Source organism: Sorex araneus, chromosome 1, assembly GCF_027595985.1.
Source record: "Sorex araneus isolate mSorAra2 chromosome 1, mSorAra2.pri, whole genome shotgun sequence".
Lineage (NCBI taxonomy): Eukaryota > Metazoa > Chordata > Mammalia > Eulipotyphla > Soricidae > Sorex > Sorex araneus.
In genome coordinates this window covers 432,736,448-432,808,536 of record NC_073302.1, presented here as the reverse complement: position 1 = coordinate 432,808,536, position 72,089 = coordinate 432,736,448, and the positions used below count along the sequence as shown (strand labels likewise).

General features: G+C 46.0%; 1 protein-coding gene across 1 annotated transcript; it reads right to left on the bottom strand.

The window, feature by feature from the left end:
* Window positions 1–17,603: 17,603 nt before the first annotated feature.
* Window positions 17,604–43,386, bottom strand: LOC101557794 (aldo-keto reductase family 1 member B10). The gene is made up of 10 exons (XM_004608249.2): window positions 43,232–43,386; window positions 38,812–38,979; window positions 37,297–37,413; window positions 36,304–36,381; window positions 31,957–32,079; window positions 30,254–30,360; window positions 29,764–29,845; window positions 28,550–28,633; window positions 27,839–27,921; window positions 17,604–17,946 (listed from the first exon to the last, which is right to left on the bottom strand). Exons 1-10 carry the CDS (start codon window positions 43,295–43,297, stop codon window positions 17,904–17,906), a joined length of 951 nt encoding a protein of 316 aa, XP_004608306.2. The 5' UTR covers window positions 43,298–43,386; the 3' UTR covers window positions 17,604–17,903.
* Window positions 43,387–72,089: the final 28,703 nt, after the last annotated feature.

The window sequence follows — 72,089 nt, the reverse complement described above, 5'->3', positions numbered from 1 at the left end:
AGCGGGTAGGGTGTTTGCCGTGCACGTGGCTGACCCGGGTTCGATTCCAGTATCCCATATGGTCCCCTGAGCACCGCCAGGAGTGATTCCTGAGTGCAGAGCCAGGAGTAACCCCTGTGCATCGCCGGGTGTGACCCAAAAAGCAAAAAAAAAAAGAGAGAGAGAGAGAGAGAGAAACTATGGTACATATACACAATGGAAAACTGTTTGGCTTTAAGGAAAAAAATGGAATAATGCAATTTGCCTTAACCTGGATGGATCAGGAGAGTGACATTAGTCAGAAGGCAGCGGGCAGATACAGAATTGTCACCATCCTGTGGTGACAGGGTATACCTGGGAGCAACCAGTGATACGAACCTAGTCTAAGACTGTTAGTTCATAGATACAAATGTGAGCCACTAACTGGGAACGATAGACACGGGTCATTGACTGGTGGCCAACTGACAACTTTATTCAGGGCAAGCAGTGATTATACAAAGGCAAAAGCAGGCGTGGCGGTAAGGGGGGGGAGGGAAGATCAGAGGCTGCATGGCAACAGACAGTTTCAGGAGACACAAATTCAGCATCTCTCAGGTCTCGAGGCGGAAACAAAGCTTCCTCTCCTTAAAGGTTTCAAGGCAGCCATGAAGGTTTCAAGGCAGCCAGCCCTCCCCCCCCCCCGCCCCCGCCTCCCCAAGCCCGGTCAAAGGTGAATTATGAATCAATACTATTCTCTGGGGAGTCCGTTGCCATTGCCTGGACTTAGTACCTTAAGCCATTGCCTCTCGGAACCCTGGAGGGACCCCACGTGTGACTCAGCCCAGGTGGCTGGGGGGGGGGGGGGGGGGCTGCGCCAGCAGGGACTCCAGCACAGAATGATCTCTCTCACATTCGGTGTATAAAGAATCGTTTGTTAGGAAATTACCAATGCCCCAAGGCAGCAGAAGCTAAAACTGGCCTTTAGTGGGGAGTTTTCCACAGGGAGGGCACAGAGTGAGGGACGCTGAGGCACGAGGACAATGATGGAGGGAAGCAAACACTCTGGTGGGTATTGTAGTGCCGGAATTTTTCATGTACGAAACCCTACTGATAACAGTTTAGCAAACTATGGTGTCTGGATTAAAAGTAGAAGGCAAGCACAAGGGGGAGGGCAGCGGGGGGCGGCGGGGGGAGGGCAGTTAGGATAGAGGAGCGACCCCTGTGACAGTGATGGCTGGAAATGATCACTCTGGACAAGCACTGAGTCCTGAAAGTAGGTAAAGGGCTAAACATGATAACTGCGCAGTATCTACATTTGGAAAATAATGACCAGAGGAGAGAGACAGAGACAGAGACAGAGACAGAGACAGAGAGACAGAGAGAGAGGGGGACAGAGAGAAGAAAAGTGCTTGTCATAGAGGCAGGCGGGGGATGGCCGTTGGGGAGTGTTGCAAGAGGGAAACTGGAGACACTGGTGGTGGGAAATGTCCACTGGTGAAGGGGCTGCAGTTGGCACGTGAACAACCTTGTACCTGTGTATCTCGTGGTGATTCAATAAAAAACAGAAGGCATACAGATGGCTGACAGGTATATGGAAACCTGCTCCTCGTCACTTAATTAGGAAACGTAAATCAAAGCAACAATGAAATCACCTCAAACCAGTGAGACTCACACACATTAAAATAATAATAATAATAATCACTGTATCACTGTCATCCCGTTGCTCATCGATTTGTTCAAGCGGGCACAGTAACATCTCTCATTGAGAGACTTATTGTTACTGTTTTTGGCATATCCAATACGCACGGGTAGCTTGCCAGGCTCTGCTGCGCAGGCTCGATACTCTCGGTAGCTTGCCGGGCTTTCCGAGAGGGGTGGAGGAATTGAACTCGGGTCGGCCACGTGAAAGGCGAACGCCCAACAGCTGTGCTATCGCCCCAGCCCATTAATAATAATAATAATAACAACAACAACAACAAAATCCAGTCAGTGCTGGTGTGAGTGTGTGGGGAAGGGAACCTTCATTCATTGTTGGGAATGTTGACTGGTTCAACCTTTGTGGAAAACAATATGGACACTTATTAAAAAAACTAAGATTGAATTTCCAAGGACACCAGCAATTCCACTTCTTGAAATCTGCCCCTTGGGACTCAAAACATTATTTCAAAAAGACAATGGTGACCCTGTGTTCATTGCAACATTATTCACAATAGCCAAGATCTGGAACCAAACCATGTGTTCAAGAACAGATAACTGAAAAAAGAACTAGTTAATATATATACACAATGAAATACTTCTAAGTTATAAGAAAAAGTGAAATCAAAAAGAAAAATCATGCAATTGTCACTATGTGGATTTTTATTTTTTCAAACACTACCACACTGAGAGAAGTCAGAGGGAGAGGGACAGAGATAGAGTGATCTCTGTCGTATATGGAATATAAAGAAACATGGTAAGGTAACAATAAATGGCCAAAGATAACAGAACTGGAGAATTGTTGTTCTCCCGAACTAAGCTTATCTAGGGAATGTCTTGGAAAAGATCCTTGGGACATTGGTGGAGGGAGGTTGACATTTTGGTGTTGGGTGTGGTGTTGGATCCAGATATGCTTGAAACCATTGTTAACAGCATTGTGGGGCCAGAGAGATAGTACAGTAAGTAAAGTGCTCGTCCTGAGTATGGCTGCCCCTGGGCTGAATTCCGAGCATGGCATGTGCCCCCTCCCAAGCACCAACAGCAGTGACCCTGTAGCATATAGAGCCAGCTGTAAGCCCCCAACACCATTGAGTATGGCCCCCAACTAAAAGCAAACAAAAAAAATTTCTTTAAATAGCAGCATTTAAATAATAGTGGTGGGAAATAAAGTAACAATAAAATAGCACACCCTGGGGTGGATTATTTATCTCTCATAATCCTGAAGGCTGGGGAGTTCAAGATAAAGACGCTCGCCAATGAGGTTCTTGATGAGAGGCTTTTCCTGGCTCACAGCCAGCAGCCTTCCCGCAGTAAGTATCCTAATATGACCTTGGCTGAGGTGGGGGTGCATGTGAAGAGATAGAGCTCCCACTTCTTCTCTCTTTCATTCCTCCTTATTTCTCTGCCTTCTTCTCTCTCTTCTTCCTCGCCCCTCCTCCTCCTCCTCCTCCTCCCCCTCCTCCTCCTCCTCCTCCTCCCCCTCCTCCTCCCCCTCCTCCTCCCCCTCCTCCTCCTCCTCCTCCTCCTCCTCCTCCTCCTCCTCCTCTCTTGAGGGACTCACCCTCATAATCTAATCTAACCCTAACTTCCTTCCTCCCAATTGCATGGAAGGTCAGGGTCTCTGTAGATTAAGTTGAGAGGAAGGGGACATAAACATTTGTCTGGAAAATATACCATTGGCACAAGAGTGTTTTTGAACTCACAGGAAGCAGTCTGGGTGGCATCTTTTACAACCCTCGCTTCATCTCAATGTTTTCCAATCATCAAAAAAGAACATTAACCAATAAACAGTAAATATATTCAGTTCTGTCCAACTTCAGCTGACCCTGCCCTAGTCAATGATTGCTGATTCATTGATCCAGGCAGCATATAAATAATGGCTTGAGTTCATACTCTTTTTTTTTTTATATTTGCTTTTTGGGTCACACCCAGCAATGCTCAGGGGTTACTCCTGGCTCTGCACTCAGGAATTACTCCTGGCGGTACTCAGGGGACTATATGGAATGCTGGGAGTTGAACCCTGGTCGACCACAGGCAAGGCAAACACCCTACCCGCTGTGCTATCACTCCAGCCCCAAGTCCATACTCTTAACCACTTTGTCCAGTTATGTCCATAACTGTGATGGTGGAGGACCCTCGTAGCAGATAAAGAACACGAATAAAGCAGCAGTGTTCTTCCTGAACTTATCGGAATCTCCCTCCAGCACTACAGAAAGAGAAGCCACTCGCTAGTCAGCAAGCATATGCCCTCAGCTCAGATATGGGTTCAGGTGAACCCGGAAGTGCCCTGGGCTAAGCATTTATATTATAATCACTCCTGAGAGTCACAGAGTTTCCTCAGGCTCTCCAGCTCATGAAAGGGAAATGTGTGTCCAGCAAATAAACCTGTGTTCTGGTCCATTTGGTCGGCATAGCTCTCAGAATCATCATGGAAATTTTATTCACTGAATCTTTCAGTTGGTCGTGAACTGGATTATTCTGGACCACAGTACCCCAACTCCCCCCATCACCACCACCAGAGTGAGCTGACAGGAAAGGAAGTTTTGAAATTTGCAACACTATAGATGAACCTTGGCCTCAGTTTTACCAGTATTCTTGGCTGGCTTTCTCTAAATTTCTGTCTTGACTCTAAAAGCCTCCAGTACTAATTCAAAGATGCATCCATGTAAAGCCAATCAAAAGACAGAATTCACAAAGATAAAGATCTAATGGGGGCCGGAGTGACAGCACAGTGGATAGGGCATTTGCCTTGCCAACCTGGGCTCAATCCCCGGCATCCCATATGGTCCCCCCAAGCACCACCAGGAGTAATTCCTGAGTGCAGAGCCAGGAGTAACCGCTGAGCAACGCTGGGTGTGACCCAAAAAGCAAAAGAAGAAAAAGAACAAGATCTAATGGATTATTAAACACCTGCAAGGAAGACTACAAAATGAAAAGTTTACATAGACAGAAAGAGGGAGGAAAAAGGTTAATGGCAAAAGAAAAGATTGTTTCCCATCTCCCTACAGAAAAAGACAAGGTTCTTACCTAGTAAATGAACATACAATGTCTCATCTGAGAAATGCCAGATCATTTGGTTTAAGGTTGCACCCCTGGAAAGCTGAGGTTACTTTTAGATAAAACACTGGAACTGAGTGCAGCTGTGGGCCTGCAAGACTTCATCTGGACCAGATTGTTTTCTATACTTACGCTTGGAATTCATGACATTCTATCAACTAATTGATGTATAGATTCAATACGAAGAATATATGGAATAAACCATCTGTCACTGTCACTGTCATCCCGTTGCTTATCGATTTGCTCAAGTGGGCACCAGTAACCTCTCCACTGTGTGACTTGTTTGTTACTGTTTTTGGCATGTTGAATACGTCATGGGTAGTTTGCCAGGCTCTGCCATGCGGGTGAGATACTCTTGGTAGCTTGCCGGCCTCTCCCAGAGGGCAGAGGAATCGAACCTGGGTCAGCCGTGTGCAAGGCAAATGCCCTATCCGCTGTGCTATAAATAATTTAAATTATTAGAATAAATTTGTAACAATTGACAGACATGTTTCCAGTAATAAGTCCCTAATTATTGGGCATACGATGTAGGCTTACACATAATCTAGCTTCAGGACAGAGAGACAGGTTCTATGAAAGAAATAAGCACTCAACTTCAGAGCTATGGGATTTCTGCAGAGTTTCCAAAGACAGAATGGGAGGGGAACAACATCAGGCCCCTCAAAATAATGATTGGCGAAAGGCTTATTTCATAGGAAGGCTTTGCTTGGAAGTCAGGGTTGAAGGGTGCCTTTTTAAAGAGACACATCTGAAATGACTCAGAATGAGAGGAATAGATAGAGAATGAATGTACTCATTCGTGGTATATGAAAAAACATATTATGAGACTAATACCCAAGGACAGTAGAAACGGGCCAGGAAAATTGGTCCATGATTGGAAGTCTGCCTCAAGTGCTGGAGTAGAAGGCATTTGGGCTAGAGAGGACCACTATGACAATGAAAGTTGGGAATGATGACTCTGGTTGAAAACTCTTGTGAGGCCCCAAAGCAGGTTCCTCAGAAGCCATGACCAACTGCAGCTGAAATCGCAACTAGGCCTCAGTTTCTGTTTCCCCAAAAACAAGACTTGCAGTTTCTGGTAAACTCCCACTTGAGTAACTTCCAGAGATAAAGAATTGGGCAGTTGGGTCAGGCCGGTCATGAAGGGTCACTGTACCCTCCTTAGAAACTGTTGCTAACCATTGCCTAATCGCTGACCACTTTGTAGTAGGCCAGTGCTAAAAACAGACCAGTATACAAATTGCTTCTTATCTCTGAACCCTCTATAAACTGCTTGTGATTGGAGTCAGGGTCCTTGTCAAGACTCCACCATGCTGGATGAGACTTGAACCCTAGCTCGAGCTAGCGCCGGCTCGGGCTAGTAATAAAGTTCCTTGGCTTTTGCATTATCATGTGTGGAACTGGGTCTCTCCGAAATTGGGGATCTGGAACTTGGGCACAACACTCAGTATCTGTATTGCAAACCATAATGCAGAGAGAGAGAGAGAGAGAGAGAGAGAGAGAGAGAGAGAGAGAGAGAGAGAGAGAGAGAGAGAGAGAAGGAAAGTGGTGCTTGCCATAGGGACAGGGAGTGTGTGTCGGTGTGTGTCTGTGAGTGTGAGTCTGTGTCTGTGTGTGTCTGTGGTGGGGGGGAGGGAAACTGGGGCCATTGGTGGTGGGAAATGTACACTGGTGGAGAGGCGAGTATTGGAACACTGTGTGACTGAAACCCGACCATGAAGAGCTTTGTAACTGTATATCTCACAGTGATTCAATAAAAATAAAGTTCAGAAGACATATCTGTGTACAATGGAGCCTCCCTAAGAGGGTTCCCACTATCCCAGAGAAACTTAAATTCTTTAATCCTTCCATAGAGAAGGCAGAATTTAGAGCTGCAAGAGAGTCACACCTGCTTGGGGTTTTTTGTCGTGGTTTGTTTTTCATTTTATTTTATTTTATTTTATTCTATTTTATTGCTTTTTGGGTCACAACCCAGCGATGCTCAGGGGTTACTCCTGGCTTTGCACTCAGGAATTACTCCTGGCGGTGCTTGGGGGACCATATGGGATGCCGGGGATCAAACCCGGGTCGGCCGTGTGCAAGACAAACGCCCTACCCGCTGTGCTATCGCTCCGGCCCCTTGTTTTTCATTTTAAATACAATGACTTTATTCCTACCTGCTCGCTAGTCACACCTGTTTGCTGTTCTTTCCAGGTAACTCCCACACTGATTTCCCTGCGTCAAACCCGCCTACGGCCCTCTCATCTTAGCTGAGCAATTGAAGGTGTCCGAAGCCACCTCAGTGAGTTACTCGGGCTCACTGTTTCTTTCCCCGGTATCCAGTTATTGTCACATTATTCTCGAGCTTCCTTTTGGCATCATCTACAACAAACCACTGAGAACATATTTGCCTCCATTTAGATGGTATCAGTCAACTGAAGATATTTACCAAAATCAATTGGCTACAAACTAGGACTATAAACACCTGAGAAATGTGGGGGTGTGGGGCAGGGGTGGGGATTTCACAGGGTCTGTGAAATTAGGTGAGCCCTAATGGGTTTGGTCACAGCAAATGGAATTGGGACCAACTGGTGGGAAGACAGAGAAAGATGCGTTTTACTGAAGCTGAGGAAGCATTCTCTAGGCCAAAGATTTTATTAGATAATAGTTGGGAGACAGCAACAGCACAGTGGGTTGGGTGTTTGCCTTGCACGCGGATGACCCGGCTTCGATTCTTCCGTCCATCTCGGAGAGCCTGGCAAGCTACCGAGAGTATCCCGCCCGCACGGCAGAGCCTGGCAAGCTCCCCGTAGCGTATTTGATATGCCAAAAGCAGTAACAACAAGTCTCACAATGGAGAGGTTATTGGTGCCCGCTCGAGCAAATTGATGAGCAACGGGATGACAGTGCTACAGTGATACAGTGAATAGTTGGGAGAAGTGAATTCCTGCTCACTACGGTTATCTGGGCGTGGGTGAGGTTGGGATGTAGAAGACTGCGAAGCACTTTAATGCTTCAATTACCCCGAGACTAACCTTGGATAGTCAGTGATTCTAGACTGTTAGGCGCAGGTAAAACTTCTATTCATACTTACCACGTGTGGAAGGTTGAAAAGTCCTCAAATGTCTTCTTCAATTCGTCCAAGACCAACCGTCATAGTCTGTGATTCTAAACCAGCTGGTATGGACGGAATGTCCTCATCAACCTTATTATTTCTGCCACAATTCAAAGTTCTCATGTGGAGAACTTTGGGCTTGAGGCTCTGAGGGCTGCAGGCCCAGGCCCCAGGTCACGACTCCAGGGAGATGCATTTATTAGTTTATCAGAACTTGAGTGCCTTGCTTTAATCTGGCACGCTGATAATGATGATTCAAAGCTGATAATTACATCATCAATCCCTTGGCAGGTGTTTGACTTCCAGCTCTAAAAATGACACATTTAAATGATACATTTAAATTAAATTTAAATTGAAAACATTCAAGTGCAAAAAAAAAATAAAATTTCAAATAAAGGGCTGGAGCGATAGCACAATGGGTAGGGCGTTTGCCTTGCACGCGGCTGACCCGGGTTTGATTCCCAGCATCCCATATGGTCCCCCAAGCTGACCAGAGTTTGATCCTGGCATCCCATATGGTTCCCCGAGCTTACTAGGAGTGATCCCTGAGCACAATGGGGTGTGGCCCAAACCACCCTGCCCCGCCCCACCCCCAAAAACATCAAGCAAGCAAAACTCAAAGAAGCAACCCATAGAGTGTACCACCCAGTGAGAAAGATGCTTTAGACCTGCAGAGTGTACCACCCACTGAGAAGGTTGCTTAGGGAGATTTCTTTTCCTGAGACCACTGCTTCCCTTTGAAATCGCAAGCTGAAATGATGGAAATGTGTACAGGAGTTCTAGGCCCTTTGGTACCCTGTTCCAGTTAAGGACTTGAGGCCAGGAAGGGGACACTGGGGAAGACCTCTTCTGAGCTGCAGAATCTGAGAGGCAGATAGACGAGAGGGAGCTCTATTTCTGTGGAGACAGAAATATGGATCCTTTAGGAAGACTTGCTGTTTCTAACTTTACCAATTTGCCAACTTTTGTCTCAGAACTGGGGTGAGGGGTGCTTCTAAGCAGTTTCAGGGGTTCCTGCATGTTGGATATGAACCCTAAGTGTTTTAGGCTTCATCAGTGAATTGCACCTTCTCCTCCCTTCAGAAAAACTTACAGTGCTCTCAGGAGCCTCCCTAACTCCTGGAGTTTATCTTTAACCTTTCCTTTGTGCTTTACCTCTCATTGTTGCAATTCTCCAGGTCAGGTTTGGTTACCTATAAGCTAAACCTGTGGCTCTGTACTTCATGCTTGCACTGAATTACTTGCTTTCCTATTTACCATTTCATATTTTACTATAGTACAATGTTCTTTGCTTAAAGAAAGACTTAATGCTATGCTCCTAATATTTCAGAGTTGATTGACTCTGAAAGTTATCTACTCTTGGGCATCCATCATAATTACTTAACTCAAGCTTCGGTTGCCGAAGTTCCTAACACCCCACAAAAAGGGGGCCCCACTGTGGGACCTAGATGGACCCAAGCTGAGTGACAATGCTACCCTGGCTTCGAAATGGGACAGTCTAAAAAGCATAAAAGCACGGTCTTGGGGCAAGCCATTATGACATAAGAGAGAGAACCCCCATGGGGAAGGACAAGCTGGACCAGGCTGAGGACTTAGTCTGGGATTTATGGTAAAAACCTTGCTTGTCCTTGGGGCCCAGAGAACAAAGTTTTAGAATCTAAATCTCTGACTGTGCTTACCCAAATAACTGCAAGTATTAATAAGAAGTAAACTTGGGGCTGGAGTGATGGCACAGCAGGTAGGGCATTTGCCTTGCACATGACCGACCCGGGTTCGATTCCCAGCATCCCATATGGTTCCTGAACACCGCCAGGAGTGGTTCCTGAGTGCAGAGTCAGGAGCAACCCCTGTGCATCGCCGGGTATGACCCAAAAAGCAGAAAAAAAAAAAAAGAAAAGAAGTAAACTTAATTGTTTCATGTGTACAATTAAAGGGAAAGAGAAAAGCAATGTAGATGTCTAGATATCTCTGGGAGACAGTGTCTCCTTGAGTCAGTTCCCCCGAGAGAATGGCCTCTGTTGAAATGCTTTACCTCTATAAATGATTGATCACACCTATGTGCAGTCCTATGCCTCAACCTCCCTCAGATGTCCTATAAGTATGCTAACAGCTCTGCATTAAATAGACCATTTTTTACCATCACCTGTGAGTTTCCCGTCTCTTGGTTCCCCTGCTGGGAAGGTCTGGGGAGGCGGTTCTTGGCCACCCCCTTGAACTCACACGTGCAGCCATTCCAGACAATGTTGAGTGGTAGAGTGGCGCTTGCAGGGGTGGGGGTATGTGGCACTAGGGATAGAACTCGGGGCCTCGTGCCTGCCAGCTGTAGGCTACAGGCCTATGAAGGGTCCACGTGCACTCCATTTTTGAACTTTTGTTACTTGGTACTTCATTTCCTCAGAAGACCATGAGGGGTGAGATCTGTGTTGCTTTACTACAAAACCAACACAAGGAAAAGAAGAAAAGAAGTTAAGGAAAAGAAAGAACCGGGTCAGGGCGGGAAGGGAGGGGGCATTAGGATTTTCAGGAGCGTACTTCTCTCTACGATACTTCTCTCTAAGATTCAAAGCCCTCTGCTGGATGGAAAACAAGTGAGAGTAACATATGTCATGAAGACAGAAGGCAAGAGCCCTAAAACCAAAGACAGGGTGAGGAAATGAGTGACCCCATCATGGGGTGGGAATCCCTCCCATCCAAATGCTTAACTCTCAGGGATTGTCTTTGGGTATGGCGATAAGAACCAATTCATACAGAAGGCAATAAGGATGCACAAAAGTTCTCTCGTCAGCCAGTCTTGGGTGGTTCTCTGATGTTTATGATGCTACAAAGACAATTAACAGCAACAAAGGGAAGATTTTGACCTTGATAAGATGAAAAATATTTTAAGCTAGGCCAAAGAGATAGCATAGGGGTTAAGGCAGTGGCCTTGTCCATGCTGATCCCGGTTTGAATCCCAGCACTGCATCTAGTCCCCACCGCACCGAGGCCAGGAATGATTCCTGGACACAGAGCCAGGAAGGGTCCCTGAGACCCACCTGATGTGATTCCACAGCTGAGTGAGATATTTTTATATCTGTCCTTGTATTGCTTACTATGATATCCACGGCTCACGGTTCACAGTGCAGCATACTCATGACCTCATGTTTACTTAGAAATGCAGAGTAGTCCATTGTGGGTATGGGTCACAGTTTCTTTCTCCATTCATCTGTACTTGGACATTTTGGTTGTTTCCATATCCTGACTACTGTACTAAGCACCACAATGAACATAGATAGGTGTGCACATATACTTTCAAATTAATAAAATTGAGTATTTCTTTTTAAAAAAATTTTTTTAAAGTATCTCTTAATGACTGCTCCAGATTTCCTATTCCTCTGAGTTTAAGTTTTGTCATTTGGCAGATGTGGGGGAGAAGGAGGGGTGCAATCACCTGTGCTCAAGGATTTGGTGGTGCTCAGAGTACCATATGCAGTACAGAGGTCAAACCAGGGTCAGCCATATGTAAGGCAAACACCTTAATCCCTGTACTATCTCTCTAGGCCCTGACTTTGTCATCTTGATACATGATTTATCAGAAAACTACTCCAACTAGCTCTAAAACTCCTGTTTCAGTTACATTTTATCCCTAATATTTCTATCAAAAGTAACAATATTTCTTTTTTTTTTTTGCTTTTTGGGTCACACCCAGCGTTGCACAGGGGTTACTCCTGGCTCTGTGCTCAGGAATTACTCCTGGCGTTTCTTGGGGGACCATATGGGATGCTGGGAACTGAACCTGGGTCGGCCGCATGCAAGGCCTTACCTGCTGTGCTATCGCTCCAAAAAGTAACAATATTTCCCTTTTAAGTTGATTTCCTAACAGAGCAGATCCTCTTACTGAGTGGTTTATAATATTCAGAAGTTTTAAAAGGTGAGAGTTCTCTCCCAAATCCTTTCTTTAATTCTGTTAGGATTCTTTTGTTACTTGGTACTTCATTGTATCCTTTGTATCTAGTTCTATCATTTTTTTTTTCTACATGTACTAGTTGGCATTCATCTAAGGAACATTTTTCTATTCCCACTTATTCATTTTGGTATATTCAGTAATTCATTTTCTGGTATGTTTGTTTTCTATTCTTAATAATGTCAGTTCCTTCGGTAATCTCAGATTATATTCAGTGGGTCAGGATTCATTTGTGTCATTATTCATTTTCCCACTGTCACAGAGCAGGGAGTCTGCATGATCTGTAAGACCCCATTGTTTGTTGAGCAGTCCCTTGCTTTCTGGTGGGAAAAAAAAAAAAACTATTTCCTGCTTCTATCCCAGAATGAGCCATTTCTCCCTGCCACCTTCTCCTTTCTTCCTTTTCCCCCGTTTTTAAGTGAAGTAATAGAGTTTTATTTAAAGAAATTTACTTAGAGAAACGTGAGTTTACCCAACGGTGAGGACTATTGAAGGTTGCTCAAGTTCTAGCTCTACTGCCACCTTGGGATAGAAAACGCTTCAGAGGGCTGGAGCAATAGCACAGCAGGTAGGGCATTTGCCTTGCACGCGGCAGACCCGGGTTCAATTCCCAGCATCCCATATGGTCCCCTGAACACCGCCAGGGGTGATTCCTGAGTGCAGAGCCAGGAGTATCCCCTGAGCATCGCCAGGTGTGACCCAAAAAAGGAAAAAAAGAAAAAGAAAACGCTTCAGGAAGCCTTACTGTAGCTAGCTCTGAAGATGAAAACGCTGATTGGCCAGAGGAATGAAGGCTGGTAAAATCCTCCAATCAGATTAGGCCGCTGGGGCTATGGCACACGCAGGACTCACCTTCCATGCCCCACCCTCCACAACCCCACCCAAGGCTCCCAGGCAAAATTTCCATGTCAAAACAAGGAGAGAGGAAATGCTAAGTCATGGCTCTGGGACGGTGGCCAACGCTTGCCAACACAGCTGGCTCTGCTTCTCCTAGGACAAGAGAGCAGGGAGTGGAGGGAGCCAAGAGAACCGCTGTGGACAGAGACAAAGAGGCTATTGAGGAGGGTGGGGCTTGATTACGATTCCAGTGACATAGGCACGCAATTTTAGCTCCCCCCGGGCAACAAGCTGACACCAAAAGTCAGCTCTGCTCGAATTAAGTCCATAAATGAATTCTCACACTGGGCATTCAGCTCTGGACCTGCTTCTATCTTAGATGCTGTCCTGAATAGGAAAGAGCGCCCCTCCTCCCCCAAAGTTCAAGTCTATTGAGAATAAAGTCTTTACAGATACTCTCAACCGAAGACGAAGGGGTATCCTGGCTCAGGGCAAGTCGCAAACTCAATGATGCATTCTTAGAAGAGGAAGGAAAAGTAGAGAGACAGAAGTGCTGTATCTACAAACCAGGCTCCCCAAGGATTTCTGCCAATCGCCACAAGATAGAAGAGGCAAGGCAGGGAGGGCGCCTTACTGGCACCATCCAGGAGTACCACTTTGCCATTACCGTGATTTTGGACCTTCAGTTTCCAGAACCATGAAGAAATATAAGTTTCTCGAAAAAATCACTCCATTTGGTAACCATTTGTTATGGCAGCCCTAGGAGAGCCAGTACCCAGAATAAGGGAGAAATAAAAGCTAGAATAGTCAGAATATTACTGTTCACAGGAAGAGAACGGGATTATAAATTCTGCTTTTCAAGAAATATGAAGGATAAATAAATAAATAAATACAGAAATGGGGCTGGAGCGATAGCACAGCGGGTAGGGCATTTGCCTTACATGCAGCCGACCAGGGTTCAATTCCCAGCATCCCATATGGTCCCATGAGCACCGACACAAGTAATTCCTTAGTGCAGAGCCAGGAGTAACCCCTGTGCATCACCAGGTGTGATCCCCCCCCCAAAAAAATAAAATAAATAAGAAATATGGAGGAGTCATTATCTTTTCTTAATTTCCATGATTCTTCTAAGGCAGTGGGGCATACCTTTTCCAATTTGGCACCCTAGGAAACTCATGTGTGAGCTATCTTGCTTCTCTGCTGAGCTGTGAACTTCTCTTGATTTGCAATTAGTACGAAAGCCACATCTTCTACCCCCTGCTTCTTAGAAGGTAGATTCTGGGACAAACTGGGGCTGACCACCAAATCTGCTCAAATCACACTTAGAAATTGCTAGTTAAGAGACCTATGCTTGTTTTTTATAAAGAGCAGGACAATTGAAGGGAGAGAATGAAGAACGAAAAGGAAAAAGGTTACAGCCTGAGAGGTGGATGACCAAGGAGGCAGAGACATTTCCTAATCCCTGAGACCTGTCTCCGGATGAAGATAGAATCCCGTCTGGGGGGATGGGGGAGCTGGGGGGGGCAGCTTGCAGGACCCACACCCATAGAGGAAAGGTAACTTCACTGATGATGCCACTGGAGCGTGAGAAAGGAGGCGCACCAGCTGCCTCTCCCTCGTGTCCTCAGTTCCCTCGATTCAGTAGGTTCTCACTCAGCATCTTCATAAAATCTGGGAAACTCTTTACACAAAACTCAGCGACTCACCCACCAAACCTTTCAAGAAAGTTTTGTTCAATATTGACCAGGAGGATGTGTTTTTCTCATTGACGGTATGATAAGATCTCGTTGAAGGGCAAGTCCTTCCTCAAGGACCCTCGGCTCCTCCTGGTGAGCAAATGGCAGCTGTGCCTGGAGACTGGGAACCGTAGTTCATACCCCTGTGGTGCAGGGTAGGGTATGGTACTGGGAGCCAGACTTAAGTGTAAGTGAGAAGCAGGGGAGGTGCTGAGTCTCTCACCACCTGGTGGATGGGCATTAACCCTGGGGAGGGAGTCAGGAGAATGGGAATCTGGAGGGATAAAGAACAGTCTTCAAGGAGAGGGGCATTCCTTTCAACCATTCAATTAAAAAAAAAGGGGGGGAGGGGTGGGTAATACCCAGCAGTGCTCAGAGTCTACTTTCTGGCTCTGCACTCAGAGGTCACTCCTGGCGGGGCTCAAGGGACCATCTAGGGCACCGGGGATCAAACCTGAGTTGGCTGTGTATGAGGCAAGTGCCCACCAGCCGTACTCTTGCTTTGACCCCTTCAATTCTTTTTAAACATTTTACTTGAAGCGCTGAAAATTTTTTTTTCTTTTTGGGTCACATCCGGCGATGCTCAGGGGTTACTCCTGGCTCTACACTCAGAAATTACTCCTGGCGGTGCTCAGGGAGACCATTTGGGATTCTGGGAATCAAAGCCGGGTTGGCCGTGTGCAAGGCAAACGCCCTACCCGTTGTGCTATTGCTCCAGCCCCGAAGTGCTGCAATATTTAATACTGTTGATACTTTTCATGCATTCATCATTCCTACACCACACCCTTTCTTTTTAAAAAAATTTTTTTAAGGTACTTCACAATATTTGTTCACATTTAATATTCAAACACCCATCCCACCACCATTACACCTTCCCACCACCAAATTTGGGATGTTTCCATCTCAAGCCCTGATCCCTGTCCCAAAGCACAACCGAAATAATATATTTTGTATTGTCTGTTATGAAGAACCGCTGAAAATGCTTACAAAAAAGTGTTCATATCGGAAACAGTTTGAAGATTGTTCTATTTTGGCAGGGACCATGAAGACATTCTTTAGGATATCACTAACACGTTGTTAGAGGTTGAGTGATGTGAGCTTTTGTGTATATATACATAAATATGAAAATATGTATATATGTATATATATATTTCCCTCTATGATTTGTTGCATACTGTCTGAACCCCATCAAATGTGGTGTGGTACTCATGGAGAATGGGTGGGGACTGTCTTATGATGTGTCTCGAGATCCAAGAATATGTTCACTCATATGTGAGGCTTGTCCTGAGCATGTGGGGAAGTGGCCTTGAATGTGGCTGCAGTTGGATTCTGGAGGTTTTCGGCTTCCAGGACTGGGTCCGTTGGGACGGGGAGGGCTCTCACCCGCCCTGCTCTGGGGCACCCCAAGTGAAATAGCCTGGCGCGGAGTCTGGTGGTATGGCTATGGCAGGCTTCATGTTATGCTCCCCTCCGGGAGAAAAAGCTGTGTGATCCGGATGGTGGTAGCCAATGACGAGATTATCTGGTGCCGGTAGGAGGTGGCTCATGGGTGTGACCCCTGGGTCACCAGAGATGGAGGAAAGGGGCAGAAGATCTCCACTACCCGTCCCGTTAAGCCCAGAGTCCAAGGTCACAAAGTTTCACATTACCTGGGTTTTGCCTATCCCACACCTTTCACCTGTGTCCCTCCACCAGAGTCCCAAGGGGCCCCCATTCACCCCGTCCCATGGAAGCTCAGATCTATAGACAAAATCTCCAGTTCCAATGACTTTGGCCATTTGTTATTTCCTTACTATGTTGCTTTACATGCTACATCTGAGACAGCATCTGTTATTATTTACAGTGGAGGTGGTGACACCTACATACATATACATGACATTAATTTTTTAAACATATAGCAAATATGAGCATCATTAACATGCTAAATTTGAAAGGTGGTGGGTGGACGCTCAGGATACTCTTCCCCAGACAATTCTATGCCATTGGAATATTTTTTCAGAAGAGTATTATAGCAAGTGAGTGACAGAGAAACATTCCAGATGAATGTCAGCAGCATTTTCTTATTGAAGCTTGTCTCCAATGTAGCTTGTTTAGACACGCTTCCCTTCCCCACCCTGCTCCCTGGGAGATGCCGTCACTACCCTCCTTCAGTGACACCTATCTGGATCTTAGTGGCTCAGTCACCAACCAGCCAATGCTTTGGCATGACAGCAAGAGTGTAAAACTTTACTCACTTAAACTGTTTCGGGCTGAAGAGTTGTTTTTTTTTTTTTAATTAATTAATTTTTAAATTAGTGAGTCACCATGAGGGTACTGTTACAAATTTACCCATTTTAGTGCTTGTGTTTCCCTCATCAATGTTCGAGAACCCATCCCTCCACCAGTGTCCATTCTCCACCACCAATGAACCCAGTATCCCTCCCACCCTCCAATCCCGTCCCCCCACTCCCACCCTATCCTGCCTCTGTGGCAGGGTATTCCATTTTGTTCTCTCTCTCATTTTGGGTGTTGTGGTTTGAGATAGGAGTGGCCACTGTGTTCAGTCTCTAGTCTACTTTCAGCACACATCTCCCTTCCTGCGCGGGATCTCCAACCACATTTTACTTGGTGTTCCCTTCTCTATCTGAGCTGCCTTTCCCCCAGCATTTGAGGCCAGCTTCCAAGCCATGGAGCCAACCTCCTGGTATTATATACTGCTATTGGGTGTTAGTCTCCTATGGGGCTGGAGAGTTTTAAGGCATTTGCCTTGCATGTGGGTGCAGGACCTTGATTCAAATCCCAAATATGCCATGGTACCCTTTTTTTTTTTTTTTTTGGTTGTTGTTTTTTGGGTCACACCTAGCGGTGTACAAGGGTTACTCCTGGCTCTGCACTCAGGAATTATTCTTGGCAGGTGGGCACTGACTGGGGGGCCTGAGCGGCTTCCTTGGCCTCCCTGACCCCTCCCTGATAGAACTCTATCAACTGTAAGATGGCCTTCCTAGGGGCTGGAGCGATAACACAGTGGGTAGAGCGTTTGCCTTGCAAGCAACTGACCCGAGTTCAATTCCCAGCATCCCATAGGGTCCCCTGAGCACTGCCAGGAATGGTTCCTGAGTGCAGAGCCAGGCATGACCCCTGTGCATCGCCGGGTGTCACCCAAAAAGCCAAAAAAAAAAAAAAAAAAGACTGCTTTCCTCAAATGGGGAATGCGGGATGGGAGGGGCTGTGTCGTGAGATTACGGGAGTTAACCCCACACAAGAGCATCTTAGCATTGGGGCAGTCAACTCGTCACACACCTTGGTTATGAATAGTTTTTATTCTTTTTACTCTGTGTGTCCTTGGTCTTAACAGAGTTCCCTACAATCAGACCAAATACACGGGGGTAGGAGAGAGAAAACCAACCAACCAACCAACCAACCAGCTCTGATTTGCTGTCTGAGTCAAATCTCCCTGTCAGGGTTTGTTCTTGGTTGAGTGGATCCAGGAGAAGCAGCACAGCCCAGGAGTTCAGGTCCAGCAGGAAAAAAACAAGACTCTGGTAGAGAGTTCCATTTCAGGCCAGAAGAAAGCCTGCGGGACCAGTATGGAAGGAGAGATTCCGCTTCAATATTCTTCGTGGAAGGGGTAGTCTTTCAAGTGAGATGAGCTGCAGAGGAAACAAGCAGAAGAAAATCTGTGAGTTCTGGGTTCAAGGGCAAACTTCTCTGGTGTACCTTGCAAGCCTCGGTACTCAAAGAACCTCCGTCTGCTGAGGTTCTGTAGGAACAAAAGCAGCAGCCCCGACCTGGACCTGTCAAATCCATCTGCAGTGCTAGGAAGGAGCCCGCCCGCAGGGCCCAGGCTGCCAGAACCATCTCAGAGTGATTTAACTAACCACCAGCCTGGTGCCAAGAGAAGCACTGAACAGGTGCCTGGGGCCGTAGTACAGTGTGTGGGTGCCTGCCTGCGCGTGGGCGACCTGGGATCCATCCTCAGCACCGCGGAGGGTCCCCCAAGCCCTGGCAGGAGTCATCTTCGAGTGCAGAGCCAAGAGTAAGCCCGGGGCACCACCAAGTGTGGCCCCAAACCAAAAATAAGAGTAAGAAAGCGCAGAGTGACTTCCTCAAGGCATTCTCCTCCGCACGTCAGGGCAGGGAAGAACAACAGAGCAGGCTGTGATTGTTATGCACGTCGTCTATCCTCCGTATTAAGGGTTTGTTTAGGACACCTGACACAGTCGAAAGATAGAAAGATCTGCTCCACACTTAATACATTCTACAAGTCACTTCGCTTAAACTGCAGACACGCCACCTAAACTGAAATGTGCAAAGGCGTTCTCTGGCCAGACAGTACAGCACGGTGGGCACCTTCCCTGCGTGTGGCAGACCTGGATTAGATCCCTGGCATGGCATACGGTCCCGGAACCCTGCCAGGAGTGATCCCTGGGTGCAGAGCCAGGAGTAAGGCCTGGCTTACTCCAAATACCACTGAGTGTAGCCCAAAAACCAAAAGAAAACAAAAAACGCTTCCTCTTCTATTATGACAGATGAAGGGGCCTACAGGGAACCCAAAATACTGTTTTTGCCATTTATGTTAAAATCTAGGACAATGCTTTTTTTTTGGGGGGGGGGGGTAGTTACACCTGGTGATGCACAGGGATTACTCCTGGCTCATGCACTCAGGAATTACTCCTGGTGGTGCTCGAGGGATCATATGGGATGCTGGGAATCGAACCTGGGTCGGCCATGTGCAAGGCAAACGCCCTACCCGCTGTGCTATCACTCCAGCCCCAAAAATCTAGGACACTGGAAGAGAGATTGCCTCCTCAAACGTAGGAATTTCAGTTGTGTAATTTTCCAAAGGTCTTCAAATTCCCAGTAATAAGACTGCCAGAAAATAGAATGATTTCCTTTTTCACACCTTGCCCCAACCTAGTTGTCGCTCTAAATAAGTTGGAAGAAATAACTTTCCCATTGAGAATAACCTGAACGAACGGTCTGAGGCTCTTTGTGTTCCTAGAGTGAGCAGACGCCTTTGGGCTATACTAGCACGTGACAGGGATGAATGGAGACATTACTGGCGCCCGCTCGAGCAAATCAATGAGCAACGGAATGACAAGTGATACAAGTGATTGAGAATAAATCTCTGTCCACACTAATACTGGAGTTATAGTTTTATGCCTTATCTTATATAATAATTTTACAGCAACAAATGTCTTTAAAATGTAGAGAGATCACTGTATCACTGTTATCCCATTGTTCATTGATTTACTCAAGCAGATGCCAGTAACGTCTCCATTCGCCCCAGCCCTGAGATTTTAGCAGCCTCTCCTTACTCGTTTTTTTTTTGGCTTTTTGGGTCACACCTGGCGATGCACAGGGGTTACTCCTGGCTCTGCACTCAGGAATTACCCCTGGCTGTGCTCAGGGGACCATATGGGATGCTGGGATTTGAACCCGGGTCGGCCGCGTGCAAGGCAAACGCCCTACCCGCTCTGCTATCTCTCCAGCCCCCTTACTCGTTTTTTTTTCCTAATGACTGGGGGCTCTTTTCAGGGTCAGGGAATGAGACCTGCTATTGTTACTGTATTTAGCATATTGAATGCCATTTGCTTATCTAAATTGTTTATCTTAGATAAGTAAAAAAAAAAGTAAAGGATTATTTCTGAACAAGTTTCTTTGGTTTCAATCCTATGAAAAAGACTCCTCCTCCTCCTCCTCCTCCTTCTCCTCCTCCTCTTTAATTCTTCTGCCTCTTTCAATTCACTGACTGCATAGAGACTTCTAAAGATACTATCGTTAGGGGCTGGAGATAGTACAGCAAGTAGGGCGTTTGCCTTGCACGCAACCGCAACCGACCCAGGTTCGATTCCCAGCATCCCATATGGTCCCCTGAGCACCGCCAGAATAATTCCTGAGTGCAGAGCCAGGAGTAACCCCTGTGCATTGCCGGCATGACCCAAAAAACAAAAAAAAAAAGAGAGAGAGAGAGAAAAGAACATTCTTGGAGCACTATCCAGAAACCGGGGATAATAGGAGTGAGCAGGCCCTAGAAGCACCATATTCTCCACAGAACTTTTACCCTCCTCTCCTCCCCTCCTCTCCCTCTCCCTCCTCCTCCCCTCCCCCTCCCCCTTGCTTCTGCCTTTACCCCAATGCTAAGGAACCTTCCTATACCCTGTGTTTCTAAGGTGGAGTAAGAAGCCAATCACAGAAAGAGGAGAACAAACAGCAGAGCCTTATCCTGAACTGCTGTCGTAGGGCGCTTCAGGGCAGTCACTGCACTCTGGTGTCATCTTAAAGTTTACAAAGAACAGAGGCCTGACTGCATCAGAACATTGATGTCAGCAGGACCGTGTCTGACTGGTCCCCTTCTCCCCAACTACCCAACACCCCTTTGGGCTATTACTGACTTTCCTCCATCCGCCCTTCTTAAACCCCACACCCCAGCTTCAGAGTCAGATAGATAGTTTAGGGGAACAATGAGTAGTTGACCCTCTTCTCACTTTGCTGGCACTTGAATAAATCGAATTTTCTCTCATTACTAACCCTTATCTCTGGAGTACTGACTGGCCTTCGAGCAGCAAGCAATGTGCCCCTGAATCTTACATCCTATAAAAAAATCCCCTTGTTGACTCTTTCTCATATAACTCTTTCATGGAGTAATGACCTTAACCTCCTTAGTCTTCTTCCTCCTGTCACAAAAGAAATACCTCCTAACTGTCTGACCCTGACCGATAACCTCATGCCCCCAAGTGAGGATTTTAACCAATGTCTTTGGGGATGCTGACATATCATGGCTTCTCTGTGGGTAGAAAACTAGTAAATACGGTACTGTGTGCACCTGGAAATGCTGGATAGTATTCTTCCGCCTGTCCCTCAAGTTAGTCCCTAATGAAGATTTCAGGGCACACTGAAAAATGACTCTGGAAACAAATGAAATTACTTTGCTGATAATTCTGCAGAAAATGCTGGTCTCAAAGGAACCAATAAAATATCATCAGGGTTCCAGGAGACAATTCTTCAAAGAAGAACTTAGAAAATTGCTCAGAGACCCCCCAGGAGCTCCTGGGTGAAGAAAAACAGAATAGAAAATTCAATGACTAGGATTGATTGAACAAAAGAGAAAGTTCTGGTTTGGAACAAATGACAACTCAGTTCTACTGGAGAGGTAAAAAGTTTTCACTTCTGATCAGGATACTTGCATCACATGATGTGTTCACCAAAAAAACAATAGTCCTTTATGTCAAAGTTCTTTTGGAAAAGATGATACCTTCTGGGGGATTATCTTTTTGAACTTTATATTGATCTAGGAATTCACTCTACTGACAAATCTCTCTGACATGGTGTACCTTCCACTCACTCCAGCATTTTCCTGTTTCTACAATCTTCCATCATGCAGCTGAGTGGACCCTAAAGCACTATTAAAATTCTGTTGACCCAGGAGAGAGGACAAAAAGGAATGCCCTGCCCCAGAGGCAGGGTGGGGTGGTGGGAGGGATACTGGGAACATTGGTGGAGGAGAATGGGCACTGGTGGAGGGATGTAAGTGAAATGCAAACATGAAAGTTCATAAGTTTGTAACTGTACCTCACGGTGATTCACTAATAAAAAATTTTTAAAAATTACTCTCCAGAGAACAAAAGGGAATGCCCTGCTGCAGAGGCAGGGTGGGGTGGTGGGGGATGGGGTGGGGGTGGTGGGAGGGATACTGGGAACATTGGTGGAGGAGAATGGGCACAGGTGGAGGGATGGGGAAACGATCACTGTATGACTAAAATGCAAACATGAAAGTTCATAAGTTTGTAACTGTACCTCACGATGATTCACTAATAAAAAATTAAAAAAAAAACAACAAAATAACTGTTGACCAAATCTGTAAAGGTCCTCCATAGACTGTGACCCAAAGCATTCTATCCGAACTTCTAAATCTCAGTCCACACTCTCTTAAGTTATCAACTTCTATCTGTTGAGATAATTCCTGGACAACTGTCTACCTAGTTTCTGTTTCTTTTGATTCACAATTAAGTTAGATAAACTCCCGCTCTTTCAAGAAAAACCAAGTCCTGAGGGATACCAGGCTGATGGCTCATGGGAGGAGCACTTTCCTTCCATGCAGGATAGCCAAATTTAATCCAGCACCATGGCCACGTTGCCACGGAGTACAATCCCTGACTGCGTGTGTGACCCTCAATCAAGTGCCACAACAAATGTGACCCCTGGCCCACCGCGATCAAGTATGAGAGTGCCAAGTGTAGGACCCCCAGTGACTCCTAACCTAGTGTGCAAGTACCTTCACCAAGAGTGGCCCCCAGCGCACCACAGCAGCAGTGAGGGGGGAGCAAAGGTGGAGAAAAGGCACAAGCTGGAAGAACAATGAACCCTTCAGAGAACAGTCCATGGAGACAAAGATCTAAACCAACACCTCATGCCGTGGAATCTTCACCTCTGGGAAAGAACCCTTCAGAAAATGCAAATAGCTCACAGAGCAACAACCCTCAGGGAATAGATTCTGGGCTCATGTGACACCTGATGATTAGCCCTCCCTCCTCACAAGAACTGCACTTCACCCAGTGACCTTCCGATAAAGATCGCCAGGAAAGGGAATCAGACATCTGAAAATACAGCTTTCCCCAAATTATCAAACTCAAACCTCCATTTGTTTTGCTCACTATTGCTCTCTCTTGCCTCATGTTGTTAGTCTGTAGTCCTTCCCTTGGATTAGACAATCTCTTGTCTTTCACAAAAGAAGGAAACTTCTCATGACTGAGCCTTTAATCAAATCCCACAACCAAATAGTTTCAGTTGAGCAACTATAGCTTCACCCATAAACAAGAATAACTTTTAATTATTACACAATCTATGGCTGGAGCTATAGCACAGCGGGTAGGGTGTTTGCCTTGCACACGGCTGACCTGGGTTCAATTCTTCCGTCCCTCTCACAGAGCCTGGCAAGCAAGCTATCAAGAGTATCCGGCCCACATGGCAGAACCTTGCAAGCTACCCACGGCATATTCGATATGCCAAAAACAGTAACAAGTCTCACAATGGAGACGTTACTGGGGCCCACTCGAGTAAATCTATGAACAATAGGATGACAGTGTGACAGTGCAGTGCTACAATTATACAATCTATTGATTAAGCATGTCAATAAAAAAAAGGCATTTATCTCTGTGATACTAGTGTCTATACAGTAACAATGTCACTTGTTGCACATGGTAAATACCTCTGGAAAAATACAATTTTAATTATATTAACCTTGGAGATAAGTGCATAGACTATCACTAGTATACCAAAGGACCTTTGCTCTTTTTAATCTACAAGATAACTGATTTTCCAGTTTGAGTTTCTAGCTTTGTACTATACAAACTGGATCAACCATATTGCACTTCTCTGCTTTTGTGTCTTATTGTTAATTCCTGAGCTTGTTTACGATTTTTAGGAACAATGCACTTAAAAGAGCTCCACTACTTCCAGCTCCAACAAGACAGACTTGGACAGGACACACTAGAAATTTCTTCCTGATACGGAGGCACAGAGACCATTAACTCAGAGGTAATCCTGACTCTTGACTGTGATGCTTTCAGAGGGAGATCTAGCAAAAGGGGGAAATACAAGCATTAATATTAAGAACCCTACTTAAATTAGATAAGGAAGCTCTCTAGCTAGAAGAGAGCTAGAAAGCTAGCTAGAGAGCTTCCTTATCTAATTGGCATGATCTAACTGGCATGATCTAACAACTGAGCCCACAATGCATTGCGTGTCCCATTGTTCCCTTTTCCTGGACCACTGAGCGGGAGGGTCTGGGAAGTCTTAGAAGGTAGTGATGAAAGGTGAAGAGGGGAAGTGCAGGTGGCTCTCACCTTGAACACCCTGTCTGCCTATTTCTCTTGTTTTGTTTCTGAATAAATCCTGCTTATGGATTTAATATATTACTTTTCGGGGTGGGCAAAGGTGTGAATGTTATTATCATCTCTCTATGCTATTCCTGTTATTGTAGTGGCTATTCTATGACTCCTTTTCGTCTGATCAGTCAGTTCTAGAGGTGCTTCTCCAGCAGCTTCTGAATTTTGTGAACCAGGAAGGCATTTCCAACGCTAGCTGTTTCTCCCCTTCACCTGGGGGAGGGTGTGTGTGTGTGTGTGTGTGTGTGTGTGTGTGTGTGTGTGTGTGTGTGTGTACATTTCCAATGCTAGCTGTTTCTCCCCTTCACCTGGGGGAGGGTGTGTGTGTGTGTGTGTGTGTGTGTGTGTGTACATTTCCAATGCTAGCTGTTTCTCCCCTTCACCTGGGGGAGGGTGTGTGTGTGTGTGTGTGTGTGTGTGTGTGTACATTTCCAATGCTAGCTGTTTCTCCCCTTCACCTGGGGAAGGGTGTGTGTGTGTGTGTGTACATTTCCAACGCTAGCCATTTCTCCCCTTCACCTGGGGGAGGGTGTGTGTGTGTGTGTGTGTGTACATCTCCAACACTGGCCGTTTCTCCCCTTCACCTGGGGGAGGGTGTGTGTGTGTGTGTGTGTGTGTGTGTGTGTGTGTGTGTGTGTGTGTGTGTGTGGAGGGGGCATTCAAGCAGCACTTTGTTTTGTGGAGCACATCCTGTGGTGTCCGGGGGTTATTTCCAACTCAGTATTTAAAGGTCACTCCCAGCGGGAGGCCCTGTGGTGCTGGGCATCACACCTGAGCTCATGCACGCCAAGCAGTCTCCAGTCCCAGAGAGAAGGCGCCCAACTGAGATGCCAGGGACCACCCTCCGAGGTGGGAAGTTATAAAAACCTTTTGCTGCAGAAGCACTGTTCTGAGAAGCCCGTCTCGGAGCCTTCACAGACAGTCCTGATTTCTCCCACTCGTTTGTTTGTATCTCTCTTGGCTTGGAAAAATAAACCAGATCTCCTAAGCGCAGCTCTGTCGTGTACTTCTTTCCATATCACAGAGCAAGATTCCACACGCTATGGAAATTTTCCCGCTAACAGAAGGCATTCGCTCAAGGCTCTATTCTTTGGAAATTCATTTTTCTGGAAACCTGTCTCTCTAATGCTATCCATGTGCTACTGTCTCTGAGATATTTATCTACAGCCAGACAAGTTCTCCCGATTCCATCCAGACATCCAAATGCCTATTAGCATCAAATGGGCATTTTGGCATTCCAAACCAAACTCTTAATTTCTCCTCCCAAATAACGATTCCGTTCTTGTGTGGCTCAGGCAAACACTCAACAAAAACAAAACCTGGAAGTGTCTTTGACTTTGGCTTTACTTGCCCAATGGATCCAGAATTGGATCTTCTTTTTTCTTTTTTTTCACCTCTTCCCTATCCAAGTCCAGCTACTGTCATGTCATCCCTGATTCTTTTTGCTTTTTGCTTTTTGGATCACACCCGGCGATGCACAGGGGTTACTCCTGGCTCTACACTCAGGAATTACTCCTGGTGGTGCTCAGGGGACCATATGGGATGCTGGGAATCGAACCCGGGTTGGCTGCATGCAAGGCAAACGTCCTACCCGCTGTGCTATCACTCCAGCCCCCTCATCCCTGATTTTTATAACAGTCTTGCAGTCACTCAATAGTAAAGTCAGGGTGATTCTTTTAAAACATGTCAGATAGGGAAAGATAATATAGCATATATGAGGCACTTGACTTGCATGCAGCCAACCCAGGTTTGATCCCAAGCATGATACACAATTCCCTGAGCCCCTCCAGGTGTTATCTCTGTGCAGACTCAGGAGTGAGCACTAAGCATGGCCAGGTGTGGCCCCCAAACCAAGATTTAAAAAAATATATATACAAAAGCATGTCATATCAGAGTTGGCAAGAGGATACAAGTGTTTGCCTTGCATGTAGCTGACCCTGCTTTGATCCCTGCAACACGTATGGCCCCCTGAGCACTGCTAGAAATGAAACTGAGCACCAAAAGAAACTAAAAAGTTTTTAAAAAGTGATGTCAAATTTTTTTCCAGGAAGGGTTTATGCCACCGTGCCTCAGCTAAGTCTCTGATCTCTATCTGACCTCATTTTGCCTCACGTATTCTGATCAAACTCCACTGGTCTCCTTATGCTTGAATGTTCCAAACACAATCCCACCCCCAGACCTTCGTACTAACCATTTTCACTGTCAAGACGGTTCTTCGCCCTGACAATGCACAAAGCTTATCCTCATTTCAATCCTGTTCAACAGTCACCTTGTCAGTCAAGCCTCATGTGGCCCACACTATTTAGAGTATGCATTTTAGCACCACCCACCGTTTCTTATCTCTATTTCTTAAATTCAATAAATCTAGTATTTAAGTAGTAGTATTTAATAAATCCTAAAATTCATTCCTCTGGATATGGAACTGGACATATACTTTGAGTTTTTCCATACTTCCTTAGCAAAGAAATTAATGAAAAAGAATATTAGATAATGTTTCTTACAGTTCCATCAGTTGTAGGACTCATTTTTATTCAACATGTTTATTTTTAGTTTATTTCTTTACATCTTCACTAGATTGTCAGCCTGGATAGAAGCAAGAATTCTGTTTAATATGATGTTCCCAAGTACTTAAAAAGCGCCATGGAGCTGCTCATTAAATATTGAATGAATGAAAATTCTAGCTCCATGTCCAGAAGTTTAGCTACAAGAAACTTTTTGGGATGTGTCTTTTCTCATGCATTCAGGAATTACTCCTGGAGGTGCTCAGGGGACCATATGGGATGCTAGGAATCAAACCCGGGTCGGCCGCGTACAAAGCAAGTGCCCTAGCTGCTATGCTATTGATCCAGCCCCTCAGGTATGGTTTTTATTTTCAAAACTCATCATCATCCCATTGATTGCCGATTTTCTTGAGCAGTCTCAGTAACGTCTCCATTTGTCCTAGCCCTGAGTTTTTAGAAGCCTCTCTTTACTTGTCCTTCCCAACCGTGCCACATTGGAGGCTCTTTCAGGGTCAGGGGAATGAGACCCATCATTATTACTGATTTTGGCATATGAATATGCCATGGGGAGCTTGTCAGGCTCTCCCATGTGGGCAGGAAACTCTCGGTAGCTTGCCAGGTTCTTTGAGAGGGAGAACTAGGCTATCAATGTCCGGGAGCTTGGTTTTATAGTCCCTGGATGTTGGCAGTTGATGGGATCACACGACGCCGGGGGCAGTTTCTGGGTGTGACTGGAAAATGGGGAATCTGGGGGGAAGAGACCCAGTCGCTATCCGAGCAGCCTAGCAGGTGAGAGGCACCCAAGAACTACCTGTTACACAAATGAGTAAATTAACTATTGCAATAAGGTAAACTTAGTATTTTTAGTGGACTTGGTTAGTGATTATAGCATCCTCAAAATGAAAACGTGGCCTTTTTTTAAATTTAATTTTTCCATTGTTTGTGCTTTTGGTGTATAGACTGCACCTCTGTTGCCCCCAGTAAGCCAAGAATCCAAGAATTTTCAAAACTACCAGAAACTAATATCGGTATTCAAATTTTTTTCCAAAATTTTTAGTATTTTAAAGACGGTAAAAGTAGTTCCGCATGCCTTCCACAAACCCTCCACTACTGCCGAAAGATTCCTGACAAGCCTCCTAGTGCACATCACTCACCCCTCTATGTTGCAGAATCTCCAGTTTCTGTTGAAGCTTAATATGGTCGCCATGTCTTCATCACTCAATTTAAAGTCAAAGACCTGGAGAGACAAGAATCCCAAATGTCATTGACAAGCCCGTTCATGACCATAGTCTGGAGGAAGCCAGTCATGACCATAGTCTTCTACTACAAAAGTTTCTCCTGTGTTCATTGGCTACAAATTCGCTTCTCCTAGATGCTCTGCATGAAGGCTGCCACATTGATAGGACTTGGTGTTCCAAAAGGGAGAACCACTAGGAACAGAGGCATCAAAGCTCAGTTACACGCAAGAGTCCCTAATGGACTGTGGGTTTTTCCAGAACATTCTTCAGGCATGGCTCATACCTCCTCTGTGGTTAGGAGGCTTAATGTGGGGGCAGGAGCGTCTGCCTTGGGGTGTAACCCATGACCCTAGTGCCCAAGAATCACTCGGGGCTCATCCCTGTAGAGAGTTACAGTTATGCTCAGACCTCTCAGAGCCACTTGGGAAGTTCCTGAGTACACTCCCAGCATATTCTTGGTCCAGGGGTTAGTCATCCTAGCTTAGCTGAGGTCAGCTCCCTGGTCTAAGAGCAGACATGATGGCGAGAGGGGGCTGGGACCCGCAGACCACAAAGGATCAGATGAAGAAACCTCCCCTCAAACCACCCTTCCCACTAAGGAAAACCAGGGACCAGCCAGAATCTCACCTTAAAATTGTCAATGATGCGTGAGGGCGTCACAGACTTGGGGATTGTGACCACATTCCTCTGGACGTGGAACCGGATCAGAACCTGTGCAGGCAGGGACATCATACTCTCATTCATCTACAAAACCCCATTCCCTCTGCTGAAATGGGAAAAGAAAATCTCTCTGCTATTCACTGTGTCTCTAGTTACACCAGCAAATACTGGCTTGAAAACTCTCAGACATCTGATATTCTTTGATTCAATCATTTCTCTTCATCTTCGTAACACTATGGTTTTCTTTTTTCATGATTTTTTTTGGGGGGGGTTGTGATGTTTGGGGCCACACACAGTAGTACTCCTAGGCTATTTCTGACTCTTCTCAGAAGTGACCCCTGGCAATGCTCAAGGGGATTATTGGTGGTTCTGGGGATTTGAACCAGGATAGGCGGCATGCAAGCAAGGCAAGGTCCTGAACCCCTATACTGTCTGTCTGGCTCCCTGATTTTCCATTCATAAAAAGTAAGGAGGAATCTGGGGTGTGGCTTAGTAGTAAAAGTGCATGTGTACGAGGCCCTGAGCTTGACCCCAGCACAGCTGAACCAGCCAAAACAAAATAAAACATTACACTCCCCACTCCCTGCTCCCCCAATCCTGGCAACAGACCACTAACAACTGGATAACAAAAGAAAATTTCCAAAGCTTGGCCCTGATTTCTAAGTAAATAATAATAATAATAATATAATAATAAAGTGGCTTGAAACAGTGTTGGGGACCATAAGGTTGGTTACGTGGTATAGCTCGAATCTAAACCAGGATCTCTCGACTAAAAACAGTCATAGTCTCGTGGCTAGCTCAACAGGAAGCCACCAGCTGATATTATTATCTGTTTAGAAATGCCTTTTATTTCCTCTTATATTCAAAGAGACTTTAAAGGAAGAATGTGAGAGAACTTTGCCTCTTTTATTCCTCTTAGAGGTGTCAAAAATATAATTAAGAAACACAAAACTATAAATATAGTTTAAATAAATATATAAACTACAAAATTAATTAAATATTAAAATAATCAATGAAAGAAATGGATTCCTTTTAAAATTTAATAAATTAAATATATAGAAATTAGCACACTAATAAATACATAAAGACAACACGGGATTTAAACCCGAGACTGATTTGCTGGGGGCTGCAGACGGGGGCAGGAATCCAACCAACCAACCAACCCTGCACACATACGGTACCTGAGCTGTGGTCTTCTTGTGCTTTGCAGCAATCTCCTTTATTCTGGGGTCCTCCAGCAGGGAAGGCTCGTCTGGCTTGGCCCTGGAGATAGAAAGAGGCTGGTGTGAGCATCACGAGGTCACCCCAGGGAGATGATGACCTTTCCAGTGATGGTCCCTAAATTCACCATCATCAGTCTTTACAGTCTTTATAGGAGAGACATGGCAGGCAGGAGACCGTGACATTTTTGTGTCTTCCCCAAGTGCCCACCTCTGGGCTCCAAAGTCTTAGCTTTTGGCAAAATAGGAGTAGTCCCAGGAGGTCAGGCATGCTGGTTTTATTTTGTTTGTTTTTTTGTTTTTTAAGTCCTATTTCCCCCACTTTTTGGGTGTGCTGGGTACATCACCTTAGTCACCTTTCTCTTGGATGACATAGTCTTAGACTAGCATTCACCAATTCTTAAATAAGTTTTTGAAGATTATCGAGAGGAAGATCCCATAAACGTCTTACCAAGGCCTATTAGGAGACCCCAGGGGGGCGTAAGCAGTCAAAACCATGCCCTTGGATTTGCAGTACTCGATCAGCTTGTCCTGAGTGAGGTAGGGGTGGCACTCGACCTGCAAAAGCAAGTGATCCCTGTTACCTGGAAAACAGGCCTGACTTTTCAGCCCCTCATAAACAATCCTACACACACACACACACACACACACACACACACACACACACACACACAGACGGATCCCCAAGCAAAAATACAGCTTCTGATAGACTGACTAATCCAGAAACTAAGACCTTTCACCCCTCCCCAAAGGGTCCAGGTCACAGGTATAGTCCTGAAATGAAACAGCTCACACTGAGCTTGCCTCCAGCGATTTAAAAGGCCCTGTGCTGGAGAGACAGTACACCAAATAGGACACCACCAGCCACCCTGCACGCAGTTGACCCAGGTTCCATCCCCAGCTCCACATATGCAGGGGTCACTCCTGTGGGGGCCAAAAATGATCCATGAGAGCATTTGGGAGTTTTCTCTGAGCACAGCTGGCTCTGTTCTACCACCCTCTCCTGTGTAAAAACACAGTAAGGGCAGTGAGGCAGGCGAAGGAAGGAACGGAGCCAAGATGGTTGGTCTTACTGCAGTTTATTCCAAAACTCTTTCTAAACACCCCCGTCTCTCTCTCTGCTCCTCTGGAACTTCCTCCAGCCCCCTCATACAGCTACCTTAAATCCCCCACATCCAGCTCCGAATGTGGCGGGCTGGGGCTTATGCAAAGGTGTGGTTACAATCCATAGGGCTAAGGGGTAAAGTTCTATCCCTTAGGGGATGCTTTCACTAGGACAAAATCTCTCTCAGCAGGACATCAGCCCAAGAGCGGAATCCCATGCGTGTGTTTCTCCTCTCTTTGTCCGACTAACATATAAGTATTCATATTATAAATCATTTTGTATGGACATAGCAAGAGACGCATTAAGCTTATAGAAATGCTCTGGGGGGGGGGCGTCACGATCTCAGACTACAGCGCTCAGGCCAGATTAGTCTTTCCTAGCCCTAGCAGGGCCTAGTCTCATTGCTTTTGGATCATGACATGACATGCCCATGACCAAGCTCTTAACATATAGTTAAGCATTAGGTGCTTTGGCCAGGCCCATCTCGATGCCAGGGTAGCACATAACTCACCGCTTGCCCTGGGTCCATCCCGTCCCTCATTGGGACCCTGCTTTTGAGGGTGCTAGGAAGTAAGGACAGCTGAGGCTTAAGTCAAGAAAGCAGATGCCCGGGAATGAATAATATTTGAAGCCAATTAAATCCCATGTTACCAAAGCATATTAATAAATGTCTTTCTTTGTCCATACAAAAAGGATATTGTTTCAAGGTAAACTATTCAAAAGACATAAGAGAGGAGAAAGACAATATTAACTTACAATACAAGTTCACTGTCTTAGCAAGGTCTGACCTTACAAATTAACAGAGACTGATTAAAGGAAGAGCAGATAAACTGGTAGAAGTGGTTACAGATAAACAAAGGAATGGGAGTGACTCGGGAGCACTTTGATTAGGGTGACAGATATACCTAAGCTCCTAGTGGCAAGGGGAGAAAGGACAAACCAAAGTCAGGCCTAACATATTTAGAGCTATATTCCAACACTCTCCCCTTCTAAAAACACACCATGGCACCATGGTAGGGCCTGCGCTCCTGACGTCAAACAGAATTTACCTGGTTCGTCACTGGCTTGTGTTTAAGTCCAGGTTTGTTGAAGATCTTTTCGATCTGGAGATGGTTGAAGTTGGAGACCCCCAGGGCTTTCACCAATCCCTCGTCCACCAGTTCCTCCATGGCCTGTCACAGAAAAGAACAGACACGGGCAGTGTTGGAGGGACTCTGGGGACCTCTCTGAGAAAGAAGTTGATAAAGGATCTGGAGCAAGAGAGTAAACTGAAGCACTTCAAAGGGAATTTCAATCCAGTTTGTGGGAGTCAATCAAGGCTCTACCCTACCAACCTTTCTTAGACCAATGAAGCTAGAGATAAAAAGGTGAAAGGGTTAGGGGCTGGAGCTATAGTGCATTTGCCTTGCACCCGGCCGACCCAGGTTCGATTCCCAGCATCCATCCCATATGGTCCCCTGAGCACCGCCGAGTGCAGAGCCAGAAGTGACTCCTGTGCATTGCCGGGTGTGACCCAAAAAGCTAAAAAAAAAAAAGAAGTGAAAGGGTTGGACTTTGCTCCACTCCTTTAAATCTGGGTGATCTAGGTTTCTGGGGTACCTTCTCCCACAGAAACAAGGGTGGTTAGCAGAATATTAAGCTCACCGGGAAAGTCACCCCATTGCTGACAGGGGTGAAGAGATCAGGTGGAGTTAAAATGTGACTACCATTCACTTAGGGAGTCACACTCCTTGGTGCAGAAACTGCATTGAAGAAAAGTAACTTTTAATCATTTTCATCCTAGAAAGAGTACTTTGCTAAATTGACCCAAAAGGATGTTAATGTGTTGGCAGAAACTCCCAATTCAACATGGATTCATTATTCATTGACGACAGGGCCAAATTCTCCGCAGGTAGAAGTAAATGATGTCTTTCCATCTCCCAAGACTCTTCAAGTTCAGTGAAAGTGCTAAGCTTTCCTTTGGGGACCCATTAGCCAAGAGCTGCCCAGACTCCCAGGCACTGCCCGGGGAAGCAGGGAGGTCAGAGAAGGACCAGGGCTCTTAAAACCCAAAAATTAACTTGGATAAATGAGATTTAAAAAAAAAAAAAAAAAGCAGGTGGGGGAAGAAAGAAGGAGCAAAGATTATGAGAGAGAATAATCAGAAGGGGTTCAACCTGTGTCCAGTGCTTAATTAAATTTGAAAGCACCTGAGAGTTTAAAAAATATATAGAGACCCTGTTCTCAGTCCCAGAGTCTCTTACTAAATTGGGTCTATCTAAAATATAGCATGGACCTTGGGAATTCTTCTTTTTTCAACTTCCTGGTGATTTAAATGCCAGCTGAGAAACACTAGATGATATAGATCTTCCTACTGGCAAAGTCTAGAATGGATGATAGAAGAATTCCTGAAATATCTGACTTGGACAATGAGATAACACAGATGCTTCTGCAGGGAATAGGTCAGGGGTCATGGGGTGGGGGCAGGAGTGGGGGTTCCACCCTGACTTTGCTTCAGGAAGATTAAGGACATTTCTGCAGAGCTAGTTGAACTTCCAGGTGAACAGCTGTCATCTGTTTAGGCCTGCCCGTTTCCTCTGACACACTCTCCGGCCTCCTCAATTTTATGTTTGGCAATCAGTCATTCTCAAACCCTCAAGAACCCAGCACTGTGAAAATAAGGGGGCTTGCTGGAGAGGATGGTGTGAAAAAATTCCCATATGCGATACTATCACATGAGCCAGGGCAAAAAAAAAATCCAAAAAAACTCAACTTTGTGGAACCAACATGAGGAATAATAAGTCTCCACATTTCTCTTACCACACAAAATTCCTAAGGTATTTATGAAGTCCTGTTTTTAATCACATCACCAATCTGGTTTATTCAATGTAATGCAAAGGCTGGACCTGCTGGAATCGACTGTTAGAAGCCTTGCCACAGTTTGCATTCTCTGGAATATGTGAAACATTCATTGAAGTTGTTTGGGGCAAGAGAAAGGAACGTTGACCTTTTTGTGCAATTAAATGTCAGATTTTAACTGTCATGTTCTCTGAAGGGTGGGAGACAGGGGCTCCCAAGGTCAGGGGTACCACTCACAGGATGCAGAGTCACTTAGGCTCTGTGATGCCAGAGACCCTAAGGGCCACCCCCAGGATCACATCAGACAATGCTGGTGGGGGAGGGAGAGTCACAGGGTTCGAGGAATTGGGTTGGGGTGCCCCGATCCCTTTTCTATCTCCCTGGCCCCTCAAGTTTCTTCCAAAGACTACAATTTTGTAACCAGCAAAGATAAAGAAGAATCTTTCCTTGGAAATTAAGGCAGATGAATCTATCTCAGAGACTACATATCCAAGCAACTTTTCCACACTGGGTGGAGAATAAAACATGCAGTTATTTTGAGGCAAAAAGAAAGTGCATAAATATAAAAAAGTATTATTTTCTACTAGTACTTTGAGCTCTTTCAAGTACAGGAGCTCTGTCAGCTCACAAGCTGGACAGTAGTGATTTCTGTAGCATTTCACCCTAGATTTGCTGTTAACTAAATCATCAAGATAATTAAATATGCAATTTAATTATCTTGGGTGCATCATAAAATTTCCCAAGAACTCTGGTTTGCTTCTGTGTATCATCTCTTGCTCATGATATCTATTTCCAATCATTTATTGTTCAGTATGACTCAATTATGTTCAACATTACTCTTCCAGTATTGCTAATTTTGAGTGTATAACCTAACTATACATGGCATTAGCCTGGTAGAGCAAAATCAATTATATTTTGGGGGGTTTTGTTTGTTTGTTTATTTTGGGGTTATGCCCAGAAGTGCTAAGGGCTTTCTCCTGGCTCTGCTCTCAGGGAAAACTCCTAGCAGATTCATTGGTTCATATGTGGGCTCAAACCCAGGTCAATTGTGTGCAAGGCAAGTGACCTACCCACTGTGACCTACTCACTGTACTATCTCTCCAGCTTTACAACTGCAATTTTGAAGACTCTTATGATGGTAGTTTTGTTTTTATCTTTTTACATACAATCCAGAGAATTTAAAAACAATCCTAAAAACTCACAAGCAGAGGGGGCCAGAGAAGATAGTACAGGAATTAGTCACTTGCCTTACTGGTCAACCCCCTGGCAGCACATGGGAACGACCCCTGAATGCAGGGGTCAGGAACAACTTCTGAGCAGCACTGGATGTGCCCTCCCTGTCTCGCAGAAAGCCACGCATAGCTATTCAGTTCATTTTCCCCAGGCAAATGTAAGATTTACTGGCCAAAGAGAGCTCCTCTGAAGCCTAACCTTCCCATTACAGAGCATTGCTTTCTTTCTGCTTCACAACTCCTTCTCTGAGTTAGCAAATCCATTTTTTGGTCATCTAAATTTTCTTCCTGTTGCATGTTGAAGTCATAAGCATAAAGAATGCCGTCCATACAGACACTTGGTCAAAAACAAACTCCCCACCCGCAAAGTTTCCCTGGAGTTAATTACATCAGTTCTAAGCTCTTCAGCAAGGTTAGTCTTAAGGCAGGGTAGGCGGTAGGACTCATACGAGTGACTTCACCATGGCACTGGAGTCAGCAAACGATGCCAGGAACTCTGGGAGTGGTTCCAACCACTTACAACCTGGTCATTCACTCTCTTCTCTACTGGCATTAGCAGGATTTGGGAGGTGAGGGTGGGAAATAGTCAAAGACTTTCCTTCCTTAATGGGACGTTGAACACTAATTATGAGGAAGCAATTGTTATCAGTTCTAAGAAGGTGGGGGGTCCAGGCTCCTCTTGACATTTGGACTTGGCTCTTCAGTGCATGCCAGTTAGACCTGTATCCTATTGCACTGCCACACACACACACCAACCTCTCTAGTATCAATTTTCTCATTTGTAAACCGGGATAATATTAGGACTGGCTTCCTAGGGTTGGATGATTAAATTAACTTAATGACTAACACCCCTGGCTCTCTGTAGATGTGATAATCTTAGACCTTGAGATTATTATGTCCTAGGCTGTTCGATAGTACAGTGGTTAAGGCGCATGACTTGTAAGTAGCCAATCACAGCTTGATCCCTAGAACTTCTGGGTGTGGCCCTGGAAGCTCCTAAACCCTCTGGGGTGGCCTCGGTAATTCCTCGCACCACAAGATTCAAGTAAAACCACATCCTGGGGCCTTAGTATTGAATGGTTGACCTTGTTTATTGAGAATCACTGAGGACCACTTGGAAACCCTCTCTCTCCAGCCAAAAAAAAAAAAAACAAAAAACAACAAAAAAAATAACACCACGTGCTAAAAGATAAATACTATTAGTATGTATCACAAGATTTTGTCAAAAGGAAGAAACTGAGGAGGCAACACTAATTCTCTAGACCCTTGTGGGTATGTGACAACGAGTGTCCACTCCCAGCACACTTAGACAAACAGAACACATACCTCCCAGGCTTCCAAGAATGTGACGTTACTGGGGATGATATTACCTTTATCATCTTTGGGCATAAAGACCTCCCCAGCCTATAAAAGAAGAATAAAAAGTTTAGTGCAAAGTACACCAGCATACTTGACTCTGCTATATGTGATTTCAGGATCCTACCAGTTGCTAAACACCAAGAGAGACAGACCATTCCCCACCAAACTCGGGCAGACTACCTTCTGGAAGGTGAGTTTCAGTAAAATCTTGACATCAGTCTACAGTGGCATTTGAGGAAGAGCTGATCTGCTTTTAGAATCTATCTCTAGCACCTTCCAAAAGCCGCCAGCAACGACAAAGACCTGAGTTTCCTCTTATCGATAAGGCTTCAGGAAGGAACTTCCTTAGGACAAACTTCAAGTTGAGAACCACTAGACAAGGATCAGTTTTCAAAGGGAGTGGCGCCTTGCACCATCGAGAAGCCAGGGATTAGAGACCGCATTGCTTTGGCGGGTCAGGAGATGAGAGAACTGGGAAGCCTCATCTCTCCCCTCTCTCAGGAGCAGCCTGGCGGAGCCCCAGGCAGTGGGTGTTGTCTCCCTAGCCACCGCCTCCACCTCCTTTGGTACTTGGACTTACCTTGATAATGGCACCCCTGGGTGTGCCTTGATTAACAAGAGGGCTAGGCTTTCCCTGAAATATTGTGTAAACACTCCCTTGGGAGGGGATCCCTTGGCCTGGAATTGGGTTAAAGGTGATGGGGTAGCCCCAGCTTGTCTGAAATGCAAGAAATCAGGGTTTCTCTTGGACACAGCATGGAGGAAGCCTAGTGGGTCTTGGCCCCCCTTCCAGACCAATGCTGCTAACCTCTATCATCTCCTCCTGACAGCCTATGGGTCAAGCTATCAAGTAAAGGGCCCCTGATTCTACCCACTCCAGCATCCAGCTCTGGCACAATCACAGCCTTCCAGCCCCTCCCTGGGAACTGGAGATTGACAAGAGTTGGCAGGAGCTCAAACCTGCAATCCCTGTGGCCAGTGGATAAGATAGAGGTCCAGGTAGTCCAGCTTCAGGTCCCGGAGGGTCTTCTGACATGCTTGCTTCACAAGCGGTCGATCGAAGAAGGTGGGCCATAACTGCAGAGCACAATAGTGAAACATCAACACTGAGCAGACACGAGGCCACCTCACAACTCCATTCTCCCTGCTTTGGGGCACACACCCTTCTTTAACCAGGGGACTCAGGCCTCTGACAGCCATGTTGGCTGAGAGGCCAGATGGAGGGGTGTGGGATCTGTAGGGGCTGAGCCAGCCAACAGCAATTGCTAGTCTGAGCACAAGCTTTTCATCAACTCTCCGTATCTCCACACCTCATCTTACTGTTGAGGGCACCAATACTGGCTTAAGAGTATTATTCACCTCCTGCCAGTAGTCTATTGAAACTTTTGAAATTTCAACAGATGGTTCTCTTTAAGCCTCAGTGTCTCTGAACCCACCTACAGTCCACCTCAGGGATGGGTCAACAGGGAGTTGATCCAGACTCAACCACATGCTGTGATCTCAGCTTGTCTCAACAGATACACACAAGCTTTCCAAGAACCCCAAATACTGTTAGATGGATACAAAACACATCCAGAGATTCTCAACCCTTTCTCACCTACTGCGCCCTTTTAAAAATCACATTTTGGGGCTGGAGTGATAGCACAGCGGGTAAGGTGTTTGCCTTGCACGCGGCCAACCAGGGTTTGATTCCCAGCATCCCATATGATCCCCTGAGCACCACCAGGAGTAATTCCTGAGTGCAGAGCACTGTGCACCACCAGGTGTGACCCAAAAAGCAAAAAAATATAATAAAATAAAATAAATAATAAAAATCACATTTTGTAACTCGCCATTTACGAGACTGAGCTAAATGAAATTCCAGGTGTCAGTTTAAAAAAATAAAGCCCCTATCACCTTGCAAATACCGCTGGTTAAGAACCTTTGAGCTGGAGAGGGCCACTGAGAACCCCAATGCTGAAAGGGGGTATCCTGGGTCTTTCTCTGACAGCACACTAATCCTTGGTCCCAGGGCAGATGGATCCTCACGATTGGAGTGGTGGCCCTCAGGACACTGCTCGATTTCATGGAGCCAATCCCAGCCGAGGAAAAGCCACTCCGTATGTGTAGTATGAGGACGGTCTTTGCATCCCAAGGATGTTGTTAGAAGGACAGAGTTGGGGGCTGGAGCAATAGCACAGTGGGTAGGGTGTTTGCCTTGCATGCGGCTGACCCGGGTTCGATTCCCAGCATCCCATATGGTCCCCCAAGCACCGCCAGGAGTAATTCCTGAGTGCAGAGCCAGGAGTAATCCCTGAGCATCATCAGGTGTGGCCCCCCGCCCCCCAAAAGAAAAGAAGGACAGAGATGAAGGGGTCTGGGCCAAAGAAAGCCTGAGAGGAGGAGTTGGCCAGATTCTGGATGCTGAGCAAATCCCAGTCCATCCACCGGCCTCCATCTGCCTTGTTGGGCAGCTTGCCCCCCCCAGCCAGGCACCTTGCTGACGATGAAGAGGTCCTCTCTCTTCACAGCCTTCTCCTGGATCTTCTCTTGGATGGCTTCGCCCACCTCATTCTCGTTCTGGTAGACATAGGCACAGTCGATGTGGCGGTAGCCCGCGTCGATGGCCACCTTCACGGCCTCTTTGACCATGCCTGGGGGAGACTGGCAAGAAAAAAGAAAGTTCCTGGATTCTTATCTCGAGCCCAGCCTCTCCCCGCCACTCACCCCCTCCAGACCCAGGCTCTCCACCGGGGAGGGGGGACACACTTCGGGCAACGTTTTCATACAGGGGGAAGGAAATGGAGCGAACTGGATGATGAGGGTGTCACTGCGCACTTGGCTAAAGACCCATTCATTCCCCTCTCACCAGGCCAACCCTCAGCCTGGAAGGGTCCCCAGGAGAAGTGGAGGAGCAGCAGGCTCCTGCCCCGATGTTCAAACGACCAGGCTTGAACACAGATTCTAAAATCGCCCATGGGAATATGCAGAAGGAAATAAATGGTGCTTATGGCACAGATCAAGGCGTGTCACAGAACTCTCTGGTCTGTGTCACAGAACTCTCTGGTCCGGGGCAAATGATTTCATCTCTCTAAAGGTTGCCTGCTAAATGGCAGTTGCACTTGCAATGCCTCTGGCAGCCTTTGTGCTAACCCGCTGTGACTGTGAAGTGTTTAGCACAGCGCCTATGATCAGAGGACGCAAGTCGTGATCTAATTATCTGTTTGAAGAAAGGTCACAGAGAAAACCTTGTGAGAACAGAGTTTGGGGGCTGGAGAGATAGCACGGTGGATAGGGCGTTTGCCTTGCACACGGCCAACCCGGGTTCAATTCCCAGCATCCCATATTGTCCCCCAAGCACCACCAAGGAGTAATTCCTGAGTGCATGAGCCAGGAGTAACCCCTTTGCATTCCTGGGTGTGACCCAGAGAGCAAAAAAAAAAAAAAAGAACAGAGTTTGGGGGCTGGAGAGAGTGCAGCAGTCAGGGCGTTTTGCCTTGCAAGTAAGTGGCCAACCAACCTGGGTTCAAACCCTGACACCCCATATAGTTCTCTGAGGCTCAACAGGAAAGGCCCCTGAGCACTGAGTCAGGAGTAAATCCTGGACATTCCTGGGTGTGGCCAAAAATAATCATCATCATAGAGTTTCTTGGGGTGGGGAGGCAGATCTCTGGGGTGGTAAGCAATGCGTTGCATGCATGAGACCCTAAGTTTTTTTCCCCAGTCTCTGTCCCCAGTGCTCTACGATAGCCTTGGGGTGGGGCCCAGCTGGGCCTGGGTTGAGTGGACTGAGTCTGAGCCATCTGGCTCATCCTGAAAGAATAAGCAAGTCCAAGCAAGCCCTGCAGGTCTCAGAGCTCCTCATGAGAGAGCTCCTTACCCTCTCAAGACAAAAAAAAAAAAAAAGTACATTAGAAAAAAAAAGGAAATTAAAAATATTTTTTTTCAAAAGACATCAAACGAATATTCATGGACCGCAAGAATAGTACAGGGGTTGAGAACATGCCTTGCACATGGCTGACCCAAATTCAATCCCACCACGACCACAACATATAGTTCCGTGATGAGCAATTCAGGAGGGAAGATCCAGGTGTAAACCTGAGCATAGAGGGTGTGGCCCAAAAACAAAAGAAAAAGAAATCCTGCATTCTGTCCAAGCCACCCAAAGCAAACAAGGAGCAAAGCACTTACTATTCATCTTTCACAAATCCCTTGAAAGTTTTATCTATTTCAAAAGATAAGCACATTCAGAAACATCCCTCCCAACCACTACACCCTCCTTTACCTTCCTGGTATTTAATTCTTTCAAATTATATTTTCCAAAACAATGCCCTCTTCAGCCTGATATTTAATTCTAAAATTCTGGGGAAAACATTTTTTTTGATAAGTGTCTATGGACTGAGAGTCCTGGGTGAGCTGGAAGCAATTCTCTGCCACCGTGACAGTGACACTGAGATCCACCCATGCTCTGATTGAGTCAAAGAGCCCAAAAAGTTTTTTGTTTTGTTTTGTTTTTTGCTTTTTGGGTCACACCCGGCGATGCTCAGGGATTACTCTTGGTTTTGCACTCAGGAATCACTCCTGGCAGTGCTCGAGAGACCATATGGGATGCTGGGAATCAAACCCGGGTCGGCCACGTGCAAGGCAAATGCCGTACCCGCTGTGCTATCACTCCAGCCCCAAAGAGCCCAAAAAGTTTTAAGGAGAAAAGCAGAAATTGAAGCCAGGATGGACATGTTTATCCAGAAGGACCAAGAATGCATGCTGAGGATGACCCCTCCCAGGCCAGATTGGAGAGGGGCAGGGAGAGGAAACCAACAGAGGGACCAGCGAGAAGAAAGAAACCTAATAATGACTCGGGGGAACTAGTTCTATCATTGGTTCCATCATTGGTGACTCAGTGCTTCTATCATTTGGTGGGAGAGAAAATGAACACACTTAGAAAATGTTGTGTAGACTGTACTGGTTCTGACAGATTCAACGGTTTCATGTGTGGGCACTGTAAGGGCGCCAGCTGACATTAAAGTGGGGGTCATGAAGCGGGCATTGCATCTCATGGACACAGAGGCGAAGCAACCGATAGAGTTATGCTATAAATAGAAGTACACAGGCAGAAGGCAGATACAGATAGAAACACCTAGTTAAAATTAATTATTTTACGTAATTCATTGGTGTTTAATCAGGTAGTTCCAATAACACCCTTCTGAAATGCTGTATAATTTGGAGGTATCTAACTGAACCAGATTTGAGACATCTTTTGGATGCTACCTAGGGTCCTAAAACCTTCAGAAAGAACCCCCGGGGAACACACCGTTATTCATTGCAGCACTTAGTACAATTGCTAAGATAGAGAATCAACCTAAGTAGCCAACCACTGATGAATGGATTATGAAGATGTGGTATATATACGCAACGGAATACTATGTAGCTGCAAAGAATGATGAAATTATGCAATTTGCTGCAACCTAATTAAAACTGGAAGATTATCATGTTGAGTGATGTAAGCCAGAAGAAGGACAAGCACAGGATGATCTCACTTAAGCACAGGATGATCTCACTTAACTGTGGTATATAGATTTAACTGTTTGAGGGAATGAAACGTAGGGAAAAAAAGAGATGCCTAGATTACCCTTGACCCCAGAGTATAGGAAAGAGAAGGGCAGCGAAGGAAATAAATCTGGGGCGGGGAGTAAAAAGATGAGGAAAGAAAGCATTGGAGGAGCAGGACCTGGGGTAGATCAATAATATGGGGGAGTGGTATAGCTCTATAATCGGAACCACAGAATCAACCCTCAAACATGAGCTCCAAACTAAAGCCACCAAATTTTAAGATGTGCCTGCGGAGGAGGCAAGCCGGGGCGTGGGAGGGAAGGTGATACTAGTTGTGGGATTGGTGCTAAAACTCTGTGTGTCCAAAACTCAACTATCAACAAAGTTACAAATCACAATTCTTCAATGACTTTTTTTTTTTAAAAAAAAAAGAAAGGGCCACCAGGAGCTCCACATCATGCAAGGATTCTCTCTCCTTGTGAACAGCTGAGGAAAAACTCTGAACTTCCACTGTTATTTGTCAGCCAGTTTGTCCCCCACTGTCTCCTCCATCCTAGTGGGTCACAGCCCCCTCTACACCTTTCCCGGCTCCTTCACTCCTACACTAACGTTGTTTTCACACGCTCTCTGCCCAATACGACCACATCACGATTTACGCACAGGGCTTGAAGCATAACGCGAAAGGCAGGGCTTGGCCACGGAGCGCTTGTCTCTCGGGGGTCCCGGCTTACTAGTTCAGAAGGGGATGGAACAACACTTATGCGGCTCAGGAGTCAGCCTCAGCCCCAGGAATCAGCGGCCAGGGAGGAGGGGCGCTTGGGGTTTTGACGAGTTTATCTCAGAAACTGAGCCCCCGCCCTTCTCGGACCACAGCGTTTCTGGGACCCCGAATTTCAGCAGCGCAAACGGACAGTTCTGCTCCGGGATTCCACGTGTAAGTCCACCCCTTCCTTCCACCCCCACGTGGCAGCAAACCAAAGACTCTTTTAAGTAGCCTAGAACCAGGGGTGAGGCTTCAGCAAAAGGCCGTATTGGTTGTGCTTTTTTTTCCCCCCTGAAAGCAGGAAAAATCAACTATTCTCCGCCCCCCAAGTCCCCTTCCCGCCCCAAGCCTGGCAACGCTCTTGAGTCCAGCTCAGAAAGTGCTCATCAGGCTCGGGGCAAGACAGACGGGCGCGCCAGCATCCTGCATCCACCCCCCCTCCCCCGGAAAGCAAAATCATCTGCATCCAGGCTCCTGGACCAAACGTTCATTCCACCCCCTCCCCTCCACCCCACCGGCCCGCAGCGCCTTCCCGGAGAGACAGAGGAGAAAGAGCCCACGGCCCCAGCCGCGAGACAGACGTCCCGACCTCAGCATACATACCTGCCAGGTGCCCAGGCCCACGATGGGCATTTTGGCCTTGGTGCTGAGTTCCACGAAGGTTGCCATGGTGCGGGCAGAGCGAGCTGAGCCCAGCGGCCAGCCGGGCAGCGGGTAAATAGCGCCGGGCCCCGAGGCGGAGCCTGGGCGGGGCGTCCGCAGAACTTTACTCTCTGAAAACAGAAGTCCTCGAAATCGCCTTGCAAAATCTGCAGAGCCCGGTTTGCAAGTGAGCTTTGCAAATTCAAAGTTTAAAGTTCAAAACCTTGTGTTTATCTCTCTCTCTCCCCTTTCCCCCAAAGACGTAATCTCGAGCCGCGTTGTGTGCATTGCTTTGGAGAGGGACGCTTGAGGAATTTTGAAAACGCGTCTTTTCTTTTCCTAATAGATAGGAAATGAAAGTGAGCAAAAGGCGACCGAGGGCGCAGGGATAGGGCCCTCGCCTGGAGTGAGCCCCACGGGGGGTTTTGCATCCCCCACCTCATACGACCCCGGAAACCGCTGCCAGGAGTGGTCCCTGAGCTCCGAGTCAGGAGGAAGCCCTGAGCACAGCTAGGGGTGACCAAAAACAAAAAGAATGTCCTTCCATCCCTGTCAGCCTAGTTGTTCTATTTTGGCAAATCATTTGTCGCAGAATGGGCCAAGTATCTGTGAACTTCCTAGAACTTCCTATTTATTTAGGATGTGGGGATTGACCAACTGTTTTCCAATGGAGCTCTTTAATTCTTGTAACTTTTTTAAAAAAAATGTTGTGACTATAAAATGACACAGGCTCATTAGAGAAAAATTGGGGGCAAAGTTTATTATAAATAAGAGAATATAAATCTTCAATATTCTCATTACTCAAGATACTGTTGCCATAAGTGGTTCATCTGCTAGTTCTCTCTCTCTCATTCCTCTGTCTCTGTCTCTCTCCCCCTTCCTCTGCACACACATGTATGTTTTGATCCATCGTATTAAATACATACACACATATATGTTTTAATACATAGTATATAGTTTTAGGTTACACTTATTACCACAAAGCAACTCTTTTATACTTTTATAAAAACCTCTTCTTAAAATGGTTTTTAAGGGGCTGGAGCGATAGCACAGCTGATAGGGCATTTGCCTTGCACGCAACCGACCTGGGTTCGATTCCCAGCATCCCATATGGTCTCTCGAGCACCGCCAGGAGTAATTCCTGAGTGCATGAGCCAGGAGTAACCCTTGTGCATCACCGGGTATGACCCCAAAAGCAAAATAAAAAAAAAAAAGAAGTTTTTAAAACCAATATAAATCTTAATTGTTATAAGAGATTTTGTGTTACAGATAAATGATTTTTTATTCACCATTTTCCCTATTCTTAACTATTTAAAGTTTGTTTCTATTTTTCTTTTTTGGGTCACACCCGGTGCTCGTGGGACCCTCTGGGATGCCAGGGATTGAACCCGGGTTGGCCGTGTGCAAGGGAAACGCCCTCCCCGCTGGGCTATGGCTCTCCCCCAGTTTGTTTCTATTAAAAGTAAACATTTCAAGAAACTCAGGTGAGTAAAGCATTGGATATTATTTTGTAATGCTACTTATATAAAAAACTGTGGTGATTTATTAATTGTAGAGTGTTTGTACAACCTTAATTTTTAATATTACAAAAGTCATATGTCATGTGCTCTTTGTAAGAAAGAAAATTCAGTGGAGAACACACTGCAAGAAAATGAAAACCAACCATCACCCCACATTATAGATGATATTTGAGGGGCTGGAGTGATAGCACAGTGGGTAGGGCGTTTACCTTGCATGCGGCCAACCCGGGTTCAAATCCCAGCATCCCATATGGTCCCCTGAGCACCGCCAGGGGTGATTCCTGAGTGCATGAGCCAGGAGTGACCCCTGTGCATTGCTGGGTGTGACCCAAAAAGCAGATAGATAGATAGATAGATAGATAGATAGATAGATAGATAGATAGATAGATAGATGATATTTGGGGGTAGGCATGATATTGGAGAGGTCCAGTATGGGAAGTTCTAAAGTAGAGGAAAATTGCACCCTAGGTTGGGAGTTCCTAAGCCCCCAATGGGAGGGTAATAATGACTGCAGATGTCCTGGTGAATGGGCGTCCCCAGAGCCTGGAGCTGAGAGAATAGCCCAATATTCATGTCCTCTGTGGAGCTGGCTCCAAGGAAGTAGTAGGTGACAGATGTGGCAGCCAGGATGCGAAGCTGTCACCTGTATATGTAGAGGCTGTGTAACATGTTCAAAGAAGTTGAATCAACGTAGGGAGTAGAACTAGAAAATTAGTGGAGATGTGTACACCTCAATGACTGCATCAAAGGGTGACCCCCTAGTCACAATTCAGCGGAAGCCCACCAGGGACCCTGCTGGGGATCCCAACCAGGCACTTCCCCACATGGGGACATTTCTGGGAATCTGGCAAACCAGATTCTTAGCTGGAAAGAACTCCTGAATGGAGCAGATTTCAGTCCTGAGACCAATGGAAGTCAAGCGAAGTCAAGGAAAACACCAGCATAAATAAGAAATGTCACCTGACTGTGCTCATGAGTGGATATAATCTGCCATGGGAGGACGCTCCAACCCATTTTCCCCTTAATGCCATCAAAAATTAATCTTAATTTTTTTTAACTTAAAAATGAGAATTTGCCAGGGGCGGGGGGGGGGCAAAGGCAGAGAGATAGCACAGTGGGTAGGGCATTTGCCTGGCACACGGCTGACCCAGGTTTGATCCCCGGCCATCCCACATGGTCTCTGAGCACTGCCAGGATTGATCCTCCTCCCCTTCGCTTGGCACCTCCTTCACACAGATGTCTTAGACCCTCCCTGTTTTTCTTCAGGATTTACCACTATGTAAGATCTCCATTTATAAGATTCCTCCTTTGGCTAATTTGCCTATCAACGTTCTATTCCAAGAAGAACCCAAAGGGCCCAGGAGTTCACCCTAAATCCCACAGTGCCATTATTCTTTACTTGACAGAAAAGGAATACTAGCCCATGAGTCTGGAGAAACTCTCTCTGGCATCCCCATCAGCAGCTGAGAATCCTTCTGTGACTCTGACCCATTGATGGCTTTTCTCTAAATGAATCCACCCTAAAGGGTTCGTGGATGCCCATCTGCTCCTCTTCCTTTGTGGACACTCATTCTGTTACAGACCATGCCATGAAGTGCAGTGAGGTCTCCATAGAGGCTGAACTATTAGTTGGCACGTCACCCCTTAGAACAAGTTAACATTGCCATGCCAGGATTTTGGGGGCTTGTCTTTTGCAGACTCTCCCCCATATAATTTATTAAAATATGTCATTATGCATCCATGTTCATAGTAACCCAGTTCATAATAGCTTTAAAAAAGTAGAATCAGGGGGATGGGGTAGAGATGGTGAGAGGGATACTGGGATCATTGGTGGAGGAGAATGGGCACTGGTGGAGGGATGGGTAAATGATCACTGTATGACTGAAATGCAAACACAAAAGCTCATAAGTCTGCAACTGTACATCACAGTGATTCTCTAATAAAAAAATTAAAAATAATTTTAAAAAAGTAGAATCAGGGGCTGGAGTGATAGCACAGTGGGTAGGGTGTTTGCCTTGCAAACCACCAACCTAGGTTCAATTCCCAGCATCCCATATAATCCCCCAAGCATGGCCAGGAGTAATTCCTGAGCGCAAAGCCAGGAGTAACTCCTGTGCATTGCCGGGTGTGACCTAAGGAGAAAAATAAAAGTAGAATCAGTCCAAATGTCTACCAAGGGATGAACAGGTAGAATGTGGTGTACATACACACCATGGAGCATAATTATTCAGCTTTGGATAGGAATGATGTTTTTTCTATATGGTACAACATGGATAAACTTTGAGAACCTCATGCTAGATGAAAGAAGTCAGTCACAAGAGTAAATTAATGCATGGTTCTATTGAAAGGAATATCCAGCACAGGTCATCCTATCAGTCATACAACGCATGGAGTCAGCAAGCAGGTTTGGGCTGTCAGAGCCTGGGAGGGGAGGCGTAAGGGACAGACCACCTAATGGTGAGGGATTTCCTCCTGCGATGATAAGCGAAATGAAGGCTGCCCAACATTGTAAATATATAAATGCCACTGAAATATTTGCTTAAAACTGGTTTCTCTTGTATGTCTTCATACGTGTTTCAGTACAGCTATTTCTAAAAGTTTGAACATAGAGCTAGAGAACTATTACAGGGGGTATGACACTTGGGGTTGCACACAGTTGACCTAGATTGGATCTCCAGCACCCCATGTGGTCCCGAGCACCGCCATGAGAGACCCCTGGGTACAGAGCCAAGAGTAAGCTTTGAGGGGCTGGAGCTATAGCACAGTGGGTAGGGCATTTGCCTTGCACACGGCTGACCGGGGTTCAATTCCCAGCATCCCATATGGTCCCCTGAGCACCGCCAGGAGTGATTCCTGAGTGCAGAGCCAGGAGTAACCCCGAGCATCACCGGGTGTGACCCAAAAAGAAAAAAAAAAAGAGTAAGCTTTGAGTACAGCTGGGTGTGTCCCCAAAACAAAAACTTTATGTAACCAGCCCAATCTCAATACTAATCTCAGACATGCCTAGACAGTATTGCTTGATCTCATGATCTACTGGTGCAAATATTTAAATGTTTTCTAGTTCAGAAGGAAAACATACATTATTTTTTCCCAATGAGAAAGTCTAGTTTGATGATTCACAGTGACATACCATGAACAACCCAGATCACTCAAGAGATCAAGTATTCGACCCTGTAATTTAGGAGGGAGGGGAGAAGGGTAAAGAGCAGCAAGAATTTATGGAGAAGGTGACCAGAGTGAAAGTTGTTAAACCTCAGTTTAACTAATGTAGTGATAGGATCGGCTTCTCGGGAACGGGTCCCTAGAAAGCAAGAGGAAATGAACTCTCGGGTTTCTGCCTGTTCCCTGCACCAAGAGGTGATGCTAAATGTCAATTTACGTCTTTGTTCTGTTCATTTGCATAGATATTTTGGATCAGGTGCATGAACTGATTTAATTCTTGGCCAACACGTGTAAGACAAGTTTCCTATGGGGCCCTCTTTGTTTCCTAGACGAATTTATGGACTTTTTTGGATTTATCTCCATTCCTCAGACTCAGGCCTTCATATTAACATGACGAATGCATTCATTCTTAGTGTTGGAAAGGGGTGGAGAGACCGCATGGAAGGTAGGGCACTTGTCTTACATGTGACCTAAACTGGGTTTGATCCTCAGCACCCCACATGGACCCCTAAGCCCAGTCAGGAGTGAGTCTGGAGCACAGAGCCACGAGTAAGTCCTGGTGAGGCCCAAACACCAAAGAACAACAAGAACAACAGCTACTAATGGGAATAACTTCCCACTCCACCTTCTCTCTCTCTATATTTTTTTCTCCCTCTCTTTCTTTCTTTCTTTTCTTTCTTTCTTTCTTTCTTTCTTTCTTTCTTTCTTTCTCTCTCTCTTTTATTTCTTTCTTCCTTTCTTTCTTCCTTTTTTTCTTTCTTTTTCTTCCTTCCTTCTTTCCTTCCTTTCTTTCTTCCTTTCTTCCTTTCTTTCTTTCTTTCTTTCTTTCTTTCTTTCTTTCTTTCTTTCTTTCTTTCTTTCTTTCTTTCTTTCTTTCTTTCTTTCTTTCTTTTTCCTTCCTTCTTCCTTCCTTCCTTCGTTCCTTCCTTCCTTCCTTCCTTCCTTTCTCTCCTTTGCTCTATTTTCTCTTCCTCTCATTTTTCCTCTTTCTTTCTCCCTTCCTTTCTTTCTTCCTGCCTTCAATGAGGACATATGAACTAGAATGCCCCAGTAATGGTTAATTTTAAAAGCTTGTTACAATAAAAGCTATCGTCTAGTTCATGATATTTAGGAAATTGGTATCTCAACAAAGCACTCTGCTGTGCTGTATCATTTTTCACTGGGGCTGGTGGAATGTTTCATTTACCCCTCCAAGAAGGGGAACGATATGGATGGAAGTCAAGGCCAACAGCATTACTTTTTCACAAGAGAGCGCACACAGGGTTTCTGCCAAGGACTACTTTTATGAAATGTCTTGATGTTTGTGAAACATTGAAAAGAGTCAGAAATGCTTTCCAGCCCATTCTGCCCCTACCCAGTCCGAGGGAAGCCTCTCTCTGGGGGCCATGCCCCAAATAGCAGAGTCCAGTCATGTCCCTCTTGGTCCCCGCCTCAAGGGTTCAGCCCCATGAGACTGTCGTCTGCGTGATGGGTGCCCAGTGCCTTTGTTCTTCCAAGTCCAGCTTCTATTTTTTTTTTTTCTTTTTGGGTCACACCCGGTAATGCACATGGGCTACTCCTGGCTCATGCACTCAAGAATTACTCCTGGCAGTGCTCAGGGGACTATGTGGGATGCTGGGAATTGAACCCGGGTCAGCCGCATGCAAGGCAAACACCCTACCTGCTGTGCTATCGCTCCCGCCCCCAAGTCCAGCTTCTTATCCAAGCCTCAAATACTCTTATTTCCCCCAAGTCTGTGCCTGCTCCTAGATTCTGGTTGGCCTCTTAATGATTTTCTTTTTCTTTTCTTCTTTTTTTAAATTAAATCACCCGTATTCAATATGCCAAAAACAGTAACAACAAGTCTCAGAATGGAGACGTTACTGGTGCCCACTCCAGCAAATGTTGAACAACGGGAAGGGACAACAGTGCTACAGTGCTAATTAAATCACCATGAGATACAGTCGTAAAGCTTTCATGTTTGAGTTTCAGTCATACAATGATCCCTCCACCAGTGCACATTTTCCACCACCAATGTCCCCAGTATCTGCTCCCTGCCCTCCATTCCATCCCAGCCAGCCCTCCCCCTGCCTCTATGGTAGACAATTTCCCCCATACTCTCTCTCTACTTTTGGGTACTCTTGATTTTCTAACAATTTGCTCGCCCACCTTTCTTCCGGAGCACCTTGCCCCGGGCCTCCTGTCTTCCTGAACATAGCAGCTCCTCCAATGAGACCCTTTCGACTGCACGCCGTGGAGCAAGGCCATGAAACCAGGGTCAGTTGGTATAAAGGCTGAATTCATGATTGTATTCAGTTTCTCTTCTGAGTTCACAAAGAAGTGGAAATGTCTTTGTGGGTCCCTGTGTGAGGTCGGAGCGGGGCTATCACAGCCTTCGCTTTAAGGCCGAAACCGGCAGTAGGCCTAAGTTTCTGCTTCCCGCTTCCTCCTCCCCAAAGAATTCCCTGACACTGCCCTTGGCCGAAGACGCCCTGCCCTAGACGCCTCTAGCTAGCTCTGTGATAAGTGGGATATCTCTGGGCACAGCAGGTGGGCATGGCCAATTAGCTCACAATGTGCAGGAAAACTGGCAGCATTGCTTCTGTAACAATACGCCATCTAATGTTCCCTGCAACTTGGCTCAGGGTCCTTACCCAGACTCCGCTACAGTGGGATAGATACTTTATGTTAGAAAATATATTTTTATTGTTGGTAAATTTTTATGAAAACCCCAAAGTTTATCAGGGTTCTCTAAGGTCTCTAAAAGCCACTGTGATTTTTCTGTGTTCCTGAAAAGGGTGTGTTTGCTCCCATAATGAGGAGATGCCAACACACCCCAGCATTTCTCTTCTCTCTCCTGACAACAAATGTATGTTTTAGGGCGCGGATCAAGATCTCCCTTACCGACAAAGAGACTCCAGAGACTGCAAACAGCAAGCAGGGTTTATTGTAAGACTGGCTAGCCAGGGTCCAGCCGCCTACTCGGACATGCAGGTCCAGCAGGTTGGGCAAGACCCCGACCCAGGGTGCAGGGGTTACTTATATAGGCCCATGTCGGCCCTTTCGGGGAGAGCTCGAAAGCCCGCACATTCCCTAGCCAGTAAATTCATAATTCGACACGCCTCTCCCCCCAGTCCCATTAGGCCCATCTGCTTGTCCAGCCTGTAGATTTACAGGTCACAATTGCGTAAGCGCCTGCACGGGTCCGAGGGCGTAGCCGATCCAGGAGGCTATCTGTCTGGATTATACCTTATATAGTCATAGCTCAGGAGCCCCCCACATTCCTCTTAGAGCAAGCAGATAGCAGAGGCCTGAGTGGAAAATACACAATTTTCATCGTCTTTGGCCCTGCCCAGGGCAGTCCTGCCCTAACAGTATGAAACTATCTAAGTACATTAAATCTTTACTGCTTTGTCGTTAATGCCACTATGTGATACAAAAGGAGTGGAACAAGCTTCTTAAGAGCTACTTCCATTCACTCAAGGAACCTGAATGAAGCTATACAGTCTTAGAAAATAAGTATAGCCAACATTTCTGTTTGGTCACCATGAGTCAGCAAATTCAACATAGTTGATAGGTTTTTGTCAGACTGTGATTAAGTTAGAGTCTTAGATTACATATATAATAAAAGTTTCTGTTTAGTCATAGTGAATCAATGAATTCCACACGGCTGAACGTTGGAAAGTTGGGTATTACTGTGTCACTGTCATCCCATTGCTCAAGCAGGCACCAGTCACATCTCCATTGTGAGACTTGTTTGGGTACCCCCATAAAACAAAATGAAGGTGAAAGGAGTCTTGACTTTCGACTGTTTCCTCTATAAACAGGGGATAAAAAATGGTGAAGAGAGGGCCTGAGCTATATATAGAACAGCATGTGGGGCTCTTGCCTTGCATGGAGCCAACCCGGATTCAATTCCCATCATCTCATTTGGTTCCATGAGCACCTTCAGGAGTGATCCCTGAGTGCTGAGCCAGGAGTAATCCCTGAGCACCTCAGGATGTGACCAAAACACACACACACACACACACACACACACACACACACACACACACACACACACACACACACACACAAAAGGCAAGGTGGTAGGGGAGAGTGAAAAAATGAAGAGCAGTAAGTGCATTTTGAAAGTTAGTATTCCTGCTTCGGTTTAAAGAGGGCCAAACTGTAAACAGGTTAAAGTCAGCTGGACCAGTTGAGTGGCAAATAATCCCCAAACCTGCCAGACTTGTGGCTTTTAGCAGAGGCTTTTCTGCTTTCACATTTTCTTACCTGCTTTTGAATTGACTTTGATGAAAGCGAATAATAACCTCCAAGATATGGACCCGGATATAGCTCCTTAGAATCACCTGGTAAGGCATCTGATGTGTGAGGAGGAAATCTTCACATGGTCAGTTAGTGTTGAAGCCTTCGCTTAAATTGTAATGATGGATGGATGTGTGTCTCATAATCGACTGCAGGAGCATCTTTAGGTAAGCACATACCGGGAGATGTAGCTCTGCAAGTGCTATTATTAAATTCTATGTGACTTATGTGATAGTGAAAAGTATGTTATTGTTTTTTGTTTGTTTTGTGGGTAAACCCTGCTCAGTGCTTATAATTTTGTGGACGGGCAAGCAGAGCTGAACTTGATTGGTAAGCTTGTCTCAGATCAGATCCACATAGACTGAAGTTGTTGGAGAGGAAGTGTGGAAGATTATTTAAAAAATAAAATAAAATAAAAGGAGGAGCTGGAGAGATAGTACTGCAGGTAGGGTGCTTGCCTTGCACATGGCTGACCTGGGTTGGATCCCAGCACCCCATATGGTCCCCTGAGCACCATCAGGAGTAATTCCTGAGGGCAGAGCAAGGGGTGTGGCCTAACTCCTCTCCAGCATCCCCCTAAAAGGACTATCTCAGGACCCACATCTCTGGTGTATACTATCTCTTTAATAAATCTTTCTGCTATTAGCTACAGTCATGTCTTTGAATTGCTTCTCTTACAAACACCACTCAGTTCTTTGAGTGGAAGCCACTTTTGTTGGGGCTGGACTGAGCTATCAGGGTGAGCCCATGTAGACTGTACCATACTACGGACAAGAACATAGGGACCCATGAAAATGGGCAAGATTTCTTATGTGTCCTGACAATTTTGGATGAAGCTGAACATTTTTCCCCTTCAAACTGCCTTCAGAAAATAATTTCAGTATATTGAAAAGTGCAGTTCTCACAGAAGGCTGGCTGGTCTTTGACATGCAGATCTCAGGTGCTAGCCAGGCCTGATCTTTGATACTGTAGATTTCAGGGTCTGGCCCAGCCTAATCTTTGGGATGTAGATTTCAGGCCACAGCCCAGCCTTGTCTTTGGAATGTAAATCCAAGTGCTTGTAGCCCAAGAAAGGGCTACAAGCAGTTTTGGCTTTGCATCTTTTTCAGAGGCTACTGGCCTGCAGGTGCAAGAAAACAATACATGTTTTGCTGTCTCAATGTTCTTTCTGTAACTTCTTTTGATGTCTTTGATGACATCACTGTATTGCTCCCTTTAGAGGTACCTTGATCAAAAAAAGGAGATTACGAGGCTCTCTACCTTTGTCACGGAGTCTGAGAGAACCTGGACCCTCCATGACATAAATTTCTTTCATGTTTCTTGTCTCAGCGCCTCCAACTGAATGAATATTCACGCAACACGCTGTCACGTCCTTTTTTTTTTCTGGATCCAGAGGAGCTACATCTTATCTCAATTTAAGTTCCACAACTCCCCTGAATCTCTAGGGGCATTGGGATTTATTTCCAGACCAAGTGGATGTAGGTACAACCGACTCCCTACATCTCTAAGCCACTTTGGGAGCAGCAGGGTAATTGTCCATACTGAAATGGAACTTCCCCAGGTCCTCCCTTACTTCCTCTGGGGTTCCCCTCCCCTCCCCTCCCCTCCCCTCCCCTCCCCTCCTCTCTTCTCTCTGTCTGTCTCTCTTGGCTTCTTGGGTCATACCCAGTGGTGCTCAGGGGTTACTCCTGGCTCTGCACTGAGGAATTACTCCTGGCAGTTCTCAGGGGATAAAATGGGATGCCAGAGATGGAAACTGAATCAGCTGCATGCAAAGTAAATGCCCTACCCACTGTACTATCACTCTGGCCCCCATCTTTTTATATTCTCTTAACTAGGGAGAGAAGTGAACAATCTTCATTGGGTTGAAGGCTTGCAAAATGGTAAGACAAAAATTCTGGGAAAGACATTTGATCCAGCAATACCACTTCTGGGAATATATCCCTGAGAGGCAAAAAAGTACAGTAGAAATGACATCTGTATTTCTGTGTTCATTGCAGCACTGTTTACAATAGCCAAAATCTGGAAAAAATCCGAGTGCCCAAGAACAGATGACTGGCTAAAGAAACTTTGGTATATCTACACAATGGAATACTATGCAGCTGTTAGAAAAGATGAACTCATGAAATTTGCATATAAGTGGATCAACATGTAATGTTAGGGTCAAGCAGACCTCTACCCGGGGAGGCGCGGAGGAACGAGACTGAGACAACTCTTTTTTTTTTTTTTAAATTTTTATTAAATCACCATGTGGAAAGTTATAAAGTTCTCAGGTTTATATGTCAGTTATACAATATTCAAACACCCATCCCTTCACCAGTGCCCATATTCCACCACCAGAAACCCCAGTATACCCCCCGCCCCCACCCCCTACCCCCTACTGTATAACTAATGAATTTCACTTCATTTTTTCTTTACCTTGATTACATTCCATAATTCAACACAAAACTCACTATAGTTGACATAACTCTCTCTCTCTCTCTCTCTCTTTTTTTTTTTTTTTGGTTTTTGGGTCACACCTGGCGATGCACAGGGGTTACTCCTGGCTCTGCACTCAGGAATTACTCCTGACGGTGCTCAGGGGACCATATGGGATGCTGGGATTTGAACCCGGGTCGGCCGCGTGCAAGGCAAACGCCCTACCCGCTATGCTATCACTCCAGCCCCAACTCTCTCTCTTTTTTTTTTTTCTCTTTTTCCTTTTCCCTTTTTTTTTTTTCTTTTTCCCCCTCATTCCCCTTCCTGCGCCTCATAGTATGGTGTACGCCACGCCACGTCGGCCAGCGTGGGGCTTTTGCTTAGTTCACAGTCCAGAGGTGGCTGCTACATTAAAAACCTTCAATATTTTCAACAAAAACTTACTGTTATTATTTGGAGTTTCCCCCCCAAGTCAGACCTGTTCAAATGGAACCAATTCACATTGCTGAACGATTATAAATGTTAAGTCGCGCGGACGCAGTAGCGTCCGCGCGGTTTTGGATTTCTGTATAAAGTCCAGGGAGAATTCTGCCAGAAATTACATAGCCCAGCTCACAGTCCCAGTGCATTGCTGTAAGAAGTCTCTGAATTCAAAGTCTTTAGGCGCAGAGGGTCCAATTCGCGCTCAGCGGCTCCGGGTTTATCTGGGCCGAGGGCGTGCCGGTTACGCCCCCTTCCCATGAGTTCCTGGGAGCCCCCAAAGTAAAATCCGAATACCTGTGGGTCTGGAATCAGAAGATGGCGCCTGCCACATGGTGCCGCCAGCCCGCCGCTTTCCATGCAGGAAGACAGGGTGGGGAGGAAAAAAAAAATCCACCCCCAGCAGCACCGAGTTGTAGCCCAGTTTGGTGTCCCAATGCATTGCTCTCGGGTGCTGCGCTGGATGCCCGAATGTAAGAGACTGAGACAACTCTTTCTGCAAACACACGGGGTTTATTCAAGCCAACATGTTGGGACCCTACAGCGTGCCTGAGAGACAGGGGCTGAGAGCCCCGAACTCAAAAAGCAAACAGTTTTTGTACCGTTTTGGAAAAAAAAAGGGGGGGATCACACCTATTGGATCAAAGGGAATCACACCTATTGGATCAAAGGGGATCACACATAGGTCACTTAATTTGCTAATCCCAACATTTGTTAACTGTTAACTGTTTCCTCGAAAATGTTTGCTTACAGTTCCTAGAGCAGTTTGTTGGCCCATTTGGTGACCGTTTCCTGCCCAGTGTAGGTCGCGAAAACATCTTTCAAAGCAGCCAAGCAGTTACAAAGGCAAATTCAGCGGTTAGCAGAAGCGAGTTTTTAACCCTTAATCTGCCCTCCTCTTCAGTAAAGCATCATGTTAAGTGAAATTAGTCAGAAAGAGAGGGATAGACATAGAAAGATTGCACCCATCTGTGGAATATAGATTATAGATTGAACACAATGGCCACTCAATGCCTCTATTGCAAACCACAACACCTAAAAGGAGAAAAAACAAAATGGAATGCCCTGCCACAGAGGGAGGTTGGGATGGGGGGGGATGGCCTGAGGGTGGTGGGAGGGATATTGGGATCATTAGTGGTGGAGAATGGACCCTGGTGGAGGGATGGGTACTCGATCATTGTATGACTGAAACGCAAACATGAAAATTTGTAAGTATGTAACTGTACCCCACAGTGATTCACTGATGAAAAAAAAAGTTAATCCTTATATTGGAAAGAAAAATTCTGGGAAAGAGTAGGATATTTGAAAGTATTGACTTCCATATTCTTTAGTCAAAGCTAAAGGCTAACACAGGCTAACACAGATTTAAGGAGCCAGAAAAGAAATCTTTGCCTTGATGAAGCTTTTTGCAAAGAGTTTTGTGTCTACTTTTGATCAGGGAGTATAAATAAGAGCTTTGACTACTTACTTTCTAATTTCATGAATTTATATTTTCAAGAAAAGGGATTTCTCTTTTATTCTGCCTGTGGAATACATATTGTTTCTAATACATTCAGCTGTATCAAATAAACAAATACATAAATCAATCAATACACACTGAAAGAAATTGAGGTAGGGTAACAGGGACCATTGTTCATTCCCTCTAACACTTCTCCATTAATTGGCCCTAGAGAGGTAGAAGCAGCGGCAGCTAACGTCTGTGAGAAATGAGTGGGGGGAAGAGCGAGTCTAGCGTGGTGGAGCCAGAAAGAACTCTCTGGGAAGAACTTTATGCACTGTGACTGTAAGCAGCATGTGACCAGCAGCCAGACATTGTTTCCATGTATTTGTGGACTTTTCTCTTATCATAAAAAGTACACGGAGGAAGAAACCCTGTCTCTCTTGATTACTGCCTCCATCCCGTTGGCCAGGAAGCAATACCCAAGTGCATAGAAAAATTCAATTTATACTTCCCAAATAAAAGTATGAATGGCATGGATGATTGTGCTTGATGAAATTTTCCAAAATGTTCCACATCTTGTTGTGTTGTGTTGCTTAAAGTTTTCAGTCAGTAACAAAAAACCAAATCAAAACAAAACGAAACAACCCCCCCCAAAACTTTACTGCTATGTACAGTGTTTTCCTGTTGCTTACTTTTATTGATTATTTGCCTTCTTCCCATTATCAGGTGTAATTACTGTTTACCCTGGGGAATTAGCACTCCCCTTTCTTTTTTGCATACCACTTCTGTCACTGAAGGTGACCTTTGCCATGAAAGATGAAGGAAGGAGCATACAAGCAAGAGACACAATATCTCATGGACTGTGGAATTAGGCAGATTTTTTATTCAAAAAGGGTGCCTTGTATATAGCCAACCCACGTGTGCAGGACCCGGGGCTGAGATCTCCAAGCCTGCTCAGATCAGGGCTGGGCCTTCTCCTCCTCCACTCAGACCCCCCATTTTCCAGTAGCTTGGCAGCCATACCTATAAACTGCCCCTGCACCATGTAATCCCATCAATGGCCAAGATCCAGAGACTATAAAACCAAACTCGGTGGCCAGAGCGATAGCACAGCAGGTAGGGCGTTTGCCTTGCATGCGGCCGACCCGGGTTCAATCCCAGGCATCCCATATGGTCCCCCAAGCACTGTCAGGAGTAATTCCTGAGTGTAAAGCCAGGAGTAATCCCTGAACATCCTGGGTGTGACCCAAAAAGAAAAAAAAACCTCCCGGAAGCACGTGGCTGAGAGACTTCTTATAGCCTACTTCTCGTTCTCAGAACCTGGCAAGCTACTGAGAGTTTCCTGCCCACATGGGAGAGCCTGGCAAGCTCCCTGTGGCGTATTCGTATGCCAAAACCATAACAATGATGGGTCTCATTCCCCTGACCCTGAAAGAGCCTCCAATGTGGCACCGTTGGGATGGACGAGTAAAGAGAGGCTGCTAAAATCTCAGGGCTAGAACAAATGGAGACGTTACTGAGACCACTCGAAAAAATCGACCATCAACGGGATGATAGTGATTATGACAGATAGGATGGTGTAAAGATGTGCTTTCAGCCAAATCGCTACGCAGGTATTCAAGGCCCCATTTTAGTTTAGTTTAGTTGTTGGTCTTTTAGGTCACATCCAGAAGTGGTGCACAGGGACTAGTCCTAACTTTGTACTTAGCGGTGACCCTTGGCAGAGCTCAGGGGACCATCTGCAGTGGCAGAGATAGAACCAGGGTCAGCTACATACAGAGCAAATGTCTTACCTACTGGACTCTTTCTCTGCCTCTAGGGTCTTATTTTATTTTATTTTTTTTATTTTTTATTTATTTTTTTTTTGCTTTTTGGGTCACACCCGGCAATGCACAGGGATCATTCCTGGCTCATGCACTCAGGAATTACCCCTGGCGGTGCTCAGGGGACCATATGGGATGCTGGGATTCGAACCCGGGTCGGCCGCGTGCAAGGCAAATGCCCTACCCGCTGTGCTATCACTCCAGCCCCTAGAGTCTTATTTTAGTTCAATTAAAAAGGTGGATGGGTGGGATGGGGGTGGTGGGAGGGATACTGGGATCATTGGTGGTGGAGAATGGGCACTGGTGGAGGGATGGGTACTTGATCATTGTATGACTGAAATGCAAGCACAAAAGTTCGTAAGTCTGTAATTGTACCTCATGGTGATTCACTAATAATTTTTTTTTAAAGGTGGATGGAAGTAATCTAGACACTATGGAGATTTTCTTTTGCTCTTTAAGCAAATATGAGCTAATTGAATAAATAAATGGATTTTAGAGCATCCAGATAAATAGAACGAGAAGCCAGGGGGATGAAAGAGCCTGTCTGGAGACTCTCTCCTCTCCCATACCTGCCTGCTCACAGAAGCAGCAAATTCTGCTAGGGAGGAGGAACGTATCTCCTCCACTCCCGAGCACTTTTAGTCATGATCAAATAGCCTGCGGGCTGAGCATCAAAGCTCTCAGAAGGAGTTTTATGTTGAATCAAGTAGCGCAATTCCTCCAGAAACAGTCCCTACAGAGACGAGCAACCCTCAGCCCCCCTCAGAACGCCTGCCTTGTCACCGTGGAGCACGGCAGCCGCCAGTGTGTTCTCAATTGTCACAGATCTCACAGTCGGAACAGCTTACGGGTGAGAAATCTCCCTGCTTCCATATACTTCTGCAGGACAAATATTTCTAAAGCCGGAAGCGTGTGTCACTGTGCTAGAAAACGGAATTGCCCTCCGTCTTCTCCCAAAGACCAAGGTGGGAGGGCTGGAGTGGACATCTGGACACTGGTGTGGAGAGCGGGAGAAAGACAGTCCTGGGCCCATGGTCCACCATAAACTACTGGGTAGCTTTGGCCTCTCAGAGGCTGAGAGCCATAAAGAGAAAGGCTATGGCTGACCAATATGCCAACCACTGAGCTGGACCATTGTCACATTTCCCTCGCCGATCCTTTGGACATCAGATTGTTTTCACAGTCTGTGTTATTTTGAAAATGATACCATGGAATTTTTTTTTACAGTTCTCTGCAAATACCAACATTAGTTTCTTTAAGGCGATGATTTCAGATTTTTTTTTTTTTTGCAGATGTACCCTCAAAGAATTTGGAAAAAGAATGTACCTATTCACTTTTAATTTTGAAATATAATCTCTTTAGCAGAAGAAATGTTACAAGATGCATGATTTTTGAAGCAGTTGCTAAAGGATATTCCAGCTTATTACAAAGGTTCACTTGTTAGAATAACAATATCACTTTTAAAGTAAGATTTTGTTTTGCATTTAGAAATTTTATGTCTTGCCTCTTCTCCCTTTTAATTTGTAATCTTGTGTTACCATATTCCCAGAACTTTATCATCACGTACACTTTTTAGGCCTGTATGTATCTCCACAACAAAAAATTATATACTTTTATTATCTTTCAATTTCTGTTACCATAAGATTCAAAAAGGTAGGTAATTTTTATTCCTGATTACTCCTGAATTAATATACTGTGAGAATGACCATTGAAGCAAAAGTGGTTTTTCAAAAACATAACTGTGATTAAAATTTTGATTAGCCATTTAAACCTCTAAGCATGGCATGGAGAGATAGTACAGCATGTAGACCACTTGCCTTGCATGCAGTTGACCTGGGTTCAACTCCTGGCACCTGATATAGTCTTCAAACCTGCCAGGAGTGATCCCTGAACACAGACCCAGGAAGGGGCCTCAAGTGCCTCTAGGTGTGGTGCCCAAAACCAAAACTAAGCAAATAAAATTAGAATAAACATCTGTAAAATTTCATTGAGGGGGCTGGAGCGATAGGACAGCAGGTAGGGCATTTGCCTTGCACGCGGCCGACCCGGGTTCAAATCCCAGCATCCCATATGGTTCCCTGAGCACCGCCAGGGGTGATTCCTGAGTGCATGAGCCAGGAGTGACCCCTGTGCATTGCTGGGTGTGACCCAAAAAGCAAAAAAAAAAAAAATTTCATTGAAAAATATCTATAAATAAGACAAAAGAAGATATTATTTTTTAAAAAGGCATTGTGGACCGGGGAGATAGTACAAGAGGTAAGGCACTTATTTTGCATGCAGCCAACACTAGTTCAAATCAGAACCACATATGGTCCACTGAGCACTGCTAGGGGTAATTCTTGAGGACAGAGCCAGAAATAGTCTCTGAGAACCACTGAGTATAGCCCCAAACCAAAATAAATGAAAATAAAAAAGGTCTCGTTAATGTGTCCATGAAAACAGTGATTTGTCATCTACAAAGAGCATATAATAAATGATAAATGTTTACCTCCAGGTATGAAGCAATGATTTGCTAGTGTTGCTTCCTAAAGGTAGATCTAAGGACTCAAACTTAGTTTTATTAATTTACCAGGACTACTTGATAACAACAGTAAAATTGATTTATACGTGAGTGCAAACTCTAAAGTCTCTACCCTTACTGCTTGTTGTGTAGCAAGCCAAGACTGCTGCAGCCAGCCAATCAGAGATAAGAAACTATTTCAGGGCCAGAGAGATAGAACAGCAAGTAGGGCAGCCAACCTGGGTTCTATTCCCACCACTCCCTGTATTCCTCCAAGACCCCACCAAGAGAGAGCTTTGAGCACAAAGCCAGGAATAAGCCCTGACCACTGCCGAATGTGGCCCAAAGTGTTAAAAAAAAAAAATTAAAGAAGGAAAAAGAAAAGAAACTATTTTTTTTTTTTTTGGCTTTTTGGGTCATACCCGGCAATGCACAGGGGTGACTCCTGGCTCGCACTCAGGAATTACCCCTGATGGTGCTCAGGGGACCATATGGGATGCTGGGACTCGAACCCGGGTTGGCAAGTACAAGGCAAACGCCCTACCCGCTGTACTATTGCTCCAGCCCAGAAAAGAACCTATTTAAGATGTGGTTGGGATCCCCTAGTTCCAAAGAATTTTGTACAAAATTGGGCACTCCTGGCTCCAGAGAGAAAGTATCTTATGGCACTTTTAGAGGGATGACACTTACAGGGGAGAATCAAACTGGAGCCCCACCAAACTAACTTCCCTAGACCCTCTGCTGAAAGACTGTGCTTGTCATGCACATTCTCACTTTAATGCCATTTTATATTCTTTTCTTGTCCTATGATAGCCTGTTGATATGTAAGCACTGCTATTTGGGACTCCATGAATCTTATTTAGTATTTAAGCCCCATCTAGCTGTGGAACCCTGAGGCCTTTTAAAAACTTGAGGGTAAAATACCCTAGGAGGAGTGGAGAAAAAAAAAAGCTCTTTTAGGGGTTGGGAGTGATAACATAATGATAGAACAAGGGTTTGGAGGGTTTGTCTTGCATGAGCAACATCCTGTGATTCATTCCCAGAAAGATATGGCCCTGCCAAGCACTGCCCCAGGGTGTCCCTGTTGGTCCCTCGTACTATTGATTTTTTTTTTTCCCTTTTTGGGTCACACCCAGCTATGCTCAGGGGTTATTGGAATTACTCCTGACACTGCTGAGGGACATATGAGATGCCAGGGATCGAACCTGGGTCAGCCACGTGCAAGGCAGATGCCCTCCCCACTGTGCTATCCCTCCAGGCCCCACCTAGCACTATTGAAACACCAGGCTAAGCACTATATGTTCAGTCTGATTGGCCAAGTGTCACCAGGAACAGCCCTCAGGCCCTTAGAGTATTTCTTGGGAGGCCAAAGCAAGACAAAACGAAATGAAAATCCTCGTTTAGGTCTATTGAAAGCAAGGATATGCTAGCCACTGCTGCTTGAGGTGACAGGGTTATTAGGGAGATACGAGATGAGGAAACATATCAAAATTAAGCCCCCATTAGCATTGGCAGGTTCTTGGGACTGAAGAGATGGTGCAGTGGGTAGAGTGTTTGCCTGGCACAGGGCCGGCCTGGGTGTAATCTCTAGCATCACATACGGTCCCCACAAGAAACTCCGGGAGTGATCCCTGAGCACAGAGCCAGGAATGAGCCCTGCTGACACGCACAATTGGGTGTGTCCCGTCTCCAAAACGGAAATAAAAATAAATTAGTAGCAGGTGGGGCCAACATGTATAGCATAATCTGTGTTCTATAATCCATAAGGATACAGTGTCCCCCAGCTGGGTAAACTGAACCACGACAACCAATACTTTGCACATCTGCTTTCAGTCCAAGATTAATTGGACGCACAACGCTTTAGAATTGCCTGAGTCAACTCAAATAGCAAGTTTGGGTTTTTTCTTTTTTGAAAAATGTGGGGCATGAGTGATAGTACAGTGGATAGGGTATTTGCCTTGAATACAGCTGACCCCATCTCCTGAGCACTCAGGAGTAATTCCTGAGTGCAGAGTCAGGAGTAACCTCGGAGCACCACCACATGCAGCCCTTAAAAAAAAAAAAAGAGTGAACATGTGTATAAAACTCCCGGGCGCCCGGGTCGGGGGTAGGGGTCCCGGGCCGCTAGCCCAGCCAGGGCAGCCCAGACAATGGGGCAAACAGAAGAGGAAACAAGGGCCAAGCCAGTTGATTGATCAGTTGCTGCTTATTCCATTCTCTCCACGCGCCTGTTCCAGTGTCTCTGAGCTCCCCATTCTAGTCTTGCACTGGCCCTCATTCCCGTCTGCCCCTGTCTCTCCTGCTCATCTCTCCACACTCCACCTTGCAGCCTGGGCTCTCTCTCTCTCTCTCCTTTCTGGATTCTGGCTCTGACTGCTTCTCTTCCAGTGACTCCCTGACTCCCTGACTGTCTCCCAACTCTCTCGTCTCTCTCCCCCAGCACTCTTCCTTCCTAGCCCCTCATCCTCCCATCCCAGCTCTCTGGATTCTGCTTCTCCCCAAAGAGTCTCTCCATCCCTACTTGTTTCTCTCCACCGTGCCCTCTGGGCCCATGCTATACCCAGTCTGGTAGCAAAATCAACATAAGAAAGCTCTTCCTGACAGCCCAAAGGAAACACCACGTATTCCAAAGCCCTTCCTGACTAACCGCAGGCAAAAAAACTCTTAAGGTGTTTTTCTCCTTTCCTCAGTCCAAAAACTCAATCAACATCTTAATACTAGTTATTTTTGTATAGACACAGTAAGAGATACACTGAGGCTTGTAGGGCAACTCTCCTGGGGACATCTTGCCACAGACTCAGACTACAGCGCTCAGGCCAGATTAATCATTCCTAACCCTAGCAGGGTCCTACTCCAGTTATTACTTTTTGGATCATGACAGCATCTGTCCATGATCAAGCTCTTAACTTATAGTTAAGCATTAGGCAATTTGGCCAGGCCCATCTTGATGTCAGGGTAGCACATAACTCACCGCTTGCCCTGGGTCCATCCTGTTTCTCGTCTAAGGAAGTGCTAGCAAGTAAGGACAGCTGAGGCTTAGGTGGAGAGAATAGATACCCAGGAGGAAAATATCATGTAGGTAAAATGACTCTCAGGTTACAAAGCATAGCATTTACTACTGTCTTCCTGTGCCCATACAAAAGGATTTGGCTCTGAATAAACTATGCAAAGTACTTAAGGAGAAGAAGAAAACAAATTTACAAGTCAACAGCACACAAAGAAAAAAGTTACAAATAAACACAGAGAAATGGGAGCACTGTGATGAGAGTAACCCAAATAAACCTAAGCTACCTGCGGCAAAGTTATCCTACAAACATGTTTATTTTTTAACTTGTTACATTAGACTGATAATTATTTATACTTCTATAAAATATGAAGCATAAAAACTATCCAGTAGGGCAGGAGCGATAGTGCAGCCGGTAGGGCATTCGCCTTACATGCAGCCGACCCAGGTTTGATTCCTCCGTCCCTCTCAGAGAGCCCAGCAAGCTACCGAGAGTATCCCACCTGCACAGCAGAGCCTGGCAAGCTACCCAGGGTGTATTCAATATGCCAAAAACAGTAACAACAAGACTCGCAATGGAGACGTTACTGGTGCCCCCTCGAGCAAATCGATGAGTAACGGGACGACAGTGACTGAGTGACAGTGACTGAGTGTGATTGTGAAACGTACATCCACTAGTCCACGGCACATATTAAGAAATAGAACGAGGATGGAGAGACAGTGCAGCAGACAGGGCAATTGTCCTGACGCAGTTGACCCTTGTTCCATCTCTAGCACTTCACGAGGCGAATATGCTAGGTTAAAACTAACACTGTATTCTCGGCGCCATCTTGCCACATTCAACAGAGAAGCGGCCAGGCATTCTGGTGAGCAACTCGGCCCGGAAAATGCTCCGGACCCAAATTGGGGCCAACAACACCGGGGAGCCGGATGGAGGAGATGCAGCCTGCACACCTTCTCCAGATGGAGCCCTGGCGACACTGAGCAGCAACTAACACGGCTCTGGGATTCGGGACTGGGACGCATCTGAGCCGCGCGGCCGCATTAGCGGCCGCACAACCTTTTCTAAAACCTGAAAACATACAATCTTTTAATGGAAAACTAATTATCAAATACTTCCTTAGTAGGGCTATCTTGTTTGGGGGTATAACTCCCACAACAATAGTGAGTTTTGTGTTGAAATATGGAACGTAATCAAGGTGAAGAGAAAATGAAGTGAAATTCATCAGCTATACAGTTGGGGTGGGGGGCAGGGGGTATACCGGGGATTTTGGTGGTGGAATATGGGCACTGGTGAAGGAATGGTGTTTGAATACGGCATAACTAAGACATAAACCTGAGAACTTTGTAACTTTCCACATGGTGACAAAATAAAAAATAAAAAAAATTAAAAAAAATAAAACTAACACTGTATGATTGCAGAGGGAATCAAAATCGTTAATCCACTGATCTTCAGAAGGGGGAGATATTCTTTTTTTGCGGGGTGGGTAACACCCGGCAATGCACAGGGATTACTCCTGGCTCATGCACTCAGGAATTACTCCTGGTGATGCTCAGAGGACCATATGGGATGCTGAAAATCGAACCTGGGTCAACCGATTGCAAGGCAAACGCCCTACCCACTGTGCTATTGCTCCAGCCCCCAGGGGGAGATATTCTTGAGTTATTCACATGGACCAAATGTAATCACAAGAGCTCTGAAAAGTAGGAGAGGAAGGAAGAGAGAAGAGCAGAGAGGAGGAGAGCCAGAGGAATGTGTACAGGAAGACACCCAGCCTGCCATTGTTGGCTTTGAAGGTGTGTGGGCAGTCATGAGCCGGGGGGTGTGAGCGTTTCCTAAGAGCCAGAAAAGATAAGGAAACAATTTCCTATAAACCCGCCAGAAGAGGGCCAGAGAGATAGTACAGCAGGCAGGGCTCTTGCCTTGCACGTGGTTGACCCAGGTTCAATCTCCAGCACCCTCTGTGGTACCCTGAGCCCACCAGGTGTGATCCCTGAGCAAAGAGCCAGAAGTAAGCCCTGAACACAGCAGCGGATGCCCCCAAAGACATTTTTGTAAAAAGGTGCCAGGAGAGAAAGTACCCTGCCAACACCGTTAGCTCTTTGGAATGTTGTGTGCATGAAATCCTTCCATTAACAGCATTGTAATAATAATATATATATATGTGATATTTTTTTAAAGAAGCATGTCAGGAGTCAGAAAGATAGTATAGTGACTTGGGCATTTACCTTGCATGCAGCTTTCGATGCAGTTGACCCAGTTTCCATCCTAGCACCACATATGGCCCGCCAAGCCCATAGAATTGATCCCTGAGTGCAGTCAGGAGTCAGCACTGAGCACTATTAGGTGTGGCCACCCCCTGTCACTGTCACTCTCACTCCATTGCTCATCGATTTGCTCGAGCAGGCACCAGTAACGTCTCTCATTGTGAGACTTATTGTTACTGTTTTTGGCATGTCCAATACGCATGGGTAGCTTGCCAGACTCTGCCGTGTGGGCGCGATACTCTCAGTAGCTTGCCAGGCTCTCTGAGAGGGGTGCAGGAATCAAATACAGGTTGGCTGCGTGCAAGGCGAACGCCCTACTGCTGTGCTATCGCTCTAGCCCGGCCACCCCTTACGCCCCCAAAATTAAAAAGGCGTATCAGACTTCTCATCTATAGACCCATAAGATTTTTAAATGCATTATTTTAAGCCACTATGATCATTTATTTTAGCAGCCGTATAAATTCATTTTTGTTATATATAAAAATGCTTATGATGTAAGTAATAGCATAGTATATCTTCATATGTATGCAGTAGATAGCAATTCAAGTAGTAGAGGCAAATTTTGTTGGGAGGAAAGGAATAATGATATTGTACTCATGTCTGATTTATATTGTAACAAGCGTCCTGTGCTCCCCTTACGCCACTTTAAGAAGCACAGATGAAGTTAATGTTGAAGCTAATAAAACTGGTGATAATGCAGACGCTGATGATCAGATTTATTGGGAAATTGAATTTAAAAGGCCCCGCAGGGCATTATCTCTCTCTGGAGGAGAGCTGACCTGAAGGTTTAGGCTTAATGATTCTTAATTGTTTAACCGGTATGTCATAAAGTGTAGGTCGCTTTGCATCCGGGAGGCAAGAGATGAGGAGCATTACTGAAAACATAGTCGGTGCTGGAGTGACTGGATTCTTCCGCTATCTAAACATCTCAACCACCTCCTCACTGGCTATTGAATATGTTGGAATTTATAGGCACATGGTCAATGTCTCGAATAGTTGGAGTGACAGTACAGCAGTTAGGGGGCTTGCCTTGCACACGTCTGACCTGAGTTTGATGCCCAGTATCCCATATGGTCCCCCAAGCCTGTCAGGTGTGATCCCTGAGTGCAGAGCCAGGAGAAGCCCTAAGCACCAGGAGGTGTGGCCCCCAAAACAAAACAAAACAAAACAAAACAGAAATGCTTAAAAAGATACAATTATTTTACTTTCCTACTTTCAATGTTTATACTTATATTTTTATACAAATATTTAGATTGACGGGCTGGAGCTATAGTACAATATGTAGGGCGTTTGCCTTGCACGTGGCTGACCCGGGTTCAATTTCTTCGTCCCTCTCGGAGAGACCGGCAAGCTACCAAGAGCATCTCGCCTGCACGGCAGACCCTGGCAAGCTCCCCGTGGCGTATTCGATATGCCCAAAACAGTAACAACAAGTCTCACAATGGAGACGCTACTGGTGCCTGCTCGAGCAAATCGATGAGCAACAGGATGACAGTGATACAGTGACAGTGATTGTAAATGCCTATTTACAGTTGGTGTAAAATACAGTTGGTGCTGTAAGGCAAAGTGGATGCCGTTCAAGAAAGAGTTTTGCATTTGTTATAAAAACGTTGGTTGGGGCTGGAGTGATAGCACAGCGGGTAGGGCGTTTGCCTTGCACGAGGCCGACCCAGGTTTGAATCCCAGCATCCCATATGGTCCCCTGAGCACCGCCAGGGGTGGTTCCTGAGTGCACAGCCAGGAGTAATCCCTGTGCATCGCCAGGTGGGACCCAAAAAGCACACACATACAAAAAAAGTTGGCAACATTTTGTTGTCAAAAACTTGGACCATGCATGGAGAATGACTGTGGGAAGTGGCCTAAACTATCTCACAGATGGAAGACCCGTGATAGTCTGATGTGTTTCCAGTTTTGACGAAGTTCTCCAGAAGAGTCTAGCTCTAGGGCTGGTGACAGAGCAAGAGTGTCGACATGACCCTTAGGGCTGATAAGGCTCGGTTTCATCTGGGTCTCCAGGAGGGGCTGAGAACTGGCTTCCCGCTGCTGTATTTGCTTCCCTTATGCCAGAGAGCACCCCCATCCCACTCCTCCCCCCGCCACCCAAGCAAAGGGCTGTGATTCTTTGTAACAGGAGAAAGTTTCCTGAAGGCATAAGACAGCAGAGGAGGTGATCGGAGATGTGGGGTGGGGGTGATGCTGCCCATCTTCTCTGTGCATCCCCGTCTCAAACCAAAGATACTAAACTCTGCGTACAAAGGAAAACTGAACTTAAAAAAGAAAAGATGGGGATGACTCTGGAAGGAAGAGATTCAATAAAAACCGAGTGGGTGGTAAAAAATTGAAAATGTTGGTTTCTTGGATTACCCCCCCACCACCACCACCCTGCCCTCCACCTCCACCCCTCAATCAATTGTTTTTCCCACTTCTTTTCTCTTTGCCTGCTAACTAGACACATAATCTTGGACATTTTCCCAACCGTCAGCGCAGCCTCCGGCTGATGAATCTCTCTCTCTCTGGGCTGGATTATGAACCCAGTCTTGGGATCACACCTGGTGTCATCCGCTGCAAGATGGAAACTGGAAGGATGTTGCTTTCATTAGCTACTCGGAGAAGCTTCGTGTGCTTCCTGCCCTCCCTCTCTTCGGCATAGTCTTCAAAGGAAAGTCCCAGTGCTAACAGTTTCAGCTCCAGGGTGTCTCCGTGGTCACTGTGAGCACCGACCATGCGTAGAGCCAACCCCAGTACTTGTATTAAAAATAATTCGTAGAAGCTGCTCCCCCTCCCTCTCTGCTCTCCTCACGAGAAAGCGCTCTTTGCGGGACTGATGTATCTTGCCAGACTGATGTATCTGTATCGGGTAGAAGGAGGTGGGGAAGCTCAAATTTCCCACTTCCTCCCCACAAGCCATGGCCTGGGAGTCAAGCACCAGGAAGCACGTGCCCCGGTTTAAAAAGCTCAAAAGTCTCAGCTTTTAAGTGTAACTATTTTGGCTTTAAAGTCTCAGCATTGAAAATCTCAGCTTTCACACTCCAGGTTTTACCAGGCTCCAAATTTACCCTTTGCAAATCAAATTCCCCTTTGCACTCCAATGTCTTCCTTCTGCAAATCAAAGTCATCTTTTTTTTTTTCCAATCCAATTCAACCTTCTGAGAATCAAAGTCGCTCTTTTGCACATTAAGTAAAGTTATGAAGCTGGTGGCCCTCCATGGATGGCTTAGGTGAGGCAGAAAGGAGAAAGAGGGTCACTTTCTCCCAATCTACCTCTGCCCCCCTAGACTGACTGAGAAGGACTTTAGGACTATCAGAGTCTGCCATGAGCCCCTGCATGCATGGACCTCAAGTCCTGCCAGCCCCACAGGGCGGCCATTAAGTCACCCCCTGACAGCCACTTGGTCCTCTTGGCACGGGATTGATTCCCAACCACTCTATTTCTCAGGAAGCTGCTGATTCAGGCCGGAGTGAGGAATTGCTCATTGCAGGAAAGGAAAAGTCATGTCCAGGCCTTCCCCGGGGTTTCCAACAACTCTGTCCTCTCTGGCGGAAAAGAATTTCAGGAGGAGACGAGCAGGGAAGTAAAACCAGATTTCATTTGGAGGGTTGAGGAGGGGCAAGGAGGGAGAGCCAAGGGAGAGCGATGTGTTCGGGAGAGAACTCGGCTTCTCCAGAGACAGGGAGAGCCCCAACACACATCCCAAGAGGGGAGACGCGGGCGACACATGAGCTCCGGAACCGCATGTGCTCGGCCACGTGGGCACAAGCAGCACATGGGCTCGGGCAGCTTATGCGCGCCCTCCCTTTTGTTCAAGGTGGCTTTTTTTTTTTTTTTTTTTTTGCTTTTTGGGTCACACCCGGCAATGCACAGGGGTCACTCCTGGCTCTGCACTCAGGAATTACTCCTGGCGGTGTCAGGGGACCATATGGGATGCTGGGAATCGAACCTGGGTCGCCTGCGTGCAAGGCAAACGCCCTACCGGCTGTGCTATTACTCCAGCCCCCAAGGTGGCTTTTATAGGGTTTCTCCAACCTGTCCCCATATGGTGCTTCTACCTAGGTAAGAGTCCATAGCTAGGGGGGTTGCCAACGGGGTAGAGGGTAGAGTTGGGAGTGATCTATGGTCCTCTTTGAAATTCCTTTCCAGTCCTTTGTTCCTGCGGGAGCCTCCCTGGGAGGGGGTCCTGCCTTCTCTGGGTCTCTTGGTGCCTGCTGGTGAAGGTCTTTTCAGGCCTTAGTTCCTGTGCTCACAGGTGAGCTTTTTTGCAGCCTTAGGGCTGTTGGTTTTATTGTTTCCCAGGAATTCCATTGCCATGGGGGCCCTTTCCTATCTACCTGCCTGCCTACAACAGTTACACGATATTAATGTAATTTTTTCCTTGGTTTTATCCATAGTCACTCCATTCTGACACAATTCACAAATGGAATTGATACATCGTAATTGGAGGACTACCATTACTTTGAGCCATCAAGTACTTACAAAAATTATTCTTACACATAAATTGTATAAATTCTTTTTCTTTTCCTTCTTTTTTTTTTTTTTTGCTTTTTGGGTGACACCCGGCGATGCTTAGGGGTTACTCCTGGCTCTGTACTCAGGAATTACTCCTGGTAGTGCTCGGGGGACCACATGGGATGTTGGGTCGGCCGCATGCAAGGCAAATGCCCTACCCGCTGTGTTATCGCTCCAACCCCCAAATTGTATAAATTCTGGATGTGCTGAATGTTCCTATAAATATACATGTATGTGTGTGTGTGTCTGTGTACATAACTAAGGACAGTCTAGGTAGTATCTATTTAGGAAGAAATAAAATTGCTCCAATTTTACACATTTTACATCTGCCGCCAGTGGCTTTGCCATTCTGGCACCCATGGTCACTCACTTCGTGTAACATAACGGCACCCCAGCAGTTTTCAGCAAGGAGAAGGGGCTCTAAGACAGATTCAAGGAAGGTCTTTTGGACATGCATGTTCTTTCTTGTCGCGTAAAATGAACTTCCCAAGTCATTCTGACGACCCCAGACCCCATCAATGTTATTTTACCAACATACACTGAAAAATGGGATCTACAGCGGTCAAGTTACCCGGCCTCAAGGTTGGAAAATGTGGGTATCCACAATTTGATTCAGAATTCACCTACAAGGCTTGGGAGAACTATACCCTAGAAATTTCAGGTCCCGGGTAGGGCAGACTGTGCTTTCAGACCTTCCCCAGCAGAGGGTGCTGCATGCCATGTGCTAGACTACGCTCACAAAACTGAACCTCTGGGTACCAACTTTGCCAAAGTTCTGCCAAAACACTTCCCCACAGGTAGAAGCCCTTTAGAAACTAGCACCTAGCACCACAGGCTACTTACTCCCTGTGGGGTTATGTAACTAAATGTGTAGGGGGGAGGGGACACTTTTCATTACAATTTGGACCGCGGCGAAAGATTTCTGAATGCACAAGACCAGGAATTAATTCAAGACCACGCGCATCCTGAATCCGGGAGGTTTCTGGCAGTGCCAGCACCAGGCACATTTAGGTGGGTGTGAGCGGGGGGGGGGGGGATTCTGGTGGGCGGAGTTCTAACGCGGGACATTAGAACACAGCGGGCAACTCACACCTTTGCTCTGAGCTTGAACCCGGCACTTGTCAGATGCAGGAAATCTGCTTCCTGTGAATCCTCACCGCTTCCTGACGCGTCTCTCCCGGTGTAGGCGGGGACGCTGGACGCATCCCCCTGAAGGAGGAGCGCATCCATCAGAAGCGCAAGTGCAAGCTGAGCTGTGGGTTCGGGAGTCTGCATTGAGAGTTTCCCCGGGGTGATTGGCCACAGGCACTCCAGGCACGCCCTTGTCTACCTCAGTTCCCAGGGTTGAGGGGCGCGCAGATTCTTGTTCAGATGAAAACCAAGCAAGGGGGTCTGGAGCGATAGCACAGTGA

What these genes read in the sequence shown, in the direction of transcription:
- LOC101557794 (XM_004608249.2), bottom strand. Translation starts at nt 43,297, where the DNA reads ATGGCAACCTTCGTGGAACTCAGCACCAAGGCCAAAATGCCCATCGTG. An exon ending in GGGTCTCCTAATAGGCCTTG is followed by an intron (nt 29,846 to 30,253) that starts GTAAGACGTTTA and finishes TTCTATCTCCAG; the next exon opens with GGCCAAGCCAGACGAGCCTT. An exon ending in GCATCATTGACAATTTTAAG is followed by an intron (nt 27,922 to 28,549) that starts GTGAGATTCTGG and finishes TTGTCTCTCCAG; the next exon opens with GTCTTTGACTTTAAATTGAG.